This window comes from Apodemus sylvaticus, chromosome 1 (assembly GCF_947179515.1).
Source record: "Apodemus sylvaticus chromosome 1, mApoSyl1.1, whole genome shotgun sequence".
In the NCBI taxonomy this organism is placed as follows: domain Eukaryota; kingdom Metazoa; phylum Chordata; class Mammalia; order Rodentia; family Muridae; genus Apodemus; species Apodemus sylvaticus.
Genome location: NC_067472.1, coordinates 123,724,635 through 123,796,723, shown reverse-complemented (window position 1 = coordinate 123,796,723; position 72,089 = coordinate 123,724,635). Strand labels below are relative to the sequence as shown.

The 72,089-nt window shown below is 43.3% G+C and overlaps 1 protein-coding gene across 1 annotated transcript; it reads left to right on the top strand.

The window, feature by feature from the left end:
• The first annotated feature begins 22,134 nt into the window (after positions 1-22,134).
• Positions 22,135-71,773, top strand: Ctxnd1 (cortexin domain containing 1). Its single transcript, XM_052178133.1, has 3 exons — positions 22,135-22,332; positions 69,864-70,000; positions 70,986-71,773. Exon 3 carries the CDS (start codon positions 71,045-71,047, stop codon positions 71,222-71,224), a length of 180 nt encoding a protein of 59 aa, XP_052034093.1. The 5' UTR covers positions 22,135-22,332; positions 69,864-70,000; positions 70,986-71,044; the 3' UTR covers positions 71,225-71,773.
• The last annotated feature ends 316 nt before the right edge of the window (positions 71,774-72,089 follow it).

Below are 72,089 nucleotides of genomic sequence, written 5' to 3'. Positions count from 1 at the left end.
GAGCAAGCTAAAGACGCAAGAGAGAGGACAGAGCAGCAGGTATATGATCTTCTAGAGCCTAGGTGTGGATGGCATCACACACAGCTATGGAAAATGGGCCATCAGACCATGCTCATCGAGTCCCAGGATCAAGCTGGTGAGAACAAAGGTAGGTGAGCTAAGACAGGTGGTGATTAAAAGGTAAATTATTCTCAAGATCAAGCAACTTCCCCTCTAGTAAATGTACTCAAGAGTTGGACCTGCCATTGACAATAACAGATATTCTCTGTCTTGTGGAGACCTAAAGTCAGAATAATGAGTTTTTGCTGGTAAACCTCATAAGGATATTAATCTATATGAACAAATCTAAGCATGTCTACAGGGAAGACTGAATAAATAGGGTCAGGAGTTGAGTTTAGACTCTGTCCTGACACTAATCTACCCTCTGGTAAATAAAAGCCACAAAACATAATAACTTTCTTATCAAACCACTGCTGTCACCTGTATTTGGGGACCCTATTATAGTTTTAATAGTTTCCAGGCCTCTTCAGGCCAGAGAAGTGAATAGCATGACAGCCAATGGCAAGTTCTATCATTTGGTTGGAACTTAAAACAACAGGACCCATATGGAAAGGAAATTATTTTAAAAGAACCAAAATGTCTAATTTGCATAACCTATGTTTCCTGTTCCCTTTTGCACCAACTGGGTGTTATATGAATATTTGAATACTTGATGACAGATTAATATAATAATAGCATTTGCCAAAACATCTCATTGTTGAGAAAGGTTTGAACCAATTTTCTCTCTCTGTTCAAGATACCAGTATATGAAAAGAAATTATAAGGTGCCTGAATGGGTTAAGAAAAATTGTGGTAAGTGTTAGATGTTTATATCTTACAAAATGGCATTTTAAACATACAAGTATAAACATAGTACAAGCCCAAACTCATTATGGACAATTTTCAAGGTCATAGTCGGCCCTTGATCCTACGCAGGCTGTAGCCATTTGCAGGAATGTTACATGTGGCCCGTCATCTATGCCCCACTCCATATATATAGTTGGTGAGCTGCAAACTCTCCAGCTGAAGCTCCTACTGCATTTATTATCAAAAGATCAATAAATGATCCCCTTCCCAATTTTGTCACTTGGGACATCTTCCCTAGACTAAAAAAAATGTCAGGAGTAACCCCTAAAGGGACCTCTCATCTCTCCACACTTGACTATGTTCACCTGTGAATGGTAGATTTCATCACCCTGTTTTTATTTAGACTAGACTAGGCTAGACTAAGCCTTGTGGAAATTGTTTCTTCTTCTCCACTGGCCCACACAAATAGTCTTGTGATGACTCTCTCACTATGCTGACTGAGGTCTGCTATGGGTTACCACAGCCTCCTGCATATATGCATTTGAGGCAGAATCAATGTGCCATGGAGGAATGAGTTAATTAACCATCTTTTAGAGGGATGAATCAACATCTCATATTCCTGAAAACATCATCTTAGGACATCTCACAAAGAAAACATAAATATACAAAACTCCACCATGAAAAGTCCACATTGAACTATTATGGCTGGCTTCAGTTCTTCCCCCATCTGGATTCTCATAACTGTCCTCATGCTTGTCCTTAATCATCTAAGTCACATTTATCTAATTCTCCCATCCCCTTCTTTCCTTTCTTGCTTCCTTCCTTCTTTCCTCCCTCTCTTTTTTAATTCATCCTTCATTTATTTCTTCTCTCATTCTTTTCTTTCTTCCTTCTTTCTTCCTTTTCTTCTTCCTTCTCCCCTGAAATCCAAAAGGAGTTATGGAAAGAAACTAAGAAGATTCAAATAGACACCATCTGATGAAGGAAGCAGAATTGGCTTAGAGGTCACATCATGAGTTTGCAGATGGGCCTGTGTTGGGATCCCGCAGATTTGTAGCGGAAAGTGGTAGAAATCCAGGAACCTGGATTACTCTTCATAAGCCTCATATAGCTGTGTGACATCAGTGACATTTGAATGTTTTGTGGCTTAAGCCTGCGTGGTAGGTGGATTTTCAGACATCATGGCTCCTCCTCTGTTTTCTCCTGCTGCTCTCCAGAGGTGGGTGGACTTGGAAGCCTGTGGAGACAACTGAATGCCAGATAAGGTCAACACTTGTTTTGTCTATCTTTTTTCTGCCACACAAGTCCCAGAAACATGTGGGGTGTAAGTTCTGAACCCTGGAATCCTTGGCACCAGACCTGGAGTTGCTTCCTGTATATCACCATTGGGTTCTCTGAAAATAGAGGCTGTAATGAAATTTGGGACAGCTGGTATTTATCAGAGGTCACACCTGTCTGAGAATAGGGGGACTGTACCTGAGTCTGCTAAGCAGGTCACTCTATATAGAAGGCTGGAGCAGATGGTTCTTGACCTCCAAGTTAACTGTGCTTCCCCTTTCTCATCCAGCGTCATTCCTGGCCACGGTAGATGGCTTCCATCTTGCATATACAATATCCGTTTCTTCCTGCAGGAATACCACACTATCCCTGAGGGAGACACCTCTCCAGGACAGCTAGAGGGAGAAAGTCTCTACAAATTGGAATGTGAAAGTCTCCCAAATCTTTCTTATAATATCCTTTCTGGGGGTCAAGGAATTCTATCTTGACAGTTCGGAAACTGTATATTTTTGGAATGTGAACTTATCCCAGGCCACACTGGGCTGAGCCATGCCTGTCAGAACTCCAAGGAGCCCTCATACTCATGGGGCTAGCAGAAGAACATGGCAGCTCATTCCATAAACAGCTAGACCTCCAGGATTCAGGATGGGTTGGAGTCAGACAACATCAGAGAGTTCAGTGCCAGTAGTCCAGGACTCCTGAGCTGACTCAACCTATGACTTTGTATTTCAGAGAAGACAAAATCAGTTGTTCCCACTGGGAACAGTGGTGACTAGAGATCAATTAGCTTGTGACCAGAGGCTGGATCCTGTGGAAACCAAAACATCACCAGGATCCTTCCTAAGGGAGAGTAGCAGTGACCTGGGCCACTATCCAGATGGTCTTGCTTGATAACAGGAGCTAAGGAGTAGTAAATCTTAGGAACAGAAGGGCAAAGGAATGGAGTGCATTACCCAGTGCCTGGGAGGCAGTTCCAGTTTAGCATATGGCAGATGCAGTCGAGGCCAAATCAATAAGTGGTGTTGGAGCCCTAACCTCTTTAAATGCAGGCAGATGTACTTTACACAAACTGATCCTCATCTTCCCTGCAAAATTCTCCTATACCTCCTAACAAGTATCCTCTACCAAGATACAAGTCTATTGTTGTCACTGTCACACACAGAGGCCCCAGCATCTTCCCACAGTCTTCCAGCCTCACTGACTTGTAAATTATTCCTGGCTGTGCCTGATAGCTTTATTGAAGTCACATACTGTGGTATTTATCCTTGCACTTGCCCAGCTCAGTGGTTTACAGTTCGTTCACAGCTATGCAACCACCACTACCAGTTAATTCCAATGAATTTTCATTACCCTAAAAAGGTCACACTGATTAGCAGTTAAACTCCATTTACTCAGCACACAGACACTGACTGATCTAAATTCTGTCTCATAGATGGTATTATTCTATAAGCATACAAATATGGCTTCTGTGGCCAGTTCTTTTTCCTGTAGCATAATACCAGTATTTTTTTCACATGTCTAACTTAATCTGTTACAGTTAACTCACATTCTATTACACGATTGTATCACAATATGTCTATACATTTTGATTTCTCTATTGACAACAACGTTTAACATATTTTTATGTTTGTTATTCTGTATGTGTTTGGGAAAATGTCTATTAAAATCTGTCTAATTGATAATTGAACTTCTGGGCCTTTAATTGGGAAATGGTAAAAGTTCTTGAACATTACTGATAGGAAAAGGGAAAAGAGGAAATTGCCCACTGACTTGAGAGACATTGGTAGCCACTGATGCCCATTGTGGGATAGAGTGTCCGGACTGTTGGAATGGAAAAAGGGATTTTTGTTAGTTGAGAGGTGAGTAGAGGTGCAGACCACATACTCAAGAAAAGGAACAGAAACTTTTTGGAAAAAAGAGAAAGAACAAAGTTGAGTAGGATAGGAAGATGGGGAAGATCTGGAAGGAGTTGGGAGAGGAAAAAAATGTATGTAATATTTTTAATTAAAAAGGAAAAAGGAGCAGGAGGCTTGAGGGAACTTGGGGTAATACAGCTAGTCCTGGGTACACGGGCTTCTATATGCTTTCTTCTTGCTTTCCTTTAACTGAATGCTTTCTTGATACAATTTATTCAATGCTCTGTCTGTCTCTCTAGCCAGTCCCTAATACTTTAAATGCAGGGATTTAAATCCAGGGATAGTCCTTCTCCTAGCCACAGTCCCATTGGTGCCTAACACATAAGCACTGATCAGTAAAAGATTTGAGAGTGGGGTGTACACTTCTGAATACAAGTGTTGTCTGGGTAGACCCTACCGTGCCATCCAGAGAGTTACATTGTTTTGATGGGATTCAGGAAAATGAAACTCCTTCCCCCACTGTTACAAACAGCATATTGAGCTGGCTCAGCCAATATGACATAGGAGAATTCATTCCTTTTTCACCATATGCTCTGGTGCCAGGGAGAGAAGATTCCAGCTCCCACAAGACCCAGGCTGTGGGGAAAGCACAGACAGTGAGAGTGAACATGGGGAAAAGCCAACAGTACCTTGCATTCTACTGGTCCAGACCCTAAACACTCAGTGCTGCTTGGCCATTTTTATGGCAGAGCCCACCAGCAGAACATTGTCCTTAGCTCTACTGTCACCAGAAACTTGGTAAAAGTGGCGTGTTGTTCCCTCTTTCCTACAGTGATTACAAATCTTGAAGGTGGTTGAGACTACTCTTCTCTTGGATGGTCTGCTAGGGAACAAAGGAAAGAGGCATGGGTATAGGAAGGAGTCAGACAGACAAAGACAATTCCAACTCCAGGTTCACCTGTGAGTCTCTGAGTGTATCTCCAAAACTAACTTGTGCTGTGTATAAGCAGAGGGGACTTTGGTATGCAATGGAATTCTATATTCTTATTGGGATGAAACACTTTCTATCTATCCTTTTTGCCTTCTGGGGACACAGAAAGTACTGTTTATGAGAACTGGACCCTCAACAGATACAGCACCTTCTGATGTTTTGATCTTTGATGTCTGGACTCTTGCACTGTGTATAATAACTTATTGATAAGCTATGTAATATTAAAGTATTATAATATAGCAACTTAAATTAAAACAAAAACCCAACTTAATCTCCAGAGGACTTGTTCTCATGGTTTCTTTGGGACACAGGCGAGGATAGGCATATGTATGTCTTTAGTGTACTGATAGATTTTATACTTCCATTTCCCAAGTTCCATTATGGCCTAGTTGCCCTAAAGGCCCAGATGCACCACATCTGCAAAATGTACCAAAAGAGCCTCATTTGATGCTCTTTGGAGATAGAAAGGCACAAATTGTCACCACAGTTGAATCTTACACTATAGTATAAGGTATGTTATTTTAAAAAAGCATGATGTACACATAAGGATTCTAACATGATTTTTGCATTTCCTGGTAAAAAGGAAAGAGTAAGGTAAATCTGGTGAAACATTAGTGTTCATCGAATTTGAGTGTCAGGTGTGTGTTTATGTATAGTAAGCAGCTTTGTATCTTGAAACAGTGGATAAGAAGTGCATGCAGTAAGGTTGGTGGAGTGAGGGGGTGACTGGTCAGTGGGTGTTACAGAGAAGCAAACATCTGTCAAACATAGATAGAATACTGACCAAGGAAAGCTAGGCAGACCACTGAGTTTATTGGTGCCATTTGCAGAAGCATAGGGGTCTCAGGAAGCTTCATGCCCAAAGAGCATGGGTGACAACTCACCCAAGCAGCATGACACCCTGCAGGCAGCTCCATTGGAGAGATTTCTCTCCCCAAGAAAACATTGGAGAGGGGCCTCATGGGTCTTGTAAAATTTGAATTTCTTGAGACTTAGAAGTTCTGAGCTTCCTGCACATTGCAGGCCCCCATCTTCTCTCCAGAAGAGAATTCAGTGTGGAGGAAAGAACTACATAACAATGCAGACCTTCCTAAATCACCACTTAAAAGCCTGAGTGCAGCAAGTTCTCGGAGGTTTGGAACTGGGCTTAAGATTAGTGAAGAGTTATAGGCAATTAATGGCTGCTGAGAGAAGGAGAATCGGCATTCTCCAGGGATGAGCACCGTAACTGGTCATCCAGTATCAGGGTGCCAACCTGAAAAGCATAAACGTATGAGCAAGACCAAAGAAACCTAATATGTAACTCTCCTATTTTTTTTTATTACAATCTCTCTGCTCTCAGCTCCAGCCCTGTAGCAGACTGCCTGTTTGCCAGTGCCTCTCCTCCCACCTTACCTCCATTCCCTGGGGACTCCTCTCGGTGACCCGTCCCCTCTATGTCTAGCCCATTCCCATTTCTTTGTATTATCCACCAGATCTAGAAACACTTTCTACTTGGGATCCCCAGTAACCACACCAGACCTGAACTTAGTTTTTTCTCCTAGCTCATCTCTACTCCACTCTGCCACCCACTGACCTGCAGAAGCATGCTCTGGGCCAGGTAACCTATAGCCACCACACTTTCCTAAGATTCATGGAGGTCAGCAGAAACCAATGAATGTAACATCCCCAGTCTCCCAAAAACCAAAAACAAAACCAAAAACTAGACCAGATATCAACACCTAGAATCCCCTCAACCCTCCTAACCACAGATGTCTAGACACCAACACAAAAACACAAGCATTAACATCCAAGACAATATACTACTACCAGAACCCACTAACTCTACTGCATTAGGCCCTGAGAATGCAATATAGCTTAAATACATGACAAGAACTTCAAAATAGTATTGTGAATATGTTAAAGGAATTTAAAAGAGGACATGAATAAATTCCGTAATGAGGTCTGTAAAAACACAAATAAGTGAAATGAAATAATAAAAAGAGTTCAAGAAATAAAAGTAGAGATGGAATCCCTAAAGAAATCTAGAATGAGTTCATATGTGCTTGCTAGATGAAGGAACATGTGGTAGAGAGAAGGCCAAAAGAGGGAATAAAAGTGAAAGTGAGCATTGCTTCTGCTCTGCTGACTCACGGAGAAGATGACTTTATCAGGCACAATGGCAGGAAGCAGCTGAGGAAACAAGAGGAGTTCTGGTTTGCTCCTGAGTTAGAGAAAGCAGGTCATCACCTGAAGCTTGGCTAGTAGGCTATAAGAAGCAGGCCATCCCAAGGGACTAGTGGTGATGAGAATCACTGAAAAGAACATCTGGCACACTTACCTGTACCTGCTGGCTGGTCTTTTCCAATGACAGAATCACCGAGCTCAGGGAACAAGAGAAAAAACAGACTGCAGACAGACTGAATGTCCTGAGAATAGACTTCAGCCTCACTCACCATCCTGCCCCAGGTTCAAAGCTCCCTAAGTGTCATCTCCAGTCTTTCCTCTCTCCTCTCTCGTCTTATTTGTTGAATTAGAAGTGTATCCTTTCAGGTGGACATTGCTGAGAGCTAGAGACTGGAGTTGGAGCTGTCGGGAGCTGTCAGCAACACAAGTCCCCAGCACACACTAGACACTGAACAAGCAAGAACAGGTAAGAATCCTGCATGGCTTTCCAGGGCACCCTCACCTCTTCTTCTGCACCCTCACCTCAAAGTCTTCTGCAAAGCTCCATCCTGACGACTCAGTGTCTCAGGGAGGGGTAACTTGAGTTCCCAGCATGAAGGAATAATGACCAGATACAGCTCAATGGCAGAGTTCTGGTACCCCAGGGTGTGTGTGTGTGTGTGTGTGTGTGTGTGTGTGTGTGTGGTGTGGTGTGGTGTGTGTGTTTGTGTGTGTGTTAAATATGTATGGTATACACATAGTGTGCATACATGTGTGTAGGTACATGTAGGGTACATGGGCCATGCTACCAGACAGGCATAAGAAAAGGTAGGGTTGAATGAGCTCAAACCCTAGGAATCTCAGAGTTGAGAAAAGCAGGAGTTGGAGGCCTTTCCAACCTGCCTCTACCTACTCTGAAACACCTCACTGAGGACCATGGACACTGGGTCCTGTAGCATAAACACCTGGAGTTCTTCTTCATGCAAATGAGATATCTAGATAGCCCTGAGCCTTCAGCCAATGAGCTTTCTTTCTTGGGTATTCCTTCCTGCAAAGTGCATTTAATCCCTTGTTCACCTTGAATAAAATATATGCATTTACATTCACTATCAAATAAACCAGTATGAGCAAGCAAGATTGTCTCAGTGAGTTGTTTTTATTAAGGATTGCCACAGGGAAGGCTTTCATCTTAAGGAGCAGTGCCAAAAACCCCTGAGTAAGGCCTTCTCCCCATCGGTCCCTCCGGCCCCTCCGGTACTCTGGATATTCATTCCAAATTGCACCAGGTTCCCCTCACCCCAGGCTCTATCTTCCTCTTCCTGTCCAGTGGGTGGACACCCTGACCAAGGACCTTGGACCCCTCCCCCTCCCCGTTCCTGACCCCCTAGTAATAAGCAGCTGGTACTCAAGTACCCAGAGAGGAGGCCTGGAACCAGACTCTGTTGTTTCCCCTTTCAGTCCAGTAAAGAAAGACACAGGCTGAGGACCTTTATTTTGACCTTCCTTCTGCCTCCCCTGCCAGCTGTGCTCAAGTAGGAGCAGTGCCCAGCACCACCAGCGTGGGCAGGACACAATATGACAGATGCATGTGCCCAAATGTGCACATGTGGAGACCAGAGGAGGGCGCCAGGTGTTATTGTCCTATTACTCTCCCCCTGGCTTCATTCTGTGTCTGCACTCCATAGCACTGGAGTTACATACACATAGGTGGCTACACCTGGCTTTTTACCATGGGTGCCACAGATTTGAACTTGGGTCTCCATGCTGGAGCAGCAAGTACTCTTCCCTACAGGGCTATCTCCCCAGCCCTTGTCTCTTTATCTGAATGTGAAAGAGTGACCTGCCACACAATACCATGACATTTCATTGACCTCAGAGTATGTGCTACCTAGGCATGACACTCATAAAACTGAGACAGGAGCAATGGCTTAGTGATTGAAGGTATTTTCTGCTCTCCCAGAGGATCTGGGTTTAGTTCCCATCACCTACAAAAGGTGGCTCACAACTGCCTATTAACTCCATGCTCTCATCTGGTTTCCTCTAGAGTCAGTCTTGGGTGGTACCTATGCATAGACCCTGGCACATAGACACATGCACATTAAATAATAAATAAATAAATAAATAAATAAATAAATAAATCTTTAAAAAATATTCAAAGCATTCTACAAAAAATACTTCTATTGTAAAAAGTCATTTTAACAATTTGTATAAATTTCAGTTGTTTTTCAATAAAAAAAAATTAGTCTGTTCTAGGGATGTAAAGACAGCTTGAATGGAGGTAATTCCCTTCTGGCATGGGGTTTTTAGTTTGATAACCTGTGGCATCTGAGGGAAGCATTATCTGCCACGGACTGACCCAGCCGGTCAGTCCAGTTTTTTGTTTGTTGTTTTTTGTTTGTTTGCTTTTGTTTTTGTTCTTTTTTTTTTTAAATAAGAGGTGTTCCATCCTAGTGGAACTTAGATTTGCACTGTTTTTTCCAATTCTTGCCTTTCTGGCATCGGGGACACACTCCTGGAGGAGGTCCTCTTTTCTTATTACCCCTATTGTTTTCTCCAGGACACTGTCTTTGCATATGTCCTTTCTTTCCACACTTATAACAAGTGGGGCTGGAGGAGTCTCTCCCTCCTCCGTATGTTTGCTTAACATAGGCACTGAACTTCTGACCTTTCATAGCTGCAGCGTAGGCCATTCCTTGCACTACGGCCGGTGAGGCATCTATGCAGGCTTTTATAAAGTCCTGCACTGTTCCTGTTTTTCTGATGGCATGCCTTATGAGGTCTTGACACAAAGTATCTGAGACCTTTAAACCTCTATTGGCCATCATATGTTTAAAAACTGAGAGGAACATTCGTTCCTTCTTTGACTCAGATTGCCCCATGTTATATCAAGATTACTTGCACTTAACCGGTGATCCTTTACCAGCGGACCTGCAGCATCCTGGCAAGAGCCGACCGTTACCTTGAAGAAAAAAGAAAAGGGGGAAAGATTACCTGTCCAAAGAGTCCCTGTTCAAAGGCACCACCTGCCACGGACTGACCCAGCCTAGGGAGTCATGACTGAGGGAAAATCAGGGCTTTGGTATTCAGGAAGGCACAGGTGCGGCGAGATGACAGACAGACACACCAGAGAGCGGTTTGAATCTGCTGCAACTTTACTTTTTAGTCAGGCATATTTATAATACATTGAGGAACAGATCGAGGTTGGCACACCTCCAGAAACACTCAAACAATTGCTAAACAAGGTACATTTCCATCTTAATTAGAACAGCAAGTAGACATGAGATGATGCCCACAGGAACTCTTACTCTGTGAACCGTGATCAAAAGCAAACTATGATCATGAACCTCAGACATATAGTGTTCGATTCTAACTTGTGATTACTTATTAAAGTTGTGTTAATAATCAACAGGAGAACTTGGGCCTTCAGACCAATTTGTATGCTTTATACACATACACATATACATATATATGTATATATGTTCTGTATATTGATATATATGCTGCTATGTATTTATGTATAAATTATAATATATAATATGTAATATAGTATATGTAATATACTATTTAATATATAAATATATGTGATATATCATATGTATGATGTATCAGATATATATGTGTGTATATACATATATATTCCAAATTCCACATCCCAGGAGGATTCTGACTTCCTCACTATTTACCATGATATCTAAACTCCAAGCAAAGATCTTCTCCTTGGCTGATATTGAATGAGTCCCTTGATTTTTCATGTCATGCTAATTTTATTCTATGCATTGAGTGGGAAAGTTGAAGATAGTAAATGAGGTTCAAATCTTCTTGTCTTGGCAAATTTGGAGAAGCACCAGGTGAGAGACAACGCCGAGATTGAAAGAGAGCCGAGATTTGAGTCAGCTGTCACAGAAGTTGACTTTTCTCTGCCTCTTGTAAGACACAGACTCAGGCATGTGTGTCCACCTGCCACAGGTGCTTTACACATGACTATAGCAAGAAGAGGTTTAGGTGCGCTTCTTGGTAGCTGCAGGATGCAAATGTACTTCTTGTTCCAGCCTTCCATGACTTGCACAGGTCAGCAAGGAGCTCTGTCCTTGGAAAATCCAGGCCTATAGTGTCTACACTCTTGGATCCATGGTCTTACCATTGGGCAGAAGAAGACAAGAAGCCTCTGCAGTGGCAGTGGAGCTCTACAGAGCCTGGGAACAACACATTTATAATGCATGAACCAGACAGTGAAGTACAATCTCACCTTTGTGATCAGGAGAGGAGAGCTGGCTGTGATCCAGAACGAGAAAAATCACCACAGATACCTCAGGGATAGACACTCCCGCAACTCAAGACTGCCCATGTCTTCCTATGCACTTATTGCACAAAAACATGCAATTTAGGCCCCAGATGGGTAAAGGCACTTGCTACTAATCTGACCCAAATTTCTTATACAAAGAAAACCGGAGGGGGCTGGAGAGATGACTCAGAGGATAAGAACACTGACTGCTTTCCCAGAGGTCCTGAGTTCAATTCTCAACAACCACATGGTGGCTCACAACCATCTGCAATAGGATCAGATGCCCTTTTCTGGTGTGTTTGAAGACAGCTACAGTGTACTCATAAAATAAAGTAAATACCTCTTTAAAAAAAGAAAAAGGAAAAAGAAAACTGACTGCTGCAAGTTGTTCTTTGGTGTGACCTCCAACCCTGAGTTATAATATGTTCAACCCACCTAATTCCCCATACACACACATACACAAAACATGAAATGTAATAAAAATCTTTGTCAAATATGCAATTTATCTAAGAGAAGAGTATGTTGAGAATTCTTTGGCAATTCCATCATTCTAACACACTTTGTTTTTCAGCCATTTTTTCCTCCAGTCCATGTTTCTGTATAAATAACTTTACTGAGTTCAATGTTTCTTTTTATGTTTCACACTAAATCAAAGTCCATTACTTCTTCACACTGCTCTGTGTTCTCTATTAGCATCATCCGAGAACTGTCAATCATTTCCATTCATGGGTTGTCCTATGCTCAGGCTACACAGGGCTTAGCATAAAGTACTTCAAATGCATCATCCAGTTCTGAGTCAGATGGATTGACCCAGCCCTGCCTAAAGGTATTAGGCTGAGAGAGGTCAGTACTGTTGGACAAAGTTTCCTGAATAAAATATTAAATCTTTGATGTAAATACTACTGATTTTTTCCCTTTGAATAATTGAAGCTTTTTAGGAGTAAGGCACTTAGCTGCTTGATTGACAGCTGTCAGACCGTCTACTTGTGCTTAGATGCCTTGAGCAGGGAGCTGTCATCCAAACAATCCTGATTTTTAGGACTAGATGGACTGTCAACCCAATATGCTGACCACTGTGAATACTTCATCTTCAAGATAATTTCTGCTGTAGCTGCAAAGCCTGCAGTGAGTATGCCTGATGTTGAAGCCATGGCTTTTGCCTTTTCTCTAGTTACAAGTGCTCCACATAGCTTGTTCTGCCTTCTGGAGACTATACCTTAGCTATAAGAAACCTTGGTGACCTTTAGATAACCTTTCCTACAGTGGCACTGGGTGGCACACCTGTCTCATAGCATTGGGAACATTTTCTCCCAATAACTCAGCAGCAAGCCTGTGGTTGGCAGAGAGGATGCTGTGCACATGTATAATTTGTTGCTGGTAACAAAGGAAGTTGTGGGTGAGTGTACCCCAGCCTTTTGAGTGAGGCAATATAAGCAGTCTGTTTCTTGATCACTTTGGGTCAGTACAGGTTTTCTGTTCATTAACCCTGCTGTGTTATAACAGCAATCTCTGCTAAATCTTCTCTCAAATGGTCTTAGAAATTTATATTTTATCTTTAGCCTTTATCACAGGTAGAATGAACTAAGCTGGTTGCACAAAGAACAAGCAAATCCCTGGGTCTTCCAGCTTAGGTACATGACTCTGAGAGAATGCTATCTACTGCTGTAAGGCCCTGAGGACGCCTGAGAGGAGATGGCTACAGAGATGCTGTAGGATCTACAAAGGACTACAAAGGTGCTGAGCAGGCACCAGTGGGCACAAAGTTAAGACTGTGGGAAACACTACAAAGAGCCAAGTGGAAGAATTGTAGGCACCAGCCAGTGGAAGGCTTCCAGACATCTGCCAAGGCTAAGAGCCGAGAGCCTTGACTCCAGCAGCTAGGCTGCTGAGTGCTGGGCCATGGGCATTCAAAGCCTAAAGCAATAAGTGTCTGACTTAAGTACCCCCGAGCTATAAATCTCCAAATTTGAAAGCCTAGGGGTATAAGTCTTTCATTCTCAAGAACCAGCTTAGAAGCCTGTGGATTAGAAACCCAGCCCATAGGCTGTCCACACTGTCACCTGCCTGTTTATTTCCATCTGAATAGAGAGCTTTTTTTTCCTTTTTTTTTTTTAAACATTTTAGCCCTCACAGCACACCAAAAATGAAGATATCACTTTAACCTCATTTATATATAGGAAGTCTGAGACTCTGAGGGAAGAGTATAGAAAAGTATAGACATGCTTTTAGGCAAGTAGCAGAGCCAAATTAAGAATTCATGACAAATACCAAGTTTTTGCATTTGGCTTTTCATGACCCTGGAGGCCTTTTTCCCCAATGGCCTTCATTCACTGGCACAGTGCAATCTCCCCAGAGTAGACCCTACAAACTGTCCATAGCAAGCCAGGCATTTAAAGATAATTATTTCTGCAAGGGTGTGGTGTGGTGTGTGCAATATAGCATGCCTGGAAGCCTATGGTTTTCCTGAAAGCCTGCTCATATCACATCACCTCTCTACCCTCACCTCCCTTTGCCCCAAACGCCACTGTCTCAACGCTTCCCAGAGTTCTCTCTGCACCACTCCAGTCATGCCTCTGAAATCTTCAGAGCTCAGCTCTGAATCACTTCCAACAATCTTGTTCTCTGCCTCTGCCTTCCTTTCCTCTCCCTGCTGTGTTCCTGACTGCATTTGTGTCTTTTTATCAGGTAGAATAATTCATTCCTCTCAAAACTTCAACTCCCCTCTTCACACTCCCTGAGATTAAAGTCTAAGAAGAATGCACCTCACACCCGACATGCTAAGAATCCATCTTCTTGATAAGGTAACAAAGGATTGGTGAATGGGGTACTCCCCACACCCTGCCCTGTCTCTCATGCTCTGCTCCTTCTCTTCATGGTATAGTCACAAGATTTCAAGCAGGAAGGAACAGCATTGCATGCTGTTTTCAAGTATAAGGGAAGAGAGTTCCCAGGCTGATGTCTGCTTTGATGGATCTCCTCTTGTTGGGTATTCCCCCCTTCTCTGCACTATTGGATCTTAGGGACCGAAAGCAGTTACATTCTCGAGTCTTCCCTGGCTAGCTAAATATTCTGAGTTCATGGCTTCACAGAACCCAGGGAGGCATTAACCCAGAGAACATGCTACTTAGCTACTCAATAACACTTTGCATTTCTGTGTGACAGCATACTAGGTAGATGTAAGCAGAAACTATCAAGCAAGGACTTGGAAGGCTAGAGCACAGGTTCTGGTACTTGGAACTGAAATCTCGAGACCTGGGGTATGCTGCTCTCTGCCTCTCTTTTGTCAACTGCAAAACAGGTACAATTTGCCACCTACTCTTCTATCCTGTAAGTTGATGGTTGATGTGCCCAGAATGCATAGGAGTGAGCACTGTGCACACGAGTCTGGTCCTGCAGGCGGCAGGCATCTCCTTCACTTGATTGAAAGTGAAAGAGGTTGGATCATCCATCAGCTCCCCCAAAGTGCAAAGAGGAAGGACGGGCTGTCACCAATGTCTGCTTCTCTCTGCTGTCTTGCCTTCTGAGAGTAAAAGCATGAATCAGCCAGGAAGCTGTGGCCCTGAAGCCCATAGAATGGGCAGGAGGAGGAACTGACCCTACAATGGCCATGCTGTGTCATCGGCAGAGGCAGGGAGCCCAGAACAGAGGCATAAACAGCACCTTGAGCTAAACAGCAGCCAGCAGCTGGGAATTTGCCAAAGCTTCCCTCAAAAGCTGCCTCCTCCACCCATCCAGGGATAAAGAAAGGAAAGTCAGCACTAACAGGAAGCTCTCAGAACTGCCTCAACCCAGTACAGTGTAAAAAAATGAGACCAAGGCAGCAAGGGACTGGCCCAAAGCCATGCGTGGATGGAAGATTATCTAATGTGTAGCCACCAAGCCGCTCCCGGGCTAGAAACTAGAGCTCTTTTCTGAAATGGGTGTCTCATCCTTTCTCTATGGGGCCATTGTAGCTGATCTGTGCTCCAACAAGGCCAAACAGGAGAGAAATCCAAGGCTGAGCTTTCCTAGGAGCAGGAAGGAGTCTCATCCATCCTCGGAAAAGAGCTGTGTTAGGCATCTAGACTTTTATGTACTCAACTCAGACAAGCCTCCGATGATACAGAATTGAGCTAGTATTTCTGCCTTGTGAGTTGTCTAATGGGTAGATAGAGTAGGGGTGAATCAGGAAGCATGTCACATGACAGGGGAGCAGGGAAGTTCTGTGACACAAGGCAAGTGCAATGGAAGAGGGTGGAGAAGAATGATGGGTTAGAAGAGAACCATCATGGAGGTCACAAATCATTGAGTGAGGAACGGAGCAGGCTGGGTAGACGCCCCAGAGAGTAGAACAATGTGGAGTACCGGGATGCTGCTTACAAACTGTCAGGAGTACAGAAGCATGAATGAGGGAGGGGCTTCAGAGAAGAGAGGATAGATAAAGATCTGGAGATCTTTATCTTCTGCTGTGTGGAAGACTGGTTGCTTTCAAATTGTATTCATAGGAGATGCAGGAAACAGAGGAAGACAGAGAGAACACTGAAAAGGACTCCAGGTCTGGAGACAGGGTGGCATTGTCTACTTGAACTGCACTACATGTGGTAGAATGGTCTCTCTGAATAAGCTCCCCTTATAGCTACAAGGTTGGGGTACATAGGCAACCCAACTGCCTTTCTGAAGGGCCAGGAAGTCAGGACCCTGCCACCTGGATGAAACCCAGAAAACAGTAGCCAAACCCATGCCAAAACTGAAATTCCACACCACCCCTTTGAAGCAATGACTATGCTTGAGAACATCAACACTTACCCTGGAGAGGCAGCAAGGGACTCTTCATCTATAGCATTGACAGTTCATGTAGGGCAAACACTCCCCCATGACTATATTAATAGTTCATGTAGGGTAAATACTGATTTTTGAGCTGCCAATAGTTTAAAATGGCTAACAAGATTCCTGAGGGGCTGGAGATTAGCTCAGTTGGTAGTGCTTGCCTGGCATTTATGAAACCCTGACTTTGATCCAGAGCACCACATCAAATGGGCATGGTAGCACATTCCTGTAATCCCAACACTTGGGAGGTAGATGCAAGAGGATCACAAATTCAAGACATCCTCAGCTACACAGTGATTTCTTGGCTAGCCTTGACCACAGTAGACTGTGGTATATATATACACGCATAACCTGAAAGTCCCTGCTGGCTGCCCTTAGCATTGCTGGAGAGCTACCCTTTTGCTGACTGCATCAGACAATACCCATTGCATCTTGTCATAATCAGAATCCCCAATGTATACGAGAACCATAGGGTTTAGACACTTATTTTCCCCCAACTATATCCTTGTGAAACTCACAACACAAACTCAAAAGGACCGACTGTCCAGAATAGTAGTCAGGAAGCTAGGTTTGGTTTTGCTGTGATAACAAACGACAGGAGTTAGGAGTCAGGAAGCTAAAGGAGCATGCCCACTTTGTGACTATCATGCATGTGGCACTTGCTGCATTTGATATTTGTAAAGTTATGAGGAGCCCATGGACTCCAATTCTGGGCTTCGAATGTATTTCTAGGGTACATGCCGTAGTCATGATGGAGGCCAAGCAAAACAAACAAGGTCTGTACTAGAGTAACGTTGATACCCAATTTAGCACTTTCAAGTCACTGCCACAAAGAAGGTCGGCTCCGGTGCTTACTTACTCAGTTAAAACCAAGACCGATGACCTTTGTTTTGAACTTTGACAATGAGAGAAAATTCTATAGCTATAGATTGATTTCTAACAACTAGGTGAGATGAAGTGCACACCACACAGCCTGATCCAGCCATCCTATGGACACATACTTCAGAATAGGTTGTGCATCATCATTTTGCTAAGTGAAAGTAACTACTTACTTGAATAGCTCATAAGAATATTGGACATCTCTTTGCAAGTAATTACTATTTGTTTGCAGTCGACACAGAGGAAAAGCAGGCTTCCTTTTGTAAAGTTTACCAGTGAGGTCTGAGTCCTCCCTGCAACGCTGCTTACTGGCTTATTTTTTGGTGTCAAATTTGAACTCTCCACCAATCCTACAAGAACTGCTTCTGCTTTATGATTGAGAATATGGCAAATACCATGTCTTGGCACCTGGTTATTTATCCAGTTAGTTAGGGGGCAAGAATAGCCAGGGATATCTGACTTCAAGATCCACATTCCAACCAGAGTCCTATCTTCATGATCACTGTAGTCAAGATGTATACAAATGTCTACCTAGTGTCTTCTTCCTCCTCTTTTCCTTCTACTCTTTTCCTTCTTAGTTTTTCTATTCTTCTCCCTCTTCCCCTCCATCCTCCTCCTCATCTCTCTTGCTCTCACTCAACATGTGTGTACATGTGTGAACAGGTACATATGGATAGCCGAGGTCAACATCAATGTCTTTGTATTGGTTTTCACTTTATCCTTTGAGACAGACCTTTTCACCGAATCTGCAGCCAACTGATGCAGCTAGAATGGCTGGACAGCTCTGGGAATCCTCCTGTCTCCTCCTCCCGAAGGCTGGGATTACAGAAGCAGATAGCCATGCCCGGCTTTTTATGTTTCACTGGAGATCTTTTTTATTTTACACTGGGGATATGAACTCAGGAATTTATGCTTACACAACAATCAATTTACCAAACAAGCCACCTCCTCCAGTCCTCCACTTTTAAAAAATGTAGCCACGTCAGACTGTGGTAAAAGCATTTGTTCCATCAATAGCCATGGCGGTCATTTGTCTGTCACAAGCCAAAGCCTTGGCTCCAGTGTCTTGGGTGTGTGGGGCTGTTTTGCTTTCTTGGAAGCTGATACTTTTCTTGCTTGGCCAAGTGTCTTGCTCTGACAACAACTTTATGATCTTTGTGAAGCAGGCCACAGTTGAGCACATCCATTCTGCCTTTCCCATCAAGCCAAAGCACTAACGATATAAACTGCTTCTCCATCCTGAATCCCACATGATGTTACCCATATGAAGCCAATGCACACCCAACTCATCATAGATGTACAGCTTGAATCATGGGTGGATAATTGTTTCCAGATGCTGGGAATTAAGGGCTCTTTGTTGTACAGCACGTGCTCTACCTGTGTGTATATGCTCCAGCATGGGCGTGTAAAGCTGTAGGGGTTGGAGGGGGTGACGGGGAGAGATCTTTAAAGTGGAACCCAAGAGAATTAATTTCTTAAGGTGACTGAGTCTGTTACACAAAGCTCTACGTGCTGCCCAATATTATAAATTGGAGAGGAATAAAAGGATGAAATTACAGAAGAGATGAACTGATAGTGTGCAGAGGAGAGACAAGGAGTCGAGGGAGAAGCCTTAGAGTTGACAGTGACATCAATACCTTAAGCTAACATATTGCTTAATTCTTTGTCCTGTTTTCTTAAAAATGGAGGTGCTAGATGTATCTTCCTACTCACTGAGCGATTCTTTATTTTGTTTTGATAAACAAATGCCCAGAAGGCGCTTAAAGTCATACTGTATGAATTTAAAGTCTCAATGCACATTCTCACTTAACTCTTAACTAGTTCTTGTATCTAGGCATTTAGATTGTGTCCAGTTTTGTTTTGGTTTTTTTTTTTTACTATTATAAGTTATTTTTGTAAAACAATAAGCATTTCTGGTATGTGTTTCATCTAATGGTGAGTGATTTATTTTGTAATGAATTAATTTATATTTTATGTATATAAGTGTTTTTTGCTTTCATGTGTACCATGTGTATGAAGTTAACAGAGAGGCCAGAAAAGGGCAACAGATCCCTGGGACTTGGAGTTACTGACAGTTAAGAGTCGCCATACCGGTGCTGGGACACAGGATCCTCTTCAAGAGCAGCAAATGTTCTTAATCACCAAGCTATGTCTCCAAGCCAATCAAATGACATTCTTAGGAAAACACCTGAAAATGTATTTGCTTGGCTTACTGTTCTGAAGAATGAGTGCTCAATTTGGCATTTTTTTCACAAACTGCTTTCTAGAAATACTGTACTAATTTACATTCTCATAAACGTAGCTAATTTATCTAAACCCTTCATTAGCACCGGATGTTGTCAATATTTTAAATCTTTCCAGCTTTGCTTAAAGACCGTGTTTTCCTATTTATATTTATTGCATCAACAGAGAGAATGGTTGTTTTGCTTTATTGTTTAAGTTCTGTTGTAAACTGTCTCCAGCTCTTTTCTAGTCCTTGTTCTGGGAGGTTAATACTCTCTTGATTTAATGATTTTATGCCTTTTGTAAATCATGTTAAAGTGTTATCCTACTAGGCATATCAGAGAAGCTATAGGACCACCACATAAATTTGACGTTTGGATATACAGTGAATGAAACTATTTGCACTGAAATGTAACTCCTTGTCCCAAACAGGGTGACTCATGTCTGTAATCCTAGCAAGTTGGAGGCTGAAACAGGAGAGTCACAATTTCAAGGAGAGTCTCATGTAGTCAGCAAGCTGCAAGTCAGCCTGCATCACCCAGTGAGATCTTGAGGAAAATAAAATAAAAATAAATAAAACCAAAGTTTTGCTTTCAAAATTAAATTCGGTAACCCCCTGTCACATGTATAGTAAATATTTTTCCAGCTTTTTCTTCAATTCTGTTTACTATGCCTTTTTAGCGTAAACATCATTTGTTTTTTTTTTAATGCTTATATCGATAAGCATTTTTCTTTATGGCTTTTTGATGTATTAGAAAGGCTTTCAGAACCCCAAGTTCATGGCAAATACCTATACATTCATTATTCTGCTTCATGATTTTACATTCAGCATTTGAGTGATGTGCAATCTATTCGGGTTTGGGGAACTACAGGGAAAGCATATTCCTACCTCGTGATTTTGACTACAGTTATTCCAATATCAGTTACTGTAAAAGTCCATTTGTTCCACTCACTGAGGTACCGCCTTCAGCCCTGAACTGTTTTCCTGCATTTGTACTTGACTGGGCAGCCAGTCTCACTCCAGGGCAGTACAGTGCCACTGTAATCACTGTTACTCTGTAGTGGAACTAAGGACTGTAACACAAATGCACAGATTCCACAGGCATCAGGCCCTGGCCCCTCTTTTCTACCTGTGCAGCCTTGGTACCTACTTCAATTACTTATCTGTGAGTGGCAGCAGTGCCGTTATCTGTTTCGTAGACTCGCAGTAAGATGCACTCGGGCCTGTAACGCGTTCCTGAAGCGGTAGCGTTCACACCACACCATCACATCCCTTCACTGCAGCATGGACTGCAGTCCAGCAGGACTGCTTCACAGACTCTTCTTTGTCCCCATTTTGCTGATTGCTCTCTTTTCCCAACTGAGTCCTAAAATCACCATATCAAGTTACAAAGAAAATTCTATTTGAAATTTGATGATGATTGTGCTGGAAATGTAAAACAGAGAGGATTTGATTGGATTACAGGGCTTCTTTTTCTTGTCCAAGAATAAAGCTTGTGTCCTAATAGAGTCAAAGACCCCAGTTCCTCCAACCAAAAACAGAAGGGTTTTGAGTCTGGTGTATGTTCCATGATAATTTTTTGGGGGGAAATTTGGGCCCTCTCTTGGGGTTCTTAGTACCATTAATAAAAATAAATAAATAAATGAATCACTTAGAAAGAAGCTTAAGGAAAGTTTCATTTGAGTTTAAAAAAAAAGCAGGACAAATAGGCTATAAATACAAGCAGGTGGTTTGGAAGAGGAAGATAGAGAAAAGGAAGAGAGAAACCCATGCTATTTGTAAGAGGCCAAATGGTGGACAAGCAGTCACATGGCAAGGGCCTAATGCATGCCCCAGCTGTGGCCAGTATCCAAGAGAAAGAAAAAGGAAGAAGAAATGAGGGACACTAGATTTTCTGAGTTCTAACTCAGAAAAGCAGACCTTCGCAGAGCCGCCTGGCATAAGTATGACTCCCTAAGCAACTCCCCAGGAAGGCTCTCTAGAAAGGAAAAGCATAGTATCTTACTAAGGTCTCTAATTACTCCTCCCCTTTCCTTAGCCTGTCTTACAGTGAGCTGGCCTTCCTGAGTGGTGGACTCTACTAGGCAACTGACTGGCACAGACTCTGGATCAATTCTCCTGCTTTGGATAGCTTAGGGTGGTAGATCTCCACCCAAAGACAGAGAGGTAGGTCTGCTCTTTTACCAGAAAGAACCAGCCTTCACTTAATGGACCTCAGCAAAGCCCCAAGCAAGACTACCCTAACAGCAAATTTATATTTCCAGATATTTATGATTGCCCTATTAGTGAGGAGAGGATTTATCATCCACATTACTGACAGTAACACTGTGAGTTTACTGTGTTTATATCATGTTCTACCAGCTCATTGTGGGAACTACTATGTAACTGTTGTCTTTACTTTGGATTTTTCTAACACAATCGTATATATCCCTGAAAACTGCGATTTCCTTCTGGTTTCCAACTTAGACCCATTCATTACACATGCCAAGACACAGGCTCAGTAACTTAGACTTCATTGTCTTCTTTTTTCTTCTTTCTCTTCCCTAATTGCATCCAGCACTTTCCAAACTGTCCTCCTAGTCTGATCTCTAACTTGAATAGAGATTTCTAAGAATCCTCGCGTAAGGAAGTTTCGTGGTTTGGGGGTCTGGTTTTTGCTTTTCTGCCTTATAGAGAGACTTTTGTAGTGCCTGGGCGCCCTCCCGGAGCAGGCGGCACTGCACTGGGGGCCGAAGTTTCTCCCTGCGTTTCCGCTTGAACAGCGTCCAAGTCTTGCCTTTAAAATGCCAGAGCGGCCCCGGCTCTGCTCACAGCCGCTCTCGGCGGCTGCCCGGGGCTCACCGCGCCGCCGCTGGGCGCTGACTCAGCCGCAGTCCGGTTGCTCTGCTGAGCCGGACATGGGGAGCGCGCGACCGGAGCCTGCCTGGAGCCACCGGGGAAGCACCGCAGCGCTTGAGCCACGGGCTTCCGGAGCTGGGGGGCTGGCCCATTTAGGTCCCTGAGCACATCCGACTCGCTTGGCCAGGTAAGACTGCAGGAGTATCACCCTGAGCATCCTTCTGGCGGGGCGGGGGCTCAGCACAGTCTCTCCCCCCCCCCCCTGCGGGAGATCGTCCCAGGTAGCAGGAGCAGGATCTGCAAAAGCAGCGGGCCTGGCCTGGACCAGCCTTGGCCGCTAGGAGACCTAAGAGGACTTGACACCAGGACCCCTTGACAGCCCAGTGCCTAAAACCTTAGCTGTTAGCCAGGAGGGCCAATTTTGAGAGGCCCGATAAATGCAGCGCTTGTGATGGAATGGCACAAGGCAAAGCCTTGCAGCAAACAGCAGCTTTGGGGGACTCGGGTCTCATCACCCAGGGAGCTGTTAATTCAGGGTTCAGATTCATTACTTCCCCTTCGAACACCCTCCTCCATCGACCTTTGAGGGATCCAAAGGAGTGTGTGTTGAAACTGAATCAAAGTTACCAATTCCCTCTTGTAGAGTTCAGGGCTGAAAATTCCATGTGCTTGTGACTGTCAGCAGCAGAGAACAGATTCTCATCAGTGTAGTTGATGAAGGTCATGATTGATGGGACTTCTGGGGAAAGTTCTGTCGGTGGAAGTCTTTCTAAAGAAATGTCAAGGATTTTTGTCATGATCTCTGTGAAAAGCCTAACTCAAGATTTTTAATATTTCCCCCCACGTCAGTGGAGAATGTTCCTGTCGATTCTGTGAAAACTGTGTTATCGTGCTAAATTTGATAATAGTCTTTTTGCCCAAGGGGAAAGTTCAGGAATGGGAAACCTCTCTCCAAGGCTATGAACCTTCTCACTGGCTGCACTCTAGGATCCTAGTGTCGCAATCATCTCTCAAGACATGACTATGTACCCAGAAATGAAGTCTCACCAATCGTCCCTGCTGCCGTCCCGGGAGAGGCTCCCTTATAACCACTTCTGCATCAGCTTGGAGGTTCCACCCTCACATCCTCTGGGATTTCCCTGGCCTCCCAAATCCCAGCCAGAGATTCAAAGTTTTTGGCCTGACACTATAATCCATGTAATCTTGCTAATACCCCTCCCCTTGCCCCCAAAGTATGCTGTCTAGTGAACTGTCAGTCCAGCTCCACAGACCCGGGTTTCTCTCACCCTCAGCAAGCTCTTTCCTGAGCAGGGCTGTAACAATCTGATTTGTTGCAATTCATGGTCTTCTGCAAAGTAGGTTTAGGCAATCATAAATCCGATCACCAAGCCTTTGGGTGTGACTTGCGAATTGGACTTTGGTAAAGGTTACATTTTTAGAGGTAGCTCACAGTATGGTGTTGCACCTGCTTTGAGAACCCATGAGGGTATGCAAACAAACCCCCACTTTAAGATAGCACTCTTAAGCAAATGGCCTTACATTTGCCCAAGCCAGGAGCTGTGAGGAAACTATTCATTTATTCTATGTACCATTTCATTAAGATACTCTGGTTCCAAGGGATTAATTGCCTAATCAGTTTTCCAATAATGCCATTTATTATTTCTGAAGAAAATGCAGGTAATGAATGCATGAGCTATGTTTCTGAATTCACCTACATGTGGAAAAATCATAGCAACTTTTAGGCTATTAAAGGACAAAATGTAAGTCTGATATAAACAAGGACAGAGTGGGATATGTATACATTGGTGAAAAGCACCCATGTATGTGCCTGAAAAAAAAAAAAAACTAGAAATTCAATGGCTGCTTACTGCGATTTAGCAAATTGTGTATCTTTCCAGCCTGTTTCCTTACCGGGTTAATGAAAGATGCAATCATCCTGAATATATTGCCTCACTAGTTAATCTTTCTTTGACAAATATTTACACTACAAGGGCTCGATCTCACAGCACAGTCTTAAAGTCAGCATCCCTGTGGCAGTCCACATACAGCATGGCTCAAATTCAACACTATTTCTAAGACTTAAGTGGAAACTGAAATAACATCAAGGAAAATGTCCTTACATTATCCTGCCTGGCCGCAGTAGAAGGAACACCGCTTACAAAACTGACAGGGTTCCAAGTCTCTGAGGTTAATTCTTCTAATGAGTTCAAATGTGGGGGGTGGGGGAAGGCACACTGGCTCTTAATTTGGGCATGGAAGGTTCTGGAGCTACTCCCCATTTGTGAGTGTTTTAAGTGACTGAAGTTTGTTCTTGGAAGTGGCGTGTTTTAGTATTTGCATTGGAAGGAAATATTCCTAATGTGCCATCCTTGCCTATTCCCATCATAGGGCTGGCAAATAGGAGTTGTGTTTCCTGCTGACTCAGGATGGGTGCTGTGAAAATCAGTTACCTGGACTCCTTAGGGAAAGGCTCAGGGGTATGTGTATGAGGGAGTCTGGTCCTGGCTCTGTAACTAATCAGATGCCATTAAGCAAGTGACCTTTCTGGTCCCCTTATTTATTAAACTCCAGAATAATCAATGCCAAGTCAATTGCTGACCTGACATACAATTGGCATGACAATGAAAAGTCATTAAATATGTGACATACAATTAAGTATTTTGTATGTGCATTCATGCAACTTTCACCGTAACATTTTATATATGTACATGAGTAGTGGAGTCTATGTGTGTAAATGTTCGTGCATGCACAAGTATGCATATGCACAGAGGGATGTATGTGGAGTTCAGAATTCTACATTAGGTGTCTTCCTCAACCTCTTTTACCTCACTCATTAAAAGAGGATCTCTCACGTGATACTTCTAGACCAAATAGCCTGAGATACTCCTGTCTCTGCCTTACTTCCTAGTATCACAGGCAAGAGCCACTATGCCCAGTTTTTACCTGGGTTTTTATGTTTTTAAGCAGACACCTGACCAACCAACCTATCTCCCCAACCCTCAGAGTCACATTTTATCTACATTTTTGATGAAAAACTAATAGAGGAACTATCTCAATTAATCAAAGTTGATTATGGATAAGAGAACTTGGGTTCCAAAGTGGAATGAAGATATTTGAAGATGATACCTTTCTTCCCTGAACTGTACTTGCCTGAAGTTGCTTAAAGAAAAAAATCTCTGGTAGAGTCAATGCTCAAAAATCATAGAGGTGCACTTCATGGTGATAACCACTTCCACTTTCTTAAGACTCTGTTGTATGAGGTCTTTTTTCATGTTTGACACCTATGGATGGAACCCTTTGTTATTGGCCATGACTTACCTATTATCCCTTAGAAGCTCCTCTCTGCCTCTAGGACTCAGTCTCTAAATTTTTAGGAGAGGGAAATACCTGCCTTTCTTGCTGAGGTGATGTAGGAACTGGAGCTGTAATTGGAATTGATACTTTATGTGACTAAGCCTAGCAATGGCAGGTGTTTGACACATAGTGCTTAAAACCAATTCTTCCTGGCTGGTGCCTTCTAAAGTCTGCTCCTGTGGTTTCCCAATGGATGATAGTGGTCAGTAGATTTCCATGGCATGTCCTTGAACACAGATGTCTGTGGTAGACATTCCCTAAAGGATCCTTTGATTACATTGCTTTGATCCATTCCAGGTAAAAGTGTCATTGTGAAAGTCATTCCAAAAAGTAATGTGGAGAAGTGGCGCTATGGTCTAGAAAAATTAGGGTTGGGATACCTACTCTCAAATCCCCCTAGAGCCACTAACTTAAAAGGCCACAGACACTCTACACAAATGAGCATCCACCAGAGATCATAAACCTTGGCCTTCATCCTCTTTCTTAGTATCTTGTCTGGTTGCTTGCCAAGGACAGCTTTCAAACCTCACCCTAGGGTGGAGAGCAGAGAAAACCCTGAGTGAGTAAGTCCCTGAGAATGTGTTATTGACATGGGTAAGCCATCAGACCCATGGGAAAATGTCAACACTTCCCAGACACCAGGGTGAGGCTCATAGGGAACTAGCAAAGCCTTCCTTGAACCCATGTGTGAATGCCGGTATTGGGTGCAGACAATGTCTGCAATAGCTTCTCCCGATGCCCCAACCTGATATTTAGAGCCTGAAGACTGTTTTCCTACAGAGACTACTTCTACCAAGATTAGTTAAACCAGTCTCCTTGATCCAATTGAATGCTGTAAACCCTGTCTCCATGTTAAACCCTATATAATAAGCAAACTGCACTTCTGCAGTGCTACAGTTTCTCTAGCAGAGAGCTGAGACCGCCTCCTCCATGATCCTAGTTTTCTCTCTCTGTGTCTGCTTATCTTTCTTTTCTTCATTCCCTTGCCAATCTACTCAGGCCCATCCCTGGAACAATGCTAGACAAGGAACCCCAGGTCTAGCATTGAGAACAAGACAAGAGCCTCCCTGGGCTACTCCTCAGGGCCTAGACCCAACCTTGTCATTCAATAGTTTTTAGAATTTTTAAAGGTCTTTGTTTTGCTTTTAATTGATTCATAATAGTTACACATATTTATAGAAGGACTGAAGTGTCTCACTTGGCAAGGACAGGCCCAGGCAGAGGAATGAAGTAAAAAGGCACTTAGCCACTTAGACTTGAACCTCTCGGATGTTTCTACTGAGACCTACTAGTGACAGGAGATATGACCCTGGGTAGTCAGCAAATAGCCCCAACAACATTTTGCTTTCATGTATAGTTTTTGCTCTGACCCTTGGGGAGTTTCATATTCTGTATCTAAAAGATCTGACTTCTATCTAGCATTTGGCCCCATTAGAATCCCAAGGACTTCTTCTTTGCCCTTGGGACAGAATGATAGGAAGGGACCCTGAGGTGACCCCAGAGGTTGGAACAGGTTAGAAAGGCAAGAACTGTGCTGCTGCTCCTGAAGTCCAGGCTGGAAGAGACAAGGTGAATGAAGTCCAATGTCCTTTCCTTGGACATGAATTTTCATGCTCTGTGGGCATGATGACATGTGTTTGTCATCTGGAGATTGACAACTGGCAAGTGACCTGATATTGCATATAATCATCATGCCTCTTTCTTGTTGGCAATGTGGGTTTTCCTTAGCTTAAATGGAACTTCTTATATTCTAGAAGACTGTAAATAAATGCCTTGTGTTTGTCATACCTCCATATGTCTAGAGCTGACATTATTGATTGATCATGGTACTGAATGAGGCCTTGAAATCCTTAAGAGTTGCATAGAGTTGGCTTGAGAAATGATCCCTAGTGAGGTACCATGACTGATGGGAAGCAGTCAGAAGTTTTCAGACAGGTGATTGATATGAAGATAAAACTTCTGAAAGGGTTGGCCCTTCCTTCCTGACATCTTTACTTCTCCCAAGCCAAATGAGCATCTTACAAAATGTGCCTCCGTCTAGTCTGCCATGTCCCAAGTGTCCTCAGACAAACCCACCCATTCTAGATTATTTGATGTTCTTCTGCTTGCCTTGATAGGGGTATGTCTGTGTTCACCCTGGACTGTCTAGCTTAAATTATATGTTACCTATACAGCTCAGACACCAGAATGAGACTTATGCTTTGGAATGTTTATACTCTGAGAAGTCAGAGAGCACACTCACAAAGCAAGGAGGCTTTGTGCACGAGATCAGAGACCTCTGGGACTCTGAAAGGCTAGGTGGATCTGCCAGCCAGACCCTCATTAACAGCATGGCCTTCATCTTCCAAGATGACCCCATGCCTGGAAAACAGTGTTGCCCTCTCTTATTAACTGAAGTCTCATAGGGGCCCTTGTCTTCACTGGGCCAATTGATTTGACAAATAGATATTCTGGGCCAAACTCCCAGGAAGGGAATTCCATTCCACTGGCATCAACTCTATAGCAGAATTGTTCAGTCACCAGCAAAGTCTGTGTCCCCTTCCCTGTGTCCCAGTTACAATATTAACATATTCATTCTCAGCTCTGCAGAATGGAGAGAAGCTGCCACTTTTAGCAAGCAGAGCAATGAAAGTCGTGCTCTCCCCAGCAGCCACATCTTCAAGTGAACAAGGACATCATTGTTAATCAATATACATGCCCACTGAAATCCAGCACTCTGAGAATTCATTTTCTTCTTCAGCGATTTCTCTGATAGCTGAGATTTTATCTGAGAAAGATACAGAATTTCTGACTATTGTTGAAGATGAAGGATTTGAGACTCTGCCCCAGGTCCCTTTACTTCACAATTGGAAGTGGGCATTCCAACTTGTGGTCCCAAGGAGGGGTTTTTTTTTTTACCTCCTTTAGAAATCAGCAGCCAAAATCCTTACCTCCAACTTAACCCTTTGACTCAACAAGAGGCATGCTTCTGAAAGGCCCTCAGAAGCTCCAGTTGGGTGGGGCATCTAAGAGAGCTTCCTTATATGGATGCTGTTCTAAGACGTTGTAAAAATGGTGAGAAGAAAGATCTAGTTGTCAAGACCCATTTGGCATATTGACCCATTTCAGAATCATGTGAGTAATTATCCTGGAGATGCACGGGAGCCACTGTTGTCAAACTCCCCTGGCATGGCTTCAGATCCTAACTCCATATTCAGGTAAATGAGCACACATATCCCCCATCCTGATCTTCTGGATGAGAAGGAGGCAGGAATATGGCCTCCTAAACCTAAAGAGAGCTTAGAACTATGTGTGGCTAATCCAGCACCATGCTCACCACACAGTAGGCCCAGGGAAATGTGTTTGGCAAGCTAGCCTAATTATGAGAGTACACCTTATCATGCAGAAACAGGAGACTGATACAAAAAAAATTTATCCAGAAGGTTCATTGTAAACTACTGTCAGGACCCAATTTTGATCTCCCTAGACCAGAAAATTCTGGTGTAGTAGCAACAATGCACATTTTGAACAAACTGATAGATCTTTCGAGTGTGAGCGTCACTGAACAGGCTTGAGCACATGCATCAGTGTATCACACTTGCTTGACCTGAGCTCCATATCATCCAATATCTATAGCTCAACATCTGACAGAAAAGCAAGTGTCCTCTTTGCCCTTATATGCACACATCCATGTTAACTCCCACAGCAGACTTTGAAAGGGCATTTGCTAATTTTCTGCTTTCCACAAAAGCCATGACACAATCATCCATTGTCAACTGTGCTCATATCCAGAGCTTCTCAGTCCAGCTGATGCAGCCCCAGTCTTCATTGCTACTGCCTAGAAAAATCATAGGACAAAGATAAGACCTGGATCTGGAGAGAAACCACAGGGCTGCTAGCTTTGACTCCATTGTCTCCTTTAACAGTTACCACTGTGTAGCAAAAACCCAGGATTGCTCCAGTTTCAATGCACAAATAGGGAAGGAGGCTGTCTTCATTTTAGGACTACTGTGTGTGTGTGTGTGTGTGTGTGTGTGTGTGTGTGTGTTTCCATCTTTCTATAAAACAAATTTTGGAGTTAAAGACAACGTGTTCTTTTAGAGGAACAAGAATTTGCATAGCTGCATCCTGTGGATTCACAATAAGCATTTACTAGCTATATTTTGTGGTTGTTGTGGTTTGTTTATGGTACTGGGGATTGAGCACAGTCCTGTGAGGCTAAGTGCAAAATCAGTTCCCCAACAGAATCTTTTTCAGAAATTATTTTTTTGAAATTATACTAGGTGTTCTATGTGGAATTTTCAGAATAAAAGGAGGAAATGACTACTTGTAATCCCAGACCCATGACCAATATCTTAGCGTTTCCTCCAGTTTTTGCTACTTCTCTGTATCTTTGTAATGGTTTTATATTTATATAATGGTTTGTATGAAAAAGAAGCAGAGAAAACTGTTCATAAACACTGAGACCCATGCGTCCTGTAACACAGCGTGGAGAGGTTCGGAGGTTCCTGGAGAGGGTCTACGCAGGAGGCTGGATATGGGCCACAGAGTCAGACATAGTGTTTCAGGTAGAGAGAGCAGGGGCAGAAGGGACTAAGGTCGGCGTGGCTTTTTTATAGTCAGTTATCACGAGGTAAACAAGTCTATTCCCCTCCCTCAGACCCTGAGAGTACCTTGGCGGGTACCTCAGTGGGCAAAAGAATTCAAAAGTGATGCTATGTGACCTTCAGGGCTGAGGAAGCAAAGGGCGTGTCACGTTTTTCTGGTCTGTCTTGAGACAGTTGCTTTATGACATTTGATCTGCCATGTCAACCTCCCTGGAGCTGCCATGTGGGATCACATAAAGTTAGACCTGAAGAAGCCCAGCTCTGAGGTTCTCAAGGCCAGGGCCTGGGGCTATGAGTAAAGGTCTTCTCCAGGACGCCAACCTCAACCACCATATGCCAAAACACACAGTACAGCCACCAGCAGAGTCCAGTCACCGCCTAAATTCAAGATCGAAGTAATGATTCTCATTGTTATTTAAAAATAACCAGGACAAATTCACTGGAAACTGTACTTATTTTAGACTTGAGGTAAACAAGATTGTCAAGGGCAAGATGCTTGGTGAGGCTGTCTGGGGACAGAGTATAGAGGTCTTGGTGCTGTGGCATGGAGAAATGTCAGCTCCTGGGGAAGCAATTTGATGACAGCTGGTAGGCATAGTCATCTCTGGAGGGTTCTTTCCACACTGTCACCATGCCTGTGCCTTCACTCTGACTTTAGGAAGAAAGCACTCTGGTAGTCAGACATAAGCATCCTAGAGTCTGAGGCCAAACTATCAAAGAGATCATTCAAGTCCTGGTACTGATCAATTGCAGGGCCATTTCTTAAGACCCAAGGCTTGGTTCTGTCTCCCTGATATTTATTTCAAGTTAGGTGGAGGCTTCTGAGACACTGATGGAGTACCACGTGAGAGTCTCGATAATGTATGAAGTGTCTGGTTGGCTTGGGAGGTGCTTCCTTCCCTTTGGAAAAGATCCAGGCTGACAGGTTTTGGGACCCAGGGCAACAGCATTGCCAGGAAATTTCTCAGAGAGCAATTTTTAATCATTTGTGCTTCTGTGGCTCTAACCTCAGAGAGTGGCATCTGGGTTGCCCTCATGCCTGCTGCCAGAACCCTGGTCCCACACATTAGATTTGGTGTGATTTACCAATCCTGAAACTAAGACCATTCCAACTTTTGTACACATGAGCAGTGCCCCAGATTGACCAAGCAGTGACTTACCTGAGAAGCAGGTGATACAGACCCCAGCCTCTTTCAGCCAACCTGGGCTTGGCTGGTCAAGAGTGGTACAAGAATCACTGTAGCTCCTGCTGATTCTCACATATTCCTGCTGCTGTCTTGAGCCTGGATATTACCTACATCCTCTTGCTTCATCTTGACCTCAAAAGCTTGCTTGCTGAATTCATAAGGAAGAAGGTGTTGGTAGAGGCAGAGTACAACTGCTTTATGTTCAGCTAAACCTAGGCAGACATTTTCAAGGACTCCTAGCAGGGAAGTGTAATGAATAGATGCTGGATTGATTTTTCAATTTCCCACACCCTTGGCAGCTAGGAGGTGGAGATAGGGATGAATGAGGAGCAAGTAGCTGGGTGCAGACATGGGAACTTCAGCAGAGCCACACTGATTTACCCTTTGGATGGTTCTAAGTGTCAGGCTCCTCTGACAGCTACCGACTCTGCCCTAAACACTGACAGCCAACTCTTTCCACTTAGACAAAACACTCATTGTGTTACCCACTCCAACCAGGCTGTCAATCCCAGAGATAGAGTACCACAATATTCATGAGAAGGGCTAAGTGGAGTCACCACCAACTAGTGGTGGGTGAGCACAACCCCAAGCCTCCAGTTCCCAGCCCCAGCCCCCAGCCCAATTTAGGAGAGTATCAAAAGTACAAGGTGAGGGGATCTGTATCTAATTTCATAGAAAAGAAGATGAAAATAGCAAAGAATCCTACTGGGCTACCCTCCAAAGAGTAATTCTGGCTAATTATAGGCATGTGTGCATCCTGGGTATACCAGCCTGTGAAGATTCTCCCAATGCAGGACTCAGCCCCACCACTCACCCCAAGTGGTCACCCATATCTTCCTTCCCTTACCCACCCATATCCTATATCTTAGAGATTGTACTGAGGTGACTGTTGTCAAATAGAATCTCCAGATGCCCCAGTACACATTGAATACCCATCATGTGATGTACACATTGAACTTCAGGCTCAGGGTTCATAGCTTGGGTTTGTCAACCTGGAGTGATTTATAACCACCCTCATTCCACAGGCCATATAGGAGTCCCTGAAGTCCCTTTCACCAAGCCAGTACCAACTGGCATCTATCTGTTCTGAGTGTAAGGTTAGGTAAAACAGCAGGTGTACTTGTCATCACCTTCCTGAGGGAAGAGGACTCTGACAGGTGGCAGGTAGAAGCTGTCCAACAAATCTCTTATGAATGCAACCTTCCTAAAATCTTGGGAAAGTAAAAGTTTTCATCCCAAGTTTGTTCTTTGTAATCCACATGTTTATGAGATGGCAAAATCAGATATCTGTGGAAGTCAGGCAAGTGTCATGATGACTGAAACAGGTGAGTCTGAGGGACAGAGAATTGGAGACACTGGAGAACAAGCCTACAGGCTGGTGACTCAGTTTTGACATTGTGTTACTGCTCCAAACTGCAGCCCCAGCACAGTCAGACTATTTTCCAAAAGCAAAAACATCAAGTATCATGTAAAAAATCTTCCAACAGTCAGCACATTCAAGTGAGAACGTCATATAGCTTTGTTCAGATCAACGTGAAGAGACACCACATTGTGCCCTTTGGTTTAGGTACTCAATGGAAATTGACTAGTGAGCTGAAGCTGCTGCGGACTTTTAAACTTGGGGATACTCCAGTGCAGAAAGATACAAACTCTCTGTTCTGGTGGACAAGGACCCGATGGAACTTTAGGTTGGCTTCTCGTTCTTGCCTCACAGTGTCCAAATCCTGAAGCCTTTCTACTAACCCCTGCCCTCAGATAGACATGGAATACTTCAGAGATAAAAGCAGAAAAATAGTTAAAGGCCAGGCTGGGTTACTTAGCAAGTTTAAAGCCAATCTAAACGGAATGGCAAGACCCTGCCTTACTTCAAAACCAAAGGCCTGAGGATATATCTCAGTGGTGGAATGATTGCATAGCAAGCATAAGGCCTTAGTTCAATCCACAGCACCAGGAGGAGGAAAAAATAAAAGAAATAAAAATCTTCTTGCCCTGGTTCACTGGATCTGCTTCCCTACTGTGGGGCAGGGAGTGCTGGGTACTTCAGAGATTCTAAGTTGTTACCACATCTTGAAAACACAATGAAGGACATCTAGGGTGCCGGAGGTCCTTTTGGACAGCCTTTCAGAGTACTATCATGCAGGTACAGGTGCACCCATGTCTCTTTAGATGCCCCAGGTCTTCACAGCCTGCACAGCATGACATATGAATAGATGCAGTGTGAACCTGTTTCCTCATCTCATTCATGTCCTACCTACCTCACCAGGGTAGCACTGGAATGAAAGAGTGGGATATGGACATAATAGTGTTTCCAACTGGGGAGCCTGGGAGAAGAAAGGGCATGCTATCATTCTGCACATCTGCCTTCCTTGATCGTGGAAGGAAAGACATTGACTTTGGCATGTCTGCTCCTCCTTCTCCAATCTGCTTTAGACAGCTACCCTGGAGGAGGCCCGGCCTTGTGGTTCTCAGAATGCTCTGACCGTCAGGACCCACAGCTTTGGCTCACAGCATGTTACCATTGTGGTCTTGTGGGTGAGAAGGGAAAGCCAACACGAGGCTCTCCTCCAGACAAGTGCACTCAGCACCAGCACCAATGGGTGCCCGTGACTCTACAGCTATGGAGAAGTGTGGGGAGGCAGAATGTCTAGTGCTCATCCTGCATAGTTACTGAGATCCCACTTATACCAAAGCAGGAAGAGGAAGTAGAGGGTTCCTTGCCTCCACGGCTGCCAAAGCCTTGACTTCTTTGAACATCATAATTAACCCAAAAGGGAGTCTTCCATTTAGATTGGTAAGATTTCCTGAGGTCTTGAGTCAGAAGAGTCCATTGAGCAAGACCTAAAAGTGGGAAAACCCATACTGTGTTTAAGAATTTAGGGGATTAGAAAAGTAACAAAAGGGTAAGGGAGGAAAGGTAGGGGAGAGGCAGAGGAAAGGCAGATCTTTGCACCTAGAGGCATACTGCTCTTTGGAAATTTGGATATGGAAAATTGGGATGTGTCGTCTACTACCTCCTCCTATCCAAACCGAACTCTTTCTCACAGAGTAGGACCACTCTTAGTGGGAAGAATCCTCCAGAGATGTCCTTCTGGGTTTCCTCCTGCCCTGTCTCAAGATCATTAGCTACCCCACAGGCATTTTCAGCCCTAGTCCCATCTCCTAGTCCTAGTCCTAGTCCTAGCTGACACTGGCCTCTGTCTCTTTTTTATAAGAAGGATCACACAGCTCTCCTCTTAAATTTTTTCTCAAAAGGTCTGCAGAGGGCAGTGTGTGGGACATGAAGAGCAGAGCTCACAGCCAGGTTTAGGATTGGTGGACAGGTGACCATATCTTCTGAGTTTTGGCATCTTTTTGGGTACCATGTATGTCTCTGTAGGATAAAGCTCCCTAGTGCACGATTTCAGGAGCAGATAGAACAAGATGAGAAAATAAAGGAAGCCAAGCTGTCCTGGAGGATGTTCTAGGTCCCTAGAGACCCACCAGCCTGGAAGAAGCGTCATACTGCTTTCCTGTTATCTCCAAGTGACAGTAACTGCTGTATATGCCTTTATTCATTGGATTTTATCTTCACTTTAAGTGGCATTTGCTTCTGATTCTTATATATTGAACAGAGTGTCTCCAATAAGCAGATGCATCTTCAAGAGCTCTTATCAATGAATCAGTGAGACAAATTAACTTCTAATATCCTGTTCTCCTTAACAGCATGTCTGGGAAGTTCTCAGGACTTCCAGATGGTAGAAACTTGACTTTACAGGATGAATTGGAACTGACTTAGCTGCTAAGAGCTAGGGTTTGGGGAGGGGGTGGTGCTACCAGCAGTAATGAGATGAGTGTGAAAGAGAATATGTAGTGCAAGCGTTCATAGCAGTTTAATAGCAGACACGAGCCACATTCCCAAAGGGGATGCTGATAAAGACAGGAAGGAAGAGGAAGGGAGAGAGAGAAGGAATGAGGGAAAGAGCAGGAGAGAGAGGAGGGAGGGAAGGAGGAAGGGAGAGAAGGGGAGAGGGAGAGAAGGAGAGAGAGGGAGAGAGAAGAAAAGAGGAGAAAGGGAGAAGAATAGAGAGAAGAAATGAAGCAGGTCGGAGGGAAGGAGGCTGGGGGAGAGGAAGGGAGAAGGAAAGAGGGAGAGGAGAGGAGAAAGGAGAGGAAAGGAGAGGAGAGAGAGAGAGAGAGAGAGAGAGAGAGAGAGAGAGAGAGAGAGAGAGAGAGAGAGAATGAAGGGTTAGAAAAAGAGAAACATGATCTCCTTTAGACACAAAGCCTTTTTTGCAATAATGAAACAAAAGTAAAAACAAAAGCAAATATTCAGAAGGAGAAATTCACAGAAAATTACAAATAATAAAATGACTTGCTTTTGGTTTTATTTGTAAAAGGAAAAAATATCAAAGACCTCACAAAATCTATGAAAAAGGAACATCTTTTCTTACAGTTCATTATCTATGTTGATGTGTCTGCATGTGTATATGTTCACACACATGGCCAGTGGAAGCCAGAAGAGGGTTTGGGATATCCTGGAACTAGAGTTAGATGGTTGGGAGCTGCTTGATGTGGATTCTGGGAACTGAACTTGGGGCCTCTATAAAAACAGTATGTACCCTCAACCACTGAGCCTTCTCTCCAGCTCCTAAGAATCTTTTCTAAACAGGTAACTGTTGAAGTTACTTCTGTGATATTTTCAGAATCTCACACTCTTATCAACTGAGCTAGCCAGATACTTCACTTCTGTGACATTTTAAAACATGTTTGGCTGATCTTTGATCTACTATTGCTATCTTAATTACATGTATATAGTCATTTCTATAGAAAATACAAATGTTACCAGTCTTCTTGCATAATTGATCATAATTTATTGACTAAGCTCCCCAAAAAATTAAGTTCATAACTCACACTGTCATGAGATGTCTGTGAAGAAATCCTGTCAATGTTCTCTCATGACCAGACTGGCAGCCTTTGAGGCATTTCCAATTTTCTCAGGCATGATGAATCTTGATGACTCTATGAATTGATAGCATTCATTTGCCGGTTGTCTGCAGTGCCCACACCACTGTGAGGCTGGATGAACTGCCTCTTGTCTTCCTGGAAGTTAGTATTTCATGTTGAACTAACACAAAGTTAATAGTCTTGCAGATGATTGAGCCAGTCCAGCTCAAGGAAGAAGAGCAGGAAAAGGCGACAAGGCCAAGGGGAGCATCCCAGCAAGCGTGGGGAAGGAAATACAGAGGAGTAGGTGAAGGGCGGAAAACAGCATTAGACACTGGCAGGTCTCTAAGCACAAAATAGCCTGCATTTAATTGAGGAACCAGGGCCTGTCGATAAGTTTCTGAGCATACCATAGCAAAGAGAAATGTGTTCCTAAAATAGTTAACTAGCAGAAAATCCAGAGTGCAAATCCTCCTCGCCATCAAATACTCTTTGAAACCTTGTTACAAATGAGCTCATTATGCAAAAGCCATCTTGGACTAAAATGACATATGCCATTAAATGCACATGAAGTGCAGCCCCGAGCTCAGCTTCTCTACACCCTGATTCCCCAAATGCAGATCCTCAAGGATCTGCAGATATGAGCCCAGAGTCAGAGTGCTGCCACGGTGGCCATGGTTCTCAAACTGCAGCCACTGTATTTAACTTCTGGAAATCTTGCTAGAACAGGGGGCCATATAAACATACTCTCGAATCTTACTAAAATAGGGGACCATGAAACATACTCTTTCAATGTATGCCTTCTAAGAGTTTAGGAGAGGCTCATGCATGTAGGGGGTTGGATCTTAAGTCACACTACCTTAGTGTGTACGTCTCTAATGAGACCCATAAAGGAAGGCTTCTCGAGAAAAGGGAAACAAAGCCAGGCCTGCAGATTCTGGCTGGCATGAGGATAGAAAGCCCAGGAATAAGGCTGGTATGAAAAATCAGCATACCGAGGAACAGTGGGGCAGGGCAGCGACCTGCAGTGTGCTTTCCACAGAACAGGAGTCAGAAGGCTCAGCCAGAGAGCCCAGACTTGGCTCTGTGAAGCACTAAGCCAGAGAGCCTGAACTTGGCTCTGAGAAGCAAGTTGCTGGTTGAGGTAGCTTGCCTGGTAGTGGATGTAGGAGACAGAAGTAGGTGGTAAAAGATCAGAGAAGAAATCTTGGTACAGAGGACTCTAGGCCCGGGAGAAGCCTAGAACGCACGAACTTGGTAGAGCAGATCCGGAAAGCAGAGCACAGGGCTGGAGACAGTGACGTCGAGGAAAAGTGAGAGAGAAAGGAAGACCCGGGCAACTTGTCTGGCATCTCTCTCTGCTCAGAATGCCAACATATGACTTGGAAGACAAAAATGATATGCTCACTCATTTAGGAAATGTTTATTGCAAAACATCTAAATAGGATCTCTTAGAATATCTGAGGGGAATTGGCATAATATTCTACAACGGGCCAGAACAGAAATGCTCCCAAACTTGTCTCCCCTTTGGTCTTTCACAGCTACTCATCAGTTGACAGAGCAACCACAGATGCTTGCAGGTCAAGATGTATGGCTATATCCAACTACCTGTGAACATAGAAATGGAATTTTGTAATACTTGTACATTTCATGGGTTTTGCTTTCCACTGGTTTCTGACCATTTAAGAACACAGACGCTGTTCCTACCTCCTGGACTGTAAAGAAGGTTTGACCATGGGCTGTCACCTGCTTCCTGTTATATTACCATGCTGTGGGAATCCCTAGTGCAGAGGGCATGATCTCAATGCCCTGCTCTGTGGGAAGCAACACTCAGGGAGCTCTCCATGCTACACCATCGAGCACACATCCTGTTATGGGACATGTTATGTAACAATCTAAACCTGTGGACTTCTAGACAGCTCCCAGACAAGAGTGGGCCCCCGCCTGAGCATCTGAGCACGCAGTGCTGTGTTTGCTGAGCCTGGTACACAGCTACTGGTCTGACAGGCACCAGCCTTTCTTGGTCCTCACCACCACCTTGTGAGTACATTATTGTGTGTCCCATTTATCAGAAGAGCAAGCTGAGGTCTGAAGGGATAAGGATGTGCTCCAGACTACCCAGTTGGCAAGGAACAGAGCCATACACGAGCCAGTTGAGAAGAGGAAATAAGACATTCATAGCACGTTGAGAAGGCAGGGGAAAGGTTTCCTGTCTTGACCACACAGTGAGGACTTTGCAGAGCCACGGTAATATCCAGGAACACTGCAGTGTGGTTGAGCCTCCTCAGGAGAGAAGACAGGCTGAAAATGGAAATTGGGACTTGATTTCCCCTGAAGCTTTCAGCAGTATTGTTAGGCCACTCCCAGCATGCCTTCTGCCCCAGTCAGTCAAACCCACAACTAGGCTATGCAAATGAGTGTGATTTAAGGTGAGTTTCTTACATGATTCTGAACTAAACAGGCCAGTGTCCTGACAAGTGACTTCACTAGGGCCTAGGTATATGATGGTGCTTGGCTTAGGGTATATCTCTCCTGTACCCTTCCCACAGTTTGACTGAGGAGGTACTTTGCATACTGAGAGGAAGAAATTTGTTCCCAAGGCTTGTAGGTCTTGGAAACCTTCTGGTCCTTGCTAGAGCCTAATGAGGTAAGGAACAGAGGGGACCCACATACTGGCTCTCTATCTGCTTAGCTTAGGAAAGGTACGTTGTACCCACATGGCCCCGCCAGTTCAAGAGCCCTCCCTCCCTCCTTCAACACTACCCCTCCACCCCTGCTTCTTCCAGTTGAAATCCAAGAGCATCTGAGAACAGAAGAAGAAGAACCCTAGCTGAATAGCACAGAGAAATTACATAAAATCTATCAGAAGTCACGCAGCCACCGAAGGTCAGAGCTCAAATGCTGAGGACAGGCCTCGTCTAAGGCCCTCAGCATCTCACTGTGGCTCCCTCTTGAGCTATGGCTAAGAAGTAAGGAAAGGACCTTAGCAGATGTGTGTGTTCAAAAATGGCTAGAGCGAAAGTGTACTATGGAGTACGGAGGAGCCACCTTGGCTGCCTGGGATACAGTGACATTTTGACATTAGTGATTTTGCAAAGCATCAGAGGATGGAATGGTGGTGTTTATTTTTCCGTAATTTGCATAAATCATGGCCCCATCTCCCTCTGGCCCTGACTCTACTCCCACCCCAAGTCTCTGTCTAACACCCTTGACTCTAATGGTCCCACTGACTTAATGTATTTCTTAGATTAAGATAACACACAAGTAATGACTTGTTTTTAACATTTCATCTTAAATGCCCTCATCTCAGAGGAGCAGCCTACAAAATGTCAGTTTTCCATAATCCATATATTTCCCCAAACCCTCCCCACATGAGGTATGCAGTGCACTTTAATAAGGGGACTCTTTTTCTTTGTTTCTTGGCTTCTGCCTTTAGTACAAGGACCCTGTTCCCCATTACAACATACCTGATCTTTCCCTGACTCGGATTCACTCAGCTTGTCCCCAGCAAGACCACTCCTGTTCTGAAGTTCCATTTTTGTCTGTTCATGTGAAAAGAGGAGGCAGCTAGGAGCTGTGATGGTGACTTCATTCCTGGCCACTTAGAAGCCATGGACAAGGCCTGTGGGTTCCAGAGGGCCACGGGTGTCCAGTGTGGGGGTGGAATGTGTCCTCACAAACATCTCTACAGATGCAACGAATTCTGCTTTATGGATGCACACAGCCTCTTTGGCAGCTGCCTTTAAGGGACCATTAATTTCAGGGAGATTCATCATTCCCTGAGACAGCCAAGCCGGTGGCTTGCAGCTACCTACAATGGTCTGTGTGAGTCACTGTGCAGGATGTGGATTTGAGAAGTTTTCTCTAGAATCTTCACCACCATCTTCTGCGTTGGCATAGCCTGGTGCTTACCAGTTCCAAGAAGCTGAAGCTCCAGCTCCAATCTCACTTTGGGCTGGGTGAATGCATCTTAGAGGACTTGGTCCTTATGGGGTGCCCCCTTGTCAGAGGAGAGCAGGGGCCATGCTGTGAGGAACCCCCACTGACAGGGAAGTTGCAACATAGCTTGGAGGGTGGAAGCATCTTGTATACCTGCAAACTGTTTGGAAGAATAGACATCTACAGAAGGAAACACAAAAACACGAGCTGTGTATTTATATTGGCTTTTTTCTCAGAGACCCAGAGAGCCAGTGGGACATTACTATCTCATTGTAAAGGTATGGAAACTGACACTTGGCTTTGTATGGCTGGTCCAAGGCCACATGGCTGGCAGTCAGGCAGCCATCTGGAGCTGAGACTTAGCATCCCAGGGAATATTTCCAAGGGTCTGCTTTCTAGCTTCCCTTGCAGAGACCTTAGGAGTTTGGAACTGCAGAGGCATAACTGCTAAGTGTCTCTGCTTGACTTTAGGAAGAGAGAACTGCTGCTGGAGCATTATTGGAGAAGGGGGATGTTACTTGGGAGCTCTATGCCTGGAGTGGTTAGAGGGCTTGAAGGGTTCTATGAAAGGAAATCCTGATCAAGTGCTGGAATGTCACGCTGCCGAGAGGACAGTCATTGCCCAGCTGTAGCAGCCAACTCACGTTCTTGTTTGAAGAAGAATGTTGCTGCTTAACATTAAAAAACAAAACAAAAACAAAACAAAACAAAAATCTGTCATCCCAGCACTCAGAAGGCTGAGGCAGGAGAATTACACATTTGAGTCTAGACTGGGCTGCAAAGTGAGACAGTCTCAAGACGAAGAAAAATCAATTGAGAGCTCTTTGCCAGGGTTTAGCAATGCAGATGGTAAGTAATCACATAGAGGGCAGCAGATTAAATGGCAATCAGATTAGAAATGAAAAATCCAATTTCTTCAAGATGCTTTTGGCCACCGGTTCAACGTATTTGGAGATTGCCAAGATTGTGAACAATTCCTCTGAGATTCAAGGGAAGGCAGCCACAGAAGCCAGGGCTATTTCTGTGTTCACAGCAGTTCCCATTTCTGCAATACCTTGCAGCCCTGTCTGGTTCTCCGCACAGTGTCTTTCCAGCCTGACAGCCCTTCAGGGCTCTCCAGAGGGAGGTCCCCTATCCTGGCAGTCATGCTCCCCTACACCCACCATCTTTCTTTCCAGTCACCACTGGAGCTGTTACTGATCCCCATGGTTCTGGCCCATCCTGACACTAGAAGCTCCATGCCACCCAGAATACACGCGATTTCCACGGTTTTTTGATGTGTTGTGGTTGAATAATCACAAGATCTCATTGTTTATTCATGCTTGAGAATACTGTGTATGGACATCTTTTTCTGAAACATAAATTACGAGCAAATAACAGTAGCTGCTGTGCTTAGTGTACATAGACCTTTTCTGTGTTCTAAGGTAACATTAAACACGCTAATGTGCTCTTTCCCATTTCATGATGTTGAGTGCGAGTCATACAGGGAGATGATGAGACCATGACAGAAGGCATGCAGAAGAAAAAAAAAAGCACAGGGGTTGTCAGAGACCAACAACCAAAACACAGTGATGCAGCAGAAAAATCAGTCAGGCCTTCTCCTGGAGCATCAATCTTCCAAACTCCCCCATTTCCTTCCTTATTTAGCATATCACAAAATGATGTATAGGACCTGGCTCGTAAGTCTCTCCCATGGTGTTTACTGTCTTCGTGTTTTTAATGAGGTGCCTTGCATTCAGGAAGGGCATGCTGACAGGGCAAGTTAAACATAACAGGGTGAGGCAAAATGCAGAGGGAAAGGGAAGAGAGAGGAAGTCAGAGGACTGCCTCCAGACCTTCCTTCCTAGGACTTCAGGAATGGCACCTTGAAGATCCCCACCTTCCCACCCATATGAATTAGGAGCAAGGTGGAGCACAGAGGGAGGGCAGACAGAGCAGGGATAGAAGACAGCTAGAAAGGTCCTTTCTGGAAATCAAGCAACATCCTTAGCAACTCACCTGTCGAAGAAGAAAATAATGGAGAACCTAAAACATTTGGAGCTTGCAGGCTATTGCTTAGAGCTGTATCTTTACAACTCCAAATGCGGACTTTAGAAAAAAGAGGAAAAGCCGGAAATCAATAATGAAAGCTCCCAACTCAGCAAGGTAGAAAAAAGAAAGGTAAATTAAACCCAAAGAAAATCAAAGGCAGAATATTAAAAAGATGACAAGACCTGAAGAAACAGAAAGCAGAAAGTCAGGAGCTGCTGGGCTGGGGATTGGCGAAGGTATAAACTAAGGAGAGGGAAAGGAAGAGTGGGAACTGCCATACGTGGGAGGCAAGAGGAGTCACTGCAGATGTGGCCAACATCTGGACTTAGCAAGAAGATTCCGTGAATGACTCCATAGCACTAAGCTTAATAGTTTGGGGGAAAACAGACACATTTCTTTAAAAAACACAAGAAATTGTAAGCAGTGGTCAGAATGCCTGCAGCTTAAGTCAACCTTCTCTAGGGCTCTTCATAACTCTTAGATTGGCAGTAAGGAAAAAGCCCATTATAGGGCCTGGGTCAGCCACTGATCGTATAGGCGACAAGTTCAGGCTCTACAGCCCACAAGAGCTCCTGAGAATCCACTTCAGCGAAGCAACCAGACAACAAAGCCTGACTTGTTATACCCAATGGCTTAAGCAATGGAGGACTACAAAATTCAGACAAACCAGAACTGTATCTATAGCCCACTGGTTATAAGCACCCAAATGACACCTCCCCCATGTGACGCAGGACACTGAACCTCACACTCTCTTGTCCTCACCACCAAGTGGGCAGACTACCTGCAAGGCTTCACACTTTTTAGGGTAGCATGGAGGTTATCTTCAGCTACCAAGCAGCATAAAATCACCTGCTGAGAAGAAAGGGAAACTGTTAGTAGACCCTTGAAAGAGTCTGCCTCCTTTACAGGCAATATAAAGTCATTACATTGTCTCTGTAGATGATGGAATGAGTCTTGATTTTGACACAGTCTTGTTTCCAAGGACACAATAGAAGTATCAAAGCCTATTTTTTGAAAATGTTAAAATTACAACTCCTATACAAGTGTAGAATAAGCAAGTGACAATGATTAATTTAGTTCATTAATGAGAGAACTAGCAAGTCTGGAAAGCTGGTGCTGTGGTCTGAAGGTGTTCTGTGAACTTGGAGACTGACAGTTTCTAGTGTAACAGTACTATGAATAACCAATGGGACTGATTAGATCATCAGGTAGAGCCAATAGAAACAGGATTAGTGCCCTTTTAAAAGACTACCAGTCTATGATCGCAGCTACAAATTAAAGGCCTGTCTGGGCTCAAGGGTAAGATCAAGGTCAGCCCAGGCTATTAAGCAAGACTCCATTTAAAAATTATTGTTATTGCTATTATTATTATTAGTAGTAGTAGTAGTAGCAGTAGTAGTAGCAGTAGCAGTAGTAGTAGTAGTAGTCGTCGTCGTAGTAGCAGCAGCAGTAGTAGTAGCCTGCTGCTGTTGCCTGAAGAGATAGCTCAGTGGTTGAGAACCCTGGCTGTTCTTCCAGAGGTCCAGAGTTCAATCCTGTCTCCCACAAGAGGCTCCCAGCTGTCTCTGAATTCAGTCCCAGATGCCCTTTTTGGGCTCTCACAGGCATTGCATGCATGTGGTAGATAAACATGCAAACAAAACACATTAAATTTAATTTATATATATATAAATTAAATGTAAAAGTTATAAATAAATAATAAGAAAGAACTGGGAATATAGTGCAGTGGATTAGACCATAGGCCCTAGGTTCACTACCCAAGAGAAAAAGACAGACAGACAGACAGACAGGTGGAAAGAGAGAGCACGAGAGACTCAGGGTCTCATAAAGCTTTGCTTCTTGATGTTTTTGTTGTAGCAACCCAGATTGACCAAGGCAGTTAGAAAAAAGTGTAGAAAGTAAGTCTGTATAAATGCTGAAAGGAAGGCCAATAAGATGCGTAATTCATATTGAAGCTGTTTTTCAGTCCCAAGGATAATAATAACCAGACAAAAGTCTTTGTGTAGTATCAGGCAATAATCATCTGACGTCTATCAGCATTCCCCAAGATGCTTCTTCCTCTTGGAGTTATGTAATATTTTAATCAATAATGAATAGCAAGTTAAATAAAGGACAGGACAGAAATTCAAATGACCTCAAAGCCGTTAGTCACAGCCTCGCCTAACTGGACACAGGAAGACCTGTGAACCTTTGGCTTCATTAAAATCTTGTGCATTTTTCTCAACAGAAGTATGTAAGCATGTGCTCGTGTCTGTGACATTTAGGAGGTTATGAATATTTAAGAAATAGGAACTGCAAGTCCTCCTTCTTGCTAATGGTGGTGACACCCACATCACCAGAGGCTTTTAGAGACAATCATCACGCCTGCCAGCCCAGTAGGATGCAATCTGCAATTACTTTGCTGCAGATTTGGAAACAGAATTGATTTTACCTTACGTAATCCTACTGACCCAAGAACTCTAGAAAGCCATTTTAGAATGAGTCAACAGATTTGGGGTCTATAGAGGAAATAACTTCTAAGACTAGAAGTTCAAGTCCTTAGAATAATTTTGAATGCCACTCTGTATTTCTGTTCTAGTATGCTTTGGCTGAATCAAGGAGGTTGGCCTCACAAATGCATATATGCATATGTGACATAGATGGAACCAAAAACATATATGTCATAGATATATGACATAGAATTTCTTTTTTATTATTATTTTATTTTATTTTTATTCAATATATTTTATTTACATTTCAAATGATTTCCCCTTTTCTGGCCCCCCATTCCCCAAAAGTCACGTAAGCCCCCTTCCCTCCCCCTGTTCTCCCAACCACCCCTTCCCACTTCCCTGTTCTGGTTTTGCTGTATACTGCTACACTGAGTCTTTTCAGAACCAGAGGCCACTCCTCCATTCTTCTTGTACCTCATTTGATGTGTGGATTATGACATATAATTTCTAAAATATTCGTTTGCACTTATGTTAAACAAAAAGTTCTTTATCTATGTCATCAGTATTTTCCTACTACACAGAAGTTTGTAGTCAAGACAAAATATTGCTTTTAAAATTCCAAATAAAGGGAACAGTGGCTATTTTTACATGCCTAAGTTGGCAGTAGAATAGATGACATTTTGTGCGAGAGTGGATGTCACTATACTATCACCCATGATATATTTCAAGCTTGTGAATGAATTCTTAAGAGTTTTCACTAATTTCTCACCAATTATAGATTTGTATATAGCTTAATTGTGTGATCAGGACCTTACAGGCAGTATGTGCAACCCTATGACAAGTTCAGAGTGTCCCCGTCATATAGTTAGACGTCACTATAATAGTGGACTGCTGTAAAGGTTTCTAACACTTTCTGTGTTTAGCTCAATGTGAGCCTGTCACAACAGGCCAAGGAAAGCAGCAGCTGTTAGGCAGTAGATCCAGAAAGTCTAAAATCCTGCCATTCCAATCTGGAAGACTTAGAAATAGAAATGGAACACAAAACCAGAAGACACGAAACAACACAATCTCTTTCCTCAGCTTCACTCTAGTGCACACTAGGGCTTTCAAAATATCCAGGCTCCTGAGATGAGTTCAAGGGCGTAAGACCAGGGCTCGCTCACTGAGCATCGCACAGAGGAAGCTGTGGGACTGCGGGCATGCTGAAGCTGTTGTTAGCACGTACAAGAAGAATGGAATGGCATGGAAGGAATGAGTGAAGCACACCTGAGCTTGTGTTTTTGGTTCCATCTGTCTATGCACAGCCTGTAAGGCACCCAGACATCACTCATCCAGCCATCCTAGAGTATGCTATGGGAGGCCAGAGAAGCTTCAATGTTAGGACGAAGGGATAGCCTTGGTGAAGACCTAGAAACAAGTACAGATAATGCACTTCGCCCAAGGGATCAGATGGACCAGAAACATCCAGTAGTCACCGTACCAGGATCAGAAGCCAGTACAGATCGTGAACACTCTGTATGGATCTCAAAATGCTCATCACCATATCACAAGGGCATAATGACCCTCCATACAGCCATGCATCTGCTGGAAAGTTAGTAAGGAGAGGAGATGGGACCCAGAAAGTCTCAAGAATGGAGAACTGAACTCATGCTTGGTAAAAGAATAATAATAATAAAATAAAATGATAGTTTTTACAAGTCTGGCGATCAGTTAATCTGAAAAGAGATTTTTAATTGTAGGGGTCTGTAGCATTGATAATAAATTTCCCTCAATAATCCAGAAAGATGAGTGCCTGTAAACCTGAAAAGGATATTAAGTTTGCTATAAGAAGCCCAGGTGCAGTTTCCTTGTGCATTAAAGGAACATGGCCATACTCCTTGTACACCAGTTTCTTGTTTTTCTTCTTCATAACATTAAGGAAGAAGCTAGAACCCAGGAGTCAAGGGAAACATGGAGGAATGATGGATTTCCCCAAACAGAAGTAAACATTTTAAAAGTGTCTGCTGTGCGCATGCAATAAAATTCAATAAGCCACCATCTCCATGAATAAGATATGAAGAACAGACTAGTTAATAGGCAGAAGAGGCAAAAGGTGAGGGTGTCCTGCTCATGTCTAAAGGGTAATTGATTACTTGTTCCTCTCTCTTTATTTCCTGGTGAAATAATTAAGAAAATAACAGACACAAGAGCCAGAGCAATGCTAGCAAATAAGTTAGGGTTCTCTCTGAGGAGTGGCAGAGTCAGGGGGACAGACAGGGCTACAGTGGTCATCAGCAGGTGAGCATGAGACAGTGTCAGGGAAGGAACAGAGAGCCACAGACCCTTGCGTTTTGACCTTCTGGGGAAAGATGTTTGAAGAAAGAGGGCCTGGAGAACTCTGCCCTGGGTACAGAAGAGACTGAGGCAGTGCAGCCTTGGAATTGGTTCCTCTCACACACAAAAGCCTTGCTGTCCACTGTAGAGTCATGTGTCATACTGCTTCCTGTCTGGACTAATTAGCATGATCTGAGAGGCTCCTAACAGAGCCAGGAGAGCAGGAGAACCTGAAAGATTCCACAGAAGAAAACATGGAGGAAGGACCATTGTTTTAGAGAAAGAAATGTCCCGATGTGTTTGTTAGCCTTCACTGGCTTTATTGTCTTATTTCCTGCTAAAATATGTCTTCCTTAATATTAAAATTTATTATTAAATCTTATTTTATATTATTGTTTATATTTTATATTTTAAATATATACTTATATTGCTAAATTTTTATATTAAAACTTAATATAAAATATTAAACTTAATATTTAAAAGGACCTCAGCATCTGGATGTGAAGTAAGACCAGGCATAGAAGTACTACAGATCAGAGAACAGCTAAGAAAGTCTACAACGCTCTTCTCTAAGCCAACCAGGCTGCTGACAGTCTAGAAGCCACTCGTGTCTATGTTCAAAAGTGATTTTTATTGCATATGGGTTCATGTGCACATGCACACGTACACCCATACCAAGGTGCATGTCTGGAGGCCAGAGGCAAGCTCAAGGAGCTGTTTTCTCCTTCTACCATGCAGATTCCGAGGCCTGAGCTCGGGTTGTCAAGCTTGATGACAAGAGCCTTTCCACAGTGAGCCAACTTGCTAGCCCATTGTTTACACACACACACACACACACACACACACACACACACACACATCTGTATTGTTGCTATATACCAAAAACAGTCTATAAAATGTAAAGAACAAATAAACAGACAAAAAAACAGTGTTACTGATTATATCAATGCCAAATTCACAAAATGTTTTATAATAAACAGAAAAATGTTTTCTTATGAATAAAATAATAAAGCATTATTACTTGGCAGGAGAGTCTAGGTACCTTCCCATGAATACAAAAAAAATTATATCATGTACCTAATAATTCACTAAAAATTGAATTATAATTTCAATGCAAATCCAGTCCCATCTCTACAGAGGTCTTCATTGACTTAACAAGATCCTCCTAACCCATATGCAGTGAGGCTGGGAAACATTTGAATGGAAATTACAAGAGGGAGTAGGAGCGAGATGCGTGACAATGCTATTTTAATGCAACTCAAGACTATGGAATTGGCTCAGATATAGACAGTAAACAAATACAAAGTGATAAAGCACGCAGAAATGGACGCCTGTGGAGATATGAGCAAGAAATGGCATTATAAATCAGGAAGGAAAGGACAGAAGAGTCAATAGGCAGGAAAAGACAATTGCTGATGTATATTGGAAGACAGATAGCTAAAGTCCTACATGAAAATCAATTTCAGATGCACTATAAGCCTGAATGTGAAAGATCACGTTTCAAAATTCTAGAATATGCAAGTAGAACACACCTAAAATATCAGGGCAGGAAAAAAGTGAAGAAGTCACAAAAAGCATAAACAATAAAGGAAAAAATTAATGAGGCTTGCTATATAGCAGGCTGGGAAACTGCCTTAACTTTACCAAAAGCATTTACAGAAACAGACATGCAACATCATGGTAGAAACAAAGATTCTCCTGAATTTTCTCTGAACTTGATTCTTGGAAGACTTGTCTCAATTTTGTAGACTTTTCCTTTATTGTCAAAGCTTGATTTGTTGCTATTCTACCTACAGTGATAGAGAGGCCCAGCTTGTGACTGGTGTACAAGGGAAAATGTAAGAGTAGGGAAGGGAGAGGGAGGAGAGAGAGAGAGAAGAAGCAAGTAAACAAGGCAAGCAAGCTGGAGGGATGAGGGAAGAGGGAGAGGGAGGGAGGGAGGGAGGGAGGGAGGGAGGGAGGGAGGGAGGGAGGGAGGGAGGGAGGGAGGGAGGGAGGGAGACAAGTTTTGCTTATGTCCTCATGGCAGAAACTACCTTCTGTGCTTCTGGAACCAAGACAAGGAAACCAAATCACTGTGTTGTCAATGTCTTGGAAAGTTGCTGCATCAGCAGCCAGAGCTCCAGAGTTCTGGTTCCCTGTGGGGACATAGGGAGGTTCTTCATGAGGTCTCTTGCTCTGCTTGAGCCTGATTCTCTTAAACTCTAAAACAGCCTCACTCTTTGAATGCTCTAATCGTTTCCAGTTCTCTATGAAAAGACCGATGATCCGTAAACAAGAATCACATTACCTTTGCAAAGACAGGACAGTGGAGGATGGGCCAGCTGGTTTGCCCTGCTGCCATCTAACATTTGTAAAGTTTAACAAGGAATGGTGAAGATCTCAATGCACGGAAACAAATGAAAGATGGTCTTGAAGCAAGAAGTACCTCTTCCCTAACTTGAAAGAATGCAAAATTTCAATTTAGCTCTGCAGAAAGGATCTGATTAACTTAGGGAAAGTACTAGTAAAAAAAACAGCGTGCTTTTGCCCTGTGCCAGAATATATGTTTTATCGAGCATGGTAGAGCCTTGGAGAATGGAGAAACTTGTCTTCAAAGTTGTTCATAAGCTGAGATAAATAGACTTAAAAACATACCATCTGGGTCTATGTGGTTGAATATACCAAGAGATGGAATTTACCATTTCTTTCTGAGACATAAACTTTAATGACCATATTTTGGAAGATGCCAGAAAGATCCAGGAACATTCACAAAAGGGCCCCTGGAAGTGAAGACTTAACTGATGGCCCTCTCTTTTCTCTGAAGGACTGAAGATAGAGAAGTTTGTTTCAGTAGTCCATAGTTTCCCTAAACAAAAATCCAGAGGGAGGAAAGAGTTATGAAACCCCAGTAATGGAATCATCACAGAGAGAAGAGCCATCCATTGCTGGGTAAAGAGAAGTTGCTCTTGAAGCAGAGTGGGGACTGTCCCCAACTCTGTTGCCTTCCTGTGGATCCTGTCCCCCCAACTGGGATGCCTTGTCTGGCCTCAGTGGGAGAAGATGTGCCTAGTTGTGCAGTGACTTGATGTGTCAAGGGGGGTTGGTATCCAGGAGGATCTCCCACTTCTCAGAGGAGAAAGAGAGGGAGGATGGGAGGAGAGGGGGCCCTGCAATCAGGATGCAAAGTGAATGAATAAATTAATTAATGGAAAATAGTAAAAAAAACCAAAAACCAAAAAACAAAAAACAAAAAAAAAGAGCCGTTGCTCTAAGTTCCTAATGCTGTGAGTTCTGGGACAAGTGTGAATTCAGCCATCCTGAAAGCCAGCTACTGTTCCAGCAATGTAACCCAAATGGGTGAGCAGGTGGATGGTTCTATGGCATTAGGAATCATGGAAGAGGACTAAAGAAGACTGGAACCCCCACCCGTACACTGAAGGACCACTGTGCAGAGCTATGGGGTGAGACTGGTGACAACTTCCTAGTTGTTTTGTGAGTTTTTCCAGGCCAGCCTTTCTCTTCAAGGGCTCTGCATCTGGACGTGATTAGCCCTTTGGTCATAAATAAGTACCCTGGGATGCTTTAGTCATAAGCCAAATATTCAAAATAGGTGCCCCAGCAGAGAAGCTTAAAAGGAATACTAGCAGAAAATATGTTTCTGTTGCTTTAGGACCCATGAGGAGAAACGTGTCTAGTAGATGAACAACCCCAGTGTTTCCAGAAAAAGAACTAGTGACCTTGACCCAGAGTTGTTCCAAGGGCAGCCCATGGTCCTTGCAGGATGACAGTCGGGTTTATGGACTTGGGCTTGACCCACCTGCTGGGACTTAAACCACCTCATTGCAAGGAACACTCAGGACAAACATTTTGTATAGGTGTTTAATTTGGGGTTTTCACTCAATTTTAACCATTTAGATTTTCTTTTCTGGAAAAGTATCATTGTTTTCCTGTGTCTTGGAGGAGTTTTACACAGAATCAGCTCGTTAGAGTTTTTAATCACCCATATATATGAGTTATAGCTCATTTCTTTCCTTGGGGTGCATATTTGGTTTTTCTCTTCTAGAGTAAACTTATCTCAAGTTTGTCTAGATTCAGACTTTAACAAAGAGCCTGTTGTAGGACTTGTTTTTAATTCGGCTGATTTGCTTTATCAATGGTCGCTCTGCTAACCTTATCTTCCAGATGTCCTTGGTACTGTTTGTACACCTTCTTTTCTTGATTATTTGGTTCGCTGCATTTGTTTCCTCTTGTTCTCTGGAGAACATCACAATTTTGCCTCTGAGTGTAGAAAAAAGCTGTTACTCATCTCACCCCATAGGTTTTACTGTATCCTAGTCTCATAGAGTGATTTTCTAAATATTCTGTAATTACACCCTATCATTAACCCAATAATTATTTTAATGACATTTGAAACATAAAGCCATCAGTTTGTCCATTTGTTTAATTCTTTGTGATTAGAATGGCTGCCCATAAAATTTAAACTTTTTAGAATTTATGTATACTTTGGTGAATTTTTTTATAAATGTCTATTAAATTATTGTTCTGTGGGCATCTGAACAGAATGAATAATCTCTACAGGCAATGAGAATGTGCTTTAGCAGGGAGAAAAGATGACGTGGTAGACACCCAGCACATGTCTCCATCTTTAAGAGACTAAAACAAAAGTAAACGATATGGGCAGAGGTGGGTGGTGCAGAAAGATGTTGAAGGGCGGATGGTAGAAAAAGACCAGCTAAAACCCAGAATGGACTCTCAGTTTTCCAAGAATCAACAAACTGTAACATAGGCCATTTAGCAACAGTACAGGGAAGAGATGAAGTCCTCTAAGTAGAGCTTTAAGCCAAACATCTGCGAAGGTGTACAGTCCCCTACTCTGCAAAAATACAGTTTAATACAAAAGACCTGATATCTGTGCAGCAGGCAGATGCAAATGGAATAATTGGCATTATTTTCTGGTTTGTTCGGTGGTGCTGGAGCAAAAAGCCATCCTAAGAGAGTCTTGTCATTGAACCACTAAGGCTACATTTTATAAATTCAAGTCTGATTAAATGAGAAATGACCCCTATAGACTCAGATATTTAGATCCATGGTCCTGTGTGGTGTCTCAGTTTGGTGAGGTTATGGGAACTTTAGTCTGTGGAAGCGTGCTAGAGGAATAGGTCACTGAGGATGGGCTTTGGTTTGTAGCCTTGCCGACTTCCAGTTCACTCTCCCTGCTTCATGTTTGTTGTTGAAAATGTGCTCTCTCAGCTTCCTGCTCCACCTGCCTGCCCCCTGCCTCTTCCACCTTATGAACTCTCCCCCTGGAACCAAAAGACAAAACAAACTCTTCCTACTTAAATTGTCTTGGCCATGGCATTTTATCACAACAACAAAATGAAACTAATACAACATAATAAAGACGATATAGAAAAAACTGACTAATATTATACTAAGCGGGGAGAAAACTGAAAACACTTCTTCTAAAATTGGGAAATATATAAGGATGGTCACTGTTGTGGGCCTGTTCTGATGTGGGCCCTGTTGAGAGGGACCTGGCTGTAGGGTGTGAGTCCTTGGTCCTCTCTGTTGACTGGAAACACAGAGAGGCCTGTTCTATTGCTCCAACTTGGTGGATTTAGATATAGTAGGCTGGCTACCTGGCTGTTGCCAAGTAACTGTGGGATGGGGTAAATCTGACTGTAACCAGGTGACTGTGGGGGTGGAGTCTAGCGAGAATACTAGGGGCCTGGGGCGTGGCCCTACGTGACTGATGGCCACAGGGTTATGTCTGACACACTGTCACTACTCTTAGTCAATTGCACACAAAATCTTGGCCAGAGCAATAAGAAAAGAGAAATTACAAAATGAAGTACCATTAAGGGATGCTAAGCCCACACATCCCTGCTTGCTGGTTCTGTAATTCTAGACCTTATAAGCCCCATCAGAAAACTCTAAGATTTGGATAATACTTTTCAGCCAAGTATATGAGTAAAAATAAATACACTAGAAGCAGTAGCTTTTTAATACACTGAAAACTGTCTTACTAACAAAGAAATAAGTAAAACAATTGTATTCATAACAACCACAACAAATCAAATTCCCAAGAAGTAATATAACCAATGAGGTTAATGACTACCACAACAATGAAAACTATGAAGAAAGACACTGTATTCTCTAAAACAGTGGTTCTCATGCTTCCTAATGCAGAGAACCTTTAATAGAGTTCATCATGTTTTAATGACCCCCCAACTATAAAGTTATTTTTGTTGCTACTTCAGAACTATAATTTTGCTACTGCTATGAATCATAGTGTAAATACTTTTGGAGACAGAGGTTTGTCAAGAGGGTTGTAACCCACAGGGTTGAGAACCACTACCCTAGAAGATCAAAATACGCCTTGTTCAACAAAATTAATATCATTAAAATGGCCACATTACTTAATGAGATTCATGGTTTCATTACAGCCCCTTAAAATCCAAATGATATATAGGCTTGGAGAAATTACTTGGAGGTTAAGATCATAAACTGCTCTTGGAAAGAACTTGAGTTCCCAACACCCACTTTGTGCGGCTTATCACTACCTGGAACAACAGTTTCAGGGGATCTGATACCCTCTTTTGGACTCCACAGGCACATACATGTTGCCCACAAACTCATGCAGGTTCTCACAAATTAATAAAAATAAATATTTTAAAGTTCCAATTAATTTGTTCAAGGAAAAAAATGTTCAAGGAAATGGGGGGAGTCTTAAAATTCATTTGTAAACAGAAGACCCAAAATATTCAAAGAACTCCTCAGTAAAAAGAGCAGTGCTGGAGGTATATATGACTTTAACGATGCCACAGAGCCACAGTGGGTAAAGCAGTAGAGCAGGAGCATAAAGCAGACGTGTTGACCATGGGAAAGGACAGACTAAAGGACCCAGAAGCAAGTCCACGCAGTTACAGTCACCTTGTCAAAGATGCAGAAAGCATACACTGGAAAAAGAGATGGCCTCTTTTAACACACGGTGCTGGTAAAACTGGATATTCACATGCAAAAGAATGCAACTAGAGGCCCCATCTCTCTCCCTGTACAAAAGCAACTCAAACTGACCTTAAAGTAACACCTGAAACTTTGCAACTACTAAAAATAAATTACAAAGCAAATTCTTCAAGATCTAGGCATAGGCAGGGACTTTCTAAAAAGAACTCCAGGAGCTCAGGAAATCACTGCAAGAGCTGGTAAATCGGGTTAAATAGATGTGAACAGCTTCTACCCAGCAAAGGAAATAACAGAGTGAAAGACTTCTAACATAATGGAAGAAAGTCTTTACCAGCTATTCATCTATTAGGCAATTAATATCCATAATACATAAAGAACCCCAAAACAGTAAACACCAAAAGAGCTAGTAGTCATCAATAAAAAAGTGTAGGGAGGGGCAAGTGAAAAGATGAGAACTTTTCAGATGAAGGAGAAATGATGGGTCGAAACATGAAGAAAGGATTTCTATGTCAACCACTGGGGAAATGTGATACACAACTACACTGAAGCAGGTGCATGGTGGGGTGCAAGAGGAGTGTCAACATTCAGAGGCTCAAACCAGGAGAGCAGGACAAATCTGAGGCCAATTAATAAGTTCCAGGCCATTTTGGGCTACAGAGTAACATTCTGTTTCAAAAAAAAAAGCGAGCAAACAGAATACATAAATATTACATTGTTATTCCATCTCATTGCAGTGATAATATCCATCATAGAGAAAACTACAACAAATGTGTGCAAGCATACATGGAAAAGGAGAATGCTCATACACTATTTGGTAGGGAAATAAGTTTTTCAGTGGCCATGCTAATCAATATAAGGCTTCCTCAAAATAAACCCAATTGCCACATGAGCCACTTGTAAGACTCCTGTTTACATACCTGAAAGGATCCAAGCCAGCATGCAGTAGATAACACTTGAAGTCTAAACATACTGCTGCACTGTTTACAATGGAGAAGACCTGGGTCAGCCTGGGCACTCACATTTGCTCTGGTGTAGGGATAAAAGAATAAAGAAAATGCAGTCTTTATTGACACCTAGAGTTTCAGTTAGCCACAAAGAATGAAATTACTTTATATGTAAGAAAATAGATGGAGACATGGAAATCATCATACTAAACAAAATAAGCCAAACTCAGAAAAATAAATATCAAAAGTTTTCTTTTTATATGCTAAAACTTGAGAGCTGAGTTTTCACAACAAAGGGGACCATTAGGGTCTGAAAAGCAATGAAGCAGGAGAAGACAAGGGAGGCAGGGGGGAGCAATGGAGGAAGAACACGATCAAAGTGCATTGTATGTGTTTATAAAAACATCCTTGTGAAAATTCATTGCTTAGTAGATACAAAGTAGATACAGCTAGTAGATACAAATAGATACGAGATTTAAATACAGCAATGTCCCTTAGTTTATTGATCATATTATTCAAATCATTGCTATCATTTTTACCAATGTTATCACTACGTGTCTAAGCATCTTTTGTAATCTGTACTTTCCTAATCATATTTTAAAAATAATATTCACTGGCATTATCCAAGCAATATAAAAATAATCCTAATGCCCTGTCACTATTCTCCCTCACAAATTTTTTCATAATACTATGAAATTGAAGATGCTGCAGATTATTATGAAACATTCCAAAAATTATTTTTAGCTCCTGTAGCTTCAAATTGTTATAATTGGTTGCATGGATTGTTGATTTTTTTTTCCGTTCTCTCATGTCTTTACCGCTTTTGAACTCCTCGCTTCCATTTGCTCCTGGTGGCAGAAGAGCCACGTCAGAGACTGTGATGCGTGACTGTAAGGGTTGTGTCTGTCTAGCATGCACGTGTAGTTATGATCCCTTTCTATCTGGAGAAGCGAGTGTTGTTGCTCTCACAGGTGTACAGTCCCATTCAGCCGAATGTTCTCCTTCAGGGCCCCGCCAGTGCTTTCCTCAGATGTCAACTGTGGAAAGTCTACTGGCCCTAAGAAGGAGATTGTCTCCTCTCCCTTTGTATCTTTTTATATATAACAGGGTTATCTTTGGAAATGAGCTATCGCCAAGAAGAATGGCGTCTCTCCCTCTGAAGTGTCTTGAATTTGCTTCACCTTTCTAAAAGATGTAAGGCTTTCTTTCTTCAGCTCAGGGAACTGTTCATTAACTTTTAAAATATCCCATTTTTTCTCTCCTCATAAGTATAATTGGATTCTTGGATAGATGATGACCTTTGTTGTCAGGAGATATATTTGCATCAGTTTTTTTTTCAACATCAGGGCAGAAAAGTTCTCCTTGCTGTTAAAGATTGAAGGCCTAAGAGGCATAAGAGCCAGTCATGAACAGAACTCAACCTTCTTGTATGCCATCATAGGCTAGGTGTGGGAAGTGGTTTTGGGGGTGTCTTCTCCCTTTCAGTGGAAAACACTGGTAGGAGACGCCATGAGCAACATACAGAAGAATGTTCTTAGCAGGGAATATGTAAGCCAAGCTGGAACCTAGACTGAGGACTGAACAAGAGAAAAATGGCGTAGGGCGGTAGCTCTCAGCCTGTGGGTCATGACTACTTTGAGGATGACATATCAGATATCCTACATATCAGATATTTACATTATGATTTCTAACTGGCAAAGTTTCAGTTATGAAATAACAAAATAATCTTATGGTCAGGGGTCACTACAGCATGAGGAACTGTATTAAAAGGTGGCCGCATTAGACGCTTGAGAACCACTGGCATAAGTGTGTGGCTAGAGCCAACAAGAAAATCCAGATCCCTAGGCACACACCAATTATATGAGCTAAGTAGAGTGGGGGCCTCACAGTAAGGTAAATCCACGAAGCATAGATACATGCTGTGTCAGCTCAACAGCGAAGCAGGCTCAGAGGAGACCAGCATGGGCGTCAAGCCCAAATTCACCAAATTTTTATTTTTTTATTTTTTTATTTTTTTAAGGTTTCTTCTTCTTATCATCATCATCATCATCATTAATTATTATTATTACTATATTCTTTATTTACATTTCAAATGTTGTCACCTTTCCTGGTTCCTCTCTCCCCTGAAAATCCCATAAGCCATCTCCCCTTCCCCAATCAACTCTCCCCCCTTCCCTGTCCTGGTACCCTTTTTTAAAAAAATATTTATTTATTATATCTAAGACACTGTAGCTGTCTTCAGACACACCAGAAGAGGGCATCAGATTTCATTACAGATGGTTGTGAGCCACCATGTGGTTGCTGTCCTGGTATTCCTATACACTACAGCATCAAGTCTTTCTAGGACCAAGGGCCCCTCCTCCCTTTGGTGTCTAACAAGACCATCCTCTGCTGCCTATGTGTCTGGAGCTGTGGGTAACTCCATGTGCACTCTTTGATTGTTAGCTTTGTCCCTTGGAGCTCTGGGAGTACTGGGTGACTCATATTGTTGTTCAATGGCCAGCTGAGAGTGTCCCCCTCTGTATTTCTCATGCACTAGCAGAACCTCCCTATAGAGGACAGCTATATTCAGCTTCAGTCAGCCAGCACTTGTGGGCATTCACAATAGTGTCTGGGTTTTGTAACTGTATATAAGATGCATCCCTGGGTGGGGTAGTCTCTGGATGGTCTTTCCCTCAGACTCTGCTCCACCTTTTGTCTCTGTATCTCCTTCTGTGGGTATTTTTCCCCTTTCTACAAAGGACCCAAGGATCCATACTTTGTTCTTCCTCCTTCTTGGGCATCATTTGATATGCGAAATGTGTCTTGGGTATTCCATTGGACATTCTATTCCTAGGCTATTGAGAGACTGTGAGGAAGTATAGGCTAGGCTAGGGAAGGGCATCTTTTACCTTTTGTAAACATCACCTAAGACTGACCTGCTTTATTTTGTAGATAGAAAGATTTACCCTTTTTCAAAGTCTTCCACCAATGTACATAAGATTTGCACCCATGAACATGTATTTCTATGGTGTGTATTTTTCTTACATGACACTGTGGCACAATTGTGTAGAATTTTTAATTGTTTGTTTAGGGACAGGATAATGTCCAACTGTAGGGACTGTTCAGTGCCTCATCAACTGAACGTAAGAATGTTATGTGTGAGAGTAATTCTGCAAGGAGCATGAGTTCCCCAAGGCTGCTTGAAGGGGAGGGTCATTTAGTGCAAGGCCAATAAAGATCATCACCTAGCTCTTCTCTCATAGCCTTTCAGGGTATTTCCTGGTATTCTTACTCTGGCTTGCCAATGTTGCCATCAAAAGAGGTAGAGTTCCACAGCCTGATGGACCAGGCCGTCAAAAGGAGGGCCAGGCCCCAGCGGGAGCCTTCGGGTGCCTGCTTTGGGATCTGAACAGCCTGGGCAGCAGCACACTGTCTACAAGCAGCGCAGGAGGTAAGCTGTGCACCAGAGGCCAACTGGGAAGGGGCAGCTTGCACTGGTGAGTCCAGCACTGACAAGATAAACTAACACCAGTGAGATCTAGATGGCAAAAGGCAAACGCAGGAACGTCACTAACAGAAATCAAGGCAATATGGCAACATCTGAACCCAATTCTCCTCTACCAACATGTCCTGGATACCCCATCACACCAGTAAAACAAGATTTGGATTTAAAATCACTGGTCATGATGCTGGTACAGGAACACATGAAGGTCATACATAAAGAAATTCAGGAGACAATGGATCAAAAGGTAGAAGCCCTTGCAAGGGAAACACAAAAATCATTGAAAGAAATCCAGGAGAATACAAAAGCCAACAAGGAGGAAATGCAAAAAACACTTAAAGAAATACAGGAGAACTTTGCTCAACAGGCTGAGGTCATGAAAGACGAAACACAAAAATCTCTTAAAGAAATACAGGAGAACTTTGGTCAACAGGCTGAGCTCATGAAAGAGAAAACACAAAAATCTCTTAAAGAATTACAGGAAAACACAAACATGCAAGTGAAGGAGCTAAGCAAAACCATCCAGGATCTAAAATCAGAAGTAGAAACAACTAAGAAAACTCAAAGGGAGACAACTTTGGAGATAGAAAGCCTTGGGAAGAAATCAGGGGACAGAGATACAAATATCAACAACAGAATACAAGAGATAGAAGAAAGAATCTCAGATGCTGAAGATTCCATAGAAACCATGGACTCAACAGTTAAAGAAAATGCAAAATGCAAAAAGCTTGTAACCCAAAATATCCAGGAAATCCAGGACACAATGAGAAGACCAAACCTAAGGATTATAGGCATAGAGGAGAGTGAAGATTTACAACTTAAAGGGCCAGCAAATATCTTCAATAAAATTATGGAAGAAAACTTCCCTAACCTAAAGAGAGAGATGCCCATGAATATACAAGAAGCCTACAGAACTCCAAACAGACTGGACCAGAACAGAAATACTTCCCGTCACATAATAATCAAAACACCAAATGTTCTAAACAAAGAAAGAATACTAAAGGCAGTAAGAGAAAAAGGGCAAGTAACATATAAAGGAAGACCTATCAGAATCACAGCAGACTTTTCACCTGAGACTATGAAGGCTAGAAGGTCCTGGGCAGATCTCATGCAGACTCTAAGAGAACACAAATGCCAACCAAAACTACTATATCCAGCAAAACTCTCAATCACCATAGATGGAGAAACTAAGATATTTCATGACAAAACCAAGTTTACCCAATATCTATCCACAAACCCGGCCCTAAAAAGGATAATAGGAGGACAACACCAATACAAGGAGGGAAACTTCACCCTGGAAAAAGCAAGATAGTAACCTTTCATCAAACCCAAAAGAAGTTAAGCATTCAAATTTAAAAAATAACGTCAAAAATGATAGGAAGTAACAATCACTATTCCTTAATATCTCTTAACATCAATGGACTTAATGCCCCAATAAAAAGACACAGACTAACTGAATGGATACGTAAACAGGACCCTACATTTTGCTGCTTACAGGAAACACACCTCAGGGTCAAAGACAAACACTACCTTAGAGTAAAAGGCTGGAAGACAATTTTACAAGCAAATGGTCTCAGGAAACAAGCTGGAGTAGCCATTTTAATATCAGATAAAATTGACTTTCAACCCAAAGTCATCAAAAGAGACCCTGAGGGACACTTCTTGCTGGTCAAAGGAAAAATACAAAAAGAAGAACTGACAATCCTGAACATCTATGCCCCAAATGTAAGGGCACCCTCTTTTGTAAAAGAAACTTTATTAAAACTCAAAGCACACATTGCACCTAACACAATAATTGTGGGTGACTTCAACACTGCACTTTCCTCAATGGACCGATCAGGAAAACAGAAACTAAACAGGGACACAATGAAACTAATTGAAGCTTTGGACCAATTAGATTTAACAGATATATATAGAACATTCTATCCTAAAACAAAAGAATATACCTTTTTCTCAGCACCTCATGGTACCTTCTCCAAAATCGACCATATAATTGGTCACAAGACAGACCTCAACAAATATAAGAAGATCGAACTAATCCCATGCCTCCTATCTGATCACTATGGAGTAAAAGTGGTCTTCAATAGCAACAGAAACAACAGAAAGCCCACATACACGTGGAAACTGAACAATACTCTACTCAATGATACCTTGGTCAAGGAAGAAATAAAGAAAGAAATTAAAGACTTTTTAGAACACAATGAAAATGAAAACACAACATACCCAAATCTATGGGACACAATGAAAGCAGTGCTAAGAGGAAAACTCATAGCCCTGAGTGCCTCCAAAAAGAAAATGGAGAGAGCATACATTACCAGCTTAATGACACACCTGAAAGCCCTGGAACAAAAAGAAGCTATTTCGCCCAGGAGGAGTAGAAGGCAGGAAATCATCAAACTCAGGGCCGAAATCAATCAAGTAGAAACAAAGAGAACCATACAAAAAATCAACAATACCAGGAGCTGGTTCTTTGAGAAAATCAACAAGATAGATAAACCCTTAGCCAGAATGACCAAAGGGCACAGAGAAAGTATCCAAATTAACAAACTTAGAAATGAAAAGGGAGAAATAACAACGGAAACTGAGGAAATCCAAAAAATCATCAGATCCTACTACAAGAGCCTATACTCAACACAACTGGAGAATCTGGAGGAAATGGACAATTTCCTTGACAGATACCAAATACCAAAATTAAATCAGGACCAACTAGACCATCTAAACAGTCCCATAATGCCTAAAGAAATAGAAGGAGTCATAGAAAGTCTTCCAACCAAAAAAAGCACAGGACCAGATGGCTTCAGTGCAGAATTCTACCAGACCTTCAAAGAAGAGTTAACACCAATACTCTTCAAACTATTCCACAAAATAGAAACAGAAGGAACACTACCCAATTCCTTCTACGAAGCCACAATTACGCTGATACCAAAGCCACACAAAGATCCAACAAAGAAAGAGAACTTCAGACCAATTTCCCTTATGAACATCGATGCAAAAATACTCAATAAAATTCTTGCCAACCGAATCCAAGAACACATCAAAACGATCATCCACCATGATCAAGTAGGCTTTATCCCGGGAATGCAGGGTTGGTTCAATATACGGAAATCCATCAATACAATCCACTACATAAACAAACTCAAAGAACAAAACCACATGGTCATTTCATTGGATGCTGAAAAAGCATTTGACAAAATTCAGCATCCCTTCATGCTTAAAGTCTTGGAGAGAACAGGAATTCAAGGCCCATACCTAAACATAGTAAAAGCAATATACAGCAAACCGGTAGCCAGCATCAAACTAAATGGAGAGAAACTTGAAGCAATCCCACTGAAATCAGGGACCAGACAAGGCTGCCCCCTTTCTCCTTATCTTTTCAATATTGTACTTGAGGTACTAGCTCGGGCAATTCGACAACATAAGGAGGTCAAAGGGATACAAATTGGAAAGGAAGAAGTCAAACTATCATTATTTGCAGACGACATGATCGTCTACCTAGGTGACCCAAAGAACTCCACTAGAGAGCTCCTACAGCTGATAAACAACTTCAGCAAAGTGGCAGGTTATAAAGTCAACTCAAGCAAATCAGTGGCCTTCCTATACTCAAAGGATAAGCAGGCTGAGAAAGAAATTAGGGAAATGACCCCCTTCACAATAGCCACAAACAGTATAAAGTATCTTGGGGTGACTCTTACCAAACATGTGAAAGATCTGTATGACAAGAACTTCAAGACTCTGAAGAAGGAAATGGAAGAAGACCTCAAAAAATGGGAAAACCTCCCATGCTCATGGATCGGCAGAATCAATATAGTTAAAATGGCCATTTTGCCTAAAGCACTATACAGATTCAATGCAATACCCATCAAAATCCCAACTCAATTCTTCACAGAGCTAGAAAGAGCAATTATCAAATTCATCTGGAACAACAAAAAACCCAGGATAGCTAAAACTATTCTCAGCAACAAAAGGAAATCTGGGGGAATCAGTATCCCTGACCTCAAGCAATACTACAGAGCAATAGTGTTAAAAACTGCATGGTATTGGTACAGTGACAGACAGGAGGATCAATGGAACAGGATTGAAGATCCAGAAATGAACCCACACACCTATGGCCACTTGATCCTCGACAAAGAGGCTGAAAACATCCAATGGAAAAAAGATAGCCTTTAACAAATGGTGCTGGTTCAACTGGAGGTCAGCATGCAGAAGAATGCGAATTGATCCATCCTTGTCTCCTTGTACTAAGCTCAAATCCAAATGGATCAAGGACCTCCACATAAAGCCAGACACTCTGAAGCTAATAGAAAAAAAACTGGGGAAGACCCTTGAGGACATCGGTACAGGGAGAAAGTTTCTGAACAGAACACCAATAGCGTATGCTCTAAGAGCAAGAATTGACAAATGGGACCTCATAAAATTACAAAGTTTCTGTAAGGCAAAGGACACCATCAAGAGGACAAATCGGCAACCAACAAATTGGGAAAAGATCTTCACCAATCCTACATCAGATAGAGGGCTAATATCCAATATATATAAAGAACTCAAGAAGTTAGACTCCAGAAAACCAAACAACCCTATTAAAAAATGGGGTACAGAGTTAAACAAAGAATTCTCACCTGAAGAACTTCGGATGGCGGAGAAGCATCTTAAAAAATGCTCAACTTCATTAGTCATTAGGGAAATGCAAATCAAAACAACCCTAAGATTTCATCTTACACCAGTCAGAATGGCTAAGATTAAAAATTCAGGAGACAGCAGGTGTTGGAGAGGGTGTGGAGAAAGAGGAACACTCCTCCACTGCTGGTGGGGTTGCAAATTGGTACAACCACTCTGGAAATCAGTCTGGCGGTTCCTCCGAAAACTGGGCACCTTACTTCCAGAAGATCCTGCTATACCACTCCTGGGCATATACCCAGAAGACTCCCCACCATGTAATAAGGATACATGTTCTACTATGTTCATAGCAGCCCTATTTGTAATTGCCAGATGCTGGAAAGAACCCAGGTATCCCTCAACAGAAGAGTGGATGCAAAAAATGTGGTATATCTACACAATGGAGTACTATTCAGCCATTAGAAACAATGAATTCATGAAATTCTTAGGCAAATGGATGGAGCTAGAGAATATCATACTAAGTGAGGTAACCCAGACTCAAAAGGTGAATCATGGTATGCACTCACTAATAAGTGGATATTAACCTAGAAAACTGGAATACCCAAAACATAATCCACACATCAAATGAGGTACAAGAAGAAAGGAGGAGTGGCCCCTGGTTCTGGAAAGACTCAGTGAAACAGTATTCAGCAAAACCAGAACGGGGAAGTGGGAAGGGGTGGGTGGGAGGACAGGGGATGAGAAGGGGGCTTGCGGGACTTTCGGGGAGTGGGGGGGCTAGAAAAGGGGAAATCATTTGAAATGTAAATAAATTATATCGAATAATAAAAAAAAAAAAAAGGAGGGCCAGGTAAAGCTGCACTAGCAGGAGCCATACCTTCGCTTGGATGCTACAACCTTGATGATACCTTGGTTGAGGCTTTCCTTAGCGTTGTGCAATTTCTTTCTCTCCCTTTCTCCAGCTGTATGATTGGCACTGTCTGCCACCACTCATACCCAAAGCTGGTGCACAATTTCTTCCCTTGTTTTGGTCCTTGGTTCCATTTTAAGATGCAGTTTTTCTGACAATATGCCAGTGATCCTCATCAGGTAGGCAAACACTCTCTCTCTCTCTCTCTCTCTCTCTCTCTCTCTCTCTCTCTCTCTCTCTCTCTCTCTGTCTGTCTCTGCCTCTCGCCTTTGGCTGATTTGCTCTCATTTCTCTAAGTTTAGGGCAATAGTGCAGGAATAGGGACTATTACAAACTAGACATGAGGATCAAAAGGACTAGCAAGACTTAACTACATGGTGAAACCCTGTTCTAAATCAAAGCAAAACTAAAACCAACAGTGGCTGCTTATTGTAACTACACAGAAACAGTGACAAGTGGGCAGAGCCTTTCCTAAAATGGCTCACACATGACTGCCACTGTGATAGGGAAAGACATTGCAAAGACAAATTAGTAAGGATTATGAATAGAAGTGCACTATTCTGAAATCTTTCAAGACTCCCTTCATAGTTTCCCATTGTCCATATGATAGTTAATATGAGTTAAAATAATTCAAAAGTATGTATTTATGGTTATGGGGATGAGGTGTCCAAAATGCACCTTAAATAGACTAAAACCAAGGTATTAGATTACTTCTGGAGATTCCTGGAAAAAATCCATTCCTTATCTCTTCTACTTCTAGAATCTGCCAGAATTTATTGGCTCCTGGCCACATCAGTCCTGGCTTGTGGTCACCTGCTTTCTACTCAACTATGGCCAAAACTCTCTCTGCCTCATATATAGGATGCTTGTGATTACTTAGAGCAATTCAGAATAATATATCCTTGACATAATCACATCTTCAAAGTCCCTTCAAAATCCTTCCAAGTATTATATTGTGAATTTGTGGGAAGTAATGTTCAACCTTCCACAGTCCACTCTCCAACCCAAAGACTCATGCTGTCCCTACATATATCCATTTCATTCCAACATCCTCCAAGCTTCAGCTCACTGCAGCATCAAATCGAGGTCCCAAATCACATCATCTCTGTAAGACAAGGGTGAGGATTCAGAATGAGCCATCTCAGGGAAAATCCCTCTCTATCTATGGATCTGGAAAACAAATGATCTTCTCCAAAATTACAGAAGTGTGACTGGCACCAAACAGTTGTTAAATGCTTTTTCATTTAAAAAGAGGGAAAACAAATGGAAGGGGACTAGGAGTCATCAATCCCAAGAAATTTCAAAATCCGATCAGATAAACTTCAGCAGTCTCCAAACCCTGAGATTCTGTTCCTGTCTAGTTAGGGTGCTCCCTTTACACCCACACTCCTGTGCTCTGTGCTAAGGCTGCTCTCCCGGGTCCTTCCTCTTTGTCTTGAGAGTAGCTTATCTTTCATCAGCATGCAGAATTCTATTTCATTCTGTCCATTTTAGTCTAAACTGGCTGTGATTCTGTTGCTATGTTATCTCAAAAACATTGTGTCTCTCCAATGACTGTCCTGGAGATTCACTCCACTGGATAAAGGCTCCTCCAAACCTCTTCTCTGGACACTCTCTTCTCTAACCCTGACTGCTGCTGAGATAGCTGTGGGGGCCCATGAGTGGTGCATCTAGTTTTATCAGTAATATCAAAGGGTTGTCTGATCCCATCCTTAGCCTTTTCTAGAGAGTATGGTTTCCTGCTGTTAACATCATAATTCTTTCACTTTTTTGCCCCTTGGTGTGATAGGCTGAAATGTTTGAGGGCACGGGTTAGGTCTAACTCACTTGAACATCACAAACACGTCATGTTTTTTGCTCTAGCTTTCAGTGGGAGTTTACATCTCAGTATGAGAGAAATAAAAGAAAGCAATGTCTGTCTGTTTTGGGTCAGCTGACCGTCAAAGCGGTCTCTGAGACAACTGATGCATGGGGTTTAATCTTAGCGTACTCCATGAGAAGCCACCATGGGATTGTGGGAAGTTGATCGAGAAGCTCAGGAAACATGAAGCTTGGGAGAAAGACATTCTCACCTCCTTGGTGCCCAGGCACCAAGATGTTTAAATTACATAACAAAGCCTATGTCTCCACCCAAGCCTAGAGTCTGCATTCCCCAAATTTACAGCATTCATCTTTAGCTATAGGCCACCGCAGGGTGGCAACTCAGGTACTCTCAAATCTGTACATGGAGTATGTGAGGAGCACAGTCCTTAGAAGCATAATAGTAAGTGTCTAAGAAGCTGTGGTAGGTGAGCTGTTATGGGAGAGTGGCTCAGCAGGGGCTAGAGGCTGTGCCTATGGAATGACAAGGGCAATCTTGGAAAGCAACAGCACAAGTGCCATGTTATAGAGCCACACTAGAGAACAGGTGTAGTGGCTAAAAGTGTGGTACAATGACCACGCGAGCTCTTAGCAGAAATACTCTTTCCTCCCACCTGAAACAGTGCTGTGACATGCTGCATTCTTGCTTTGGAGGCGTCTGAAAGACTAGAGATGTTCAGATATTAGAAGTTAAATCCTAAGCCCAGTACTGAGATCCACTAGCTCCTCCCGCCATGCTTTTCCCAGCCCTGATGGTCACCATGGCTTGGATCATCAGTTACCAAGCATTAGCACCATCCTGACAGCCCAACTAAGTGTTCTGAGAGAGGAGTGAGGCGACCAAGTACACTCCCACTAGACACTGTGATTGGTTCCCTCTGACCTGAGTAAATGCCATCCACTTAGGCGATTTGTCAGCTGGGGAGGTGACTCAGACAGGTCACCTTCTATAATGGTTCTGCTTCTATTTTTAGATCAAGCTGATTAATGTTCATGGTCGACGCCTATTCGGGTTGCCCTGCGTGAATTCACAATGTCGCTGCAGCCTGCTGCTGCTGATCCCTTTGGTGGCAAGTGGCACGCTCTTTCCATACCTTCATTTTCTGCTGGTGGTGCCTGGAAGGAAAAGGCCAAACACGAGCTGTCATCTGGGGGCCAGAAGGGTGACCCAGCCCTGGTTTAAGGTGGCAGTTCCCTCTAGCAACTCACTGCCCTGTGTTGAACACTAACCCCAGATCTGCGTGCTTACTGTGTTTCAAAGGTAGGGATTTTAGGAAGTGAATAAGATTGAGACAGATGGCAGGAGAGGCTCATAAATGGTCAGATACACACATAGCTCATGAAAAACAAAACAGTTGCTGAAGGAGCTGCAATGAGGAATCAGGAATAGCAGGGGTGGAGGGAAAGGCAGAGGAGAACCCACTAAAATACATGTGTGTTGCAAATGTCATAGCAATAATTAATGCCTTATATCCTAATTTCAAAAATAAAAAATTATGCAAAAATATGCCACGATAGGGAGGTTGCAATCTAATGGCAATAGTGACCTTGTGCAAAGGTACATACACCAGCTGTGCACAGTGGTTTATGCCTGTGATCCAAGCACTCATAGGGTAGAGGCAGTAGGACAACCTGAGGTACTGAGACCCTGTCCTCCATAATCAGACAAGTCCCACAAAACTGTGTCTGGCTCATTGTGTCTGAATAGAATAGATGGAAGGTGGATTGAGTGTCATCAGTACTTCCTGATATTAATATGTGCTCCCATGTCAAGCTAGATGCTTAGTAATAATCCCTAGTGGATTATCTGGACTCTGTCTGACTTTGCCTTGTGACCACTTGGCCCCCAGAGAAGAAGAGCAGCAGTTAAAAAGCAGCAGGCAAACACATCTGGAGACATCCTTCAGATGTGGGCCATGACAGACCTGGACTTATGCTGACAGGATTAGAGATGAAATTCCAAAACCATTCACAATGCTGATGATGTTTCAATGTATCTGCACAAGCAGATCTCCAGCCAGCATCCGAAAGAGAGGGGGGAGGGGAAGAGGAGAGGAAGGGGAGGGAGATGAAGAGGGAGAATGCTAGAGGGAAAGGGAGGGGGAGGGGGAAGGAGAGAGAGAGAGAGAGAGAGAGAGAGAGAGAGAGAGACAGAGACAGAGACAGAGACAGAGACAGAGAGTATGTGGATAGGTAAGAACGCACATGTATGCTCACATAGTCGGAGGCCAGAGGACAACATCACGTGTCTGCCTTTGATGACTTCTCTTCTTTTTCACTGTTCTAAACTCACCAAGTAGGTACCAGGCTGGTGTGCCAGCTTCACATCTGGCTCTTCCTAAAATGGCGTTCTAGAGATCAAGCTTAGGCCCTTCCTTGAGCCTCACTCAGGTTTTCTTTCCTGCCTGAGCCCTCTCTCTAACCCCTCTATCAAGCAGACTTTGGCTCTTTGACTTTTTGTTGAGTTTGAATTCATACTTACACGATTAAAAGCAAACAAACAAGTAAGGTCTCGCTTTGTGGGGTATCAATCGTTGTGACTGGCATATCAGCAAATGTAACAATGTTGGCATGAGTCCAACTGAGGTTCCTCAGAGCAAAAGGCACAAAGTGAAGAGAATGGACGGAGACCCTCCCTGAGCATCTCCAGCCTGGTCTGGCGTGGTCTGCAGATTTGTACACAAGCCCTGTGTCTATGCACCCTCGTAGTTGTGACCGCCTTATTTCTGACTGAGGCGTTGCTGCCAGGTCCTGGGTTTGTGGTCTTTGTGTTCCACCCTGACTTTCCATGGCATCCGGCAGGACTCTTTTCTGCTTGGCTCTCTATACCCCAGCCTGATACTACAAGCTTTGACCAGTTGCAGGGTCAACCCAGAAACTACTCCCCACCTAAATGACACTTCTTCGCCATGTCCAGGGCCACTTTCTACCTGCAGCCAAAGTATGGAGGATAAACACCGGATTAGGCCGGTCACATCACTGCCAAAAGAGGATGCAATTACGTTGGCGCCAACTGAGCAGGAGACTGACAGTGCATGGCTCAGTTCCTGGGATACAGCAGCTGAGTTCCATGTTAAGTTTCCTCCTAGATGTCATGTCCTCACTTTGACACAGAGCTAGCTGGAACTCGTGCCCTCCTAATTAATTAAAGTTAATGAGTATTCCCCATCTGGGTGGTAGCACAGGAGAACCTGCTCTTTAAGGGCAACATTCTTCTGTTGGCACTCGGCCCTGGACCAGGAGACACAAGAAGCAAGACTGAGGGCAAAACAAGGCAGAAGAGGGCCACAAAATGAGTCTGCTGAGGTCCGACCCCTACAATGTGCAGAGCTCCTGACACTTACCTGAGGCCGCTTGTCCGGAACTTCAGTCAGATCTTATCAAACCAGAGGACTGAGATGTGTTCTGCAACCCAGGAGCAAAAAGTGGCTGTGGAGACCATGCTGGCGGCAGGGCCTGAAACCTGGGGAGGGAGAGTGGAATCCTGGGCTCGCCCCAGGTGCCGCTGAGCATTGCTCTGACACCCCAAACCAGCCTGGCCTTTCCCACATGACAGTCTTTTCCTCTATGAAATTCTCAAATAATTAATAAAAATAGCACGCTTTAAAAAAAAACCATAAACTATGAATAGGTACAGTGAAATGGATCACAAGAAGCTGAAAACGGGGCACTGGAAAGGGGGAGGAAAGAAATCATACAGGCGGGCTGGGAAGGGGAAGAAAAAGAGGAAATAGAATAAATGTCCTTGAAATCACAATAGGGGTCAGGGAGAGCAGCAGAGGAGAGGGGAAAGACTGAGGAAACAAAATCTGTGTGAAAATGCCGTAACAAACCCACTTCTTTGTATGCAATTAAAAAAAAAAAACTAATTAGGCCGAGCAGTGGTGGTGCACACCTCTAATCCCAGCACTTGGGAGGCAGAGGCAGGCGGATTTCTGAGTTCAAGGCCAGCCTGGTCTACAGAGTGAGTTCTACGACAGCCAGGGCTACATAGAGAAACCCTATCTTGAAGACACACACACACCTACACACACACAAACACACACAACTATTTGGGAAAAAAGAGAAAAGAAAATCCAGCATGAGTCAGAAAGTATATGGAGACGGTGCAAAGCACCCTTCTTTCCTGCCCAGCCATGGTGTCACTTGGAGTAGAAGTCTCCAGAAACAACCAGACCTCTGTCCTTCTGTTCCAGCCACCTACAGCTCTGCTCTCTGAGAAGCCGCACGGACTCATTGGCTCAAGCTGTGATGCTCAGCTGTCCGTCCATCTCGTCTCCTGGAACAGCTCAACCCAGGGTCTTCCTGAAGTGGTGATCACTCCAGCGGGCGGGTCAGTGGCCCAGGGATGGTGGAGGACAGAGGTCTAAGAGGAAATGAGGATGTTTAAGGTTGGGGTGTGGGGTGCCGGCTTTCATTTACCAGCTTCATAGCTGAGCATCTGTATTTACTAAATGAGTGTGTGTAGGGAACTGGACAGGCCTCCCATCCCCGTGTTCTCTGCCCTGCAACTGACCTTGCTAGGAACTAAGCTAGACCTCCTCAGCAGCCCCACCCCCAGGCTTGTGTCAACCCACCTATCTGTTAACTAGCTGATCCCAGGGCCAGGGGTTATGCTACATTTTTGAACACAGGATCAATTTTACTTAATGCACAGGTCCCCATAAAACAACTGTGGTCATCTGCACTCAGCAGGGAGAGCACGGGGCTGGAAAGTCTGTAAGGCATCCCCAGGTGCTTGAGCGATGCTGCACAGACCAGTTAGCTGCAGCAGAAACGGGGCAGGGGTCTGCCTGACTGCTCCAACCTTGCCCCTTCTGCACCTGCCATACCTGTCAAAGCCAGCTGCCCCAGCACGGGCCCTGGGGAGTCCCCTGCCTCCCACTGCCGTCCATCAGCAGCTTCTTTTTCTGGCTATTCCTACTGGCTGTTCATCCGTCCGTTTCTTTAGAAATTGGGTTCTACTAAATTCTTAAGAAATATTCACCCACCATTTTTAAAGTGTTCTGATCATGCCCTGCCATTGAGTGGAGAGTGTTGCCCTCATGACAAAGGCTTTAGGAGCAGAGGCAGCTACAGGGCACAGGCCCCAAGCTCATCCCTCAGCGCACTCCACCTATGCCCTGTTGAGAATCACTATCACCCCCACCCCCACCCCTGGGGTGCATCTTGCTAGAAACAGATTGCCTACATGGTACAGGGTTGCAACCATATGAGTGCCTCTAGATAGGGTGGCCTTAGCTGTCTGCTGTTGCCCTTGGTGGTAGCTTACACAGAAAAGTGGCCCTGACTTCCTCACTGACTAACTCTCTCCACAGGGGTAGAAAATGGTACCAGTCAGGCCAGAGCTCTGGGATCCCACAGTCGCTGCTGCAGGATGGAGGAAGCTACTCCCGAGCCCGTCTATGTGGATGTGGACAAGGGGCTGACCTTGGCTTGCTTCGTTTTCCTCTGCCTCTTCCTCATAGTCATGATCATCCGCTGTGCCAAAGTCATCATGGACCCCTACAGTGCCATCCCCACGTCCACCTGGGAGGAGCAGCACCTGGATGACTGAGGCACAGGACAGGTCTCAGGGTCCTGGAGGATGCACCTCTGCACATCCTTGCCAACTTCCTGCAAGCACTTGACAAGTGCTGGAGACTGGGAGTGGCTATGACCACCCAAGATGGAGAAGGCTCACCTTCGCCTTACTGACTCTCATGTGACCACCAGAGCGAAAGGCCAGCATGCTGGAGCCATGGCGGGAGCCTGGGGAAGCCTGGGGAGAGGAATGCTAAGCCATGATGCAGGAGAGTGGGGACCATCCTGGGACTCCACTGGGAGACAGCAGGATGAGGGTCCCCTGCGCCGGCCCCTGGGCACCTTTGAAAACTAAACCCAAACCAGACACTCTGGCCTGCAAACAGTGGTCAGGAAGAGACTGACCTTCAACTACACAGCACTGAGAGGTCGCTGAGAGCACAGTACCCTCTACAGACTGGCAGTGACAGGGCAGGAAGGAGGGAGACTTCAGGGGGCTTCTCCTGCAAATTCTCACAAGGCACACAGCTACTTTCAAACTGCTTTTTCTTTTTTTTTTTTTTCAAAAAAAAAAAAACCCTAAGATACAGAAGGGATATATTTTTCCTGTTAAAAATGAGATGTGCATTTTAGACACTTAGGAAAATATAAATAAGTAGAAGGAAAGGGAGGTGAATAGCATTTAAAACCCAACCTCCCAGAAGCCATCATTTTGATATATTTCTTCAAATCTTTTTTACAGGAATTTTTTTAGTAATTCACGCCGCATGCATGATGCTGCATTGATTCGTATGATGGCTTAAATATCTTCTGCCTCACAAGATACCATGACTGTTTTTAGTGACTGAGAGTGTACTACTGGCTAGGCCATGGATGAATACAGTCATTTTCTTTGATCT

Excerpts from the sequence above, each read along its gene's own strand:
- Ctxnd1 (XM_052178133.1), top strand. The coding sequence starts at position 71,045 with ATGGAGGAAGCTACTCCCGAGCCCGTCTATGTGGATGTGGACAAGGGG.